Here is a 72,089-nt window from a genome sequence, read left to right as displayed (position 1 = left end):
ATTCAGGGCCCTCCATGGAGCTCAGCTTCCAGCCTCCCCATCATAAGTCTCCCTGAGAATCTGGAGAGGAGGTGGACTGGTCAATTTGTGCTGATCCACCCCCCTCCCCCTGGCTAGTATAAGAATATAAAGGTAACCCAGATGGCCCGGCTGCCAGAGGAGGCATCTGCATTGGATGGTGCTTAACCTCCTGCTTGGGGGACCGATGGCCCCAAGAACCGTGGGCACAGGATGGTCCTGCAGCAGCAGTCTGGCGGGTCCTGTCTCCTCTGTGGTAGCAGGGCTCCCTGCTGTCCCTGCCAACATGGCCAGCCGGCAGCTCTCAGAATTATTTTACGGAAGTGGAATTTATTTTGAGATGCAACCAGGCCTATGCTCTCTGCGTGCCAGCCAAATGCTTGGCAGCAGTGGCCACTCCTCTGTGGGCAGCTGCTTGTGTTGAATCCCCCAGAAACGAGAGCCTTCAGGGGTGGGAGGCCTGGGGTTAGTCAGGGTCATGTCTGAGCCACAGGAGCCTGGGTCCTCCCTGGGAGTGAGGCAGAGGTGTGGGAAGGAAAGGGAAGGAGACACCATGGAGAAGCCAGACGGCGGGTCTTGCGAGGAGGCAAGAGGCGGCAGACGGGGTCCAGGCTAAGAGGCGGCATCCATGCACACATGACTGGTCTCTGGCCAGTTCTGCCCGACTGCAGAAGGCAGCAGGGCCCGCTCTAGGGAGGTCAGGACAGAGTCCTGCCAACCTTGCAAGTGGGGCCAGCTCTAAGGAAGAACACTCATGACCCTAAAGAAATTTCTGTGGCTTAGCAGTGGGCTCCCAGGACTCTGGCAACTCTGCAATCCTGTAGCACATCTCTGCACCCCCCTACTGCTCCACCAACCCGCTACCCCACCCCAGGCAGCAGGCAAGCAGTCCCATGGCAACAGTCTGTTTAATGCAGTGTTACTCCTGGAAGCAGCCTCTGCTAGTGAGCATTCGCCAGTCTCCCGTGTGCAGGGGCGGGCACCTTCCCAGCCCAGAAATGTCGGTTCTCTTCTACTGGGGTTTCCTTTGTCCCACCCCCTTTCTATTTTGGGGAATTTGTGTCTCCAGTGGGGGGTGGGTGGGTGGATGTCTCTTCCTTCTCTCTGAGGTGAGCGTCACTTTCTGTCCCTAGGCCTGCATCTCAGGGCCTTTTTCCCAGAAGCCCCCTAACAAGCCTCTTGTTCTCATTCTCTTACCAGGAACAGAGGTGTGATCAGAGGAATCAAAACCCCTCTTGTCACAAACATAACTCCTTAGGCTCATCAGAAGCAGGTGCTGAAACTCCCCCATCCCAGTCTTGTTGTTAAGAATGACTTTTCTTCAGAAAGACCCTGCAAAAATGCAAATGTTACCAAAGGCAGGTAACACATTAATTTACTATCATCCATTATCAAGTTAGTGCAGTTTATCACCTTCCCAGCTGTGAGCAGGGCCTGGGGAGGGAGAGGTGAATGCACAACAGGCAAGGCCTGGAACTGGAACTGGAACTGGAACGGGGAAGGGTATGGGAAGGACTGAGTGACAGAGTGGGTAGGGGCCAGTGGGACGAGGCCCTGACACGTGGGAAGCCAGGGAGGGAGACTGCAGGCACCAGACAGGCAAGAGGCAGGGAAGCCCAGCGTGGCCTGCCATGGTGCCAGCACAGAGCTGCTTCCCCAAGTCCTAAAGTCACCTCATTTTCAGGACGGGGCATCTTTGGATAAAGACAGTCCCTTCTTGATTATAAACGGACGAGAAAGAGCTCTGCACATTATTTGGAAATCATTACATCTTGTTTTGCGATACATTATCCTTATCATTTGCTACTTAAGCTAATATCAATATTAATCTATGTTCTCTGAAGACACACTGACAGAAGGAAAAGAGAAGACACACACGAAATGCCAGGCAAAGTCAGACTGAGATTAAAACCGGGTGATCTCAATGAGGTTAACACATAGGTAACACACAGATGGCAGTGACTGCAGCCATAGGCAATCTTTCTACCGGTCCCCAGTGGGGATGGCAGCAAGTTTTCTCTCTTCTTGTTTCTAACAGCCATACCAGACGGGTATCATGTGTTTCTTTATTTTGCAAAGAAACAATAGTGCTCTACAACCATAATGTCCTCCTACGCAAAGCAGACCCTATACACACAAGGCCTGTAGCAGACGGTGTTGGGTACGGAGATGGAAAGGAGGAGTAGGGAGGTGTGATTAGCAGGATGGCCACAGACTGAACTAATTCAGAGAGAACACTGCTTTGAATCAGAAGTGACCAAGAGAAGAAAGACACCCCAAAAGGTAAGGAAGTCCTGGGTAAAGTTGGACTTCCACAGAGTGAAGACATGATGGGTGCACACCAGCTCGAGGGGTTTGAGTTCAGGTCCAACGAGACGCCTGCAAACTTAGTGTAGCAGGATAATATTTAGGGATATTGGCTGATGTGTTTTTCCCAGGCATGTCTTACAGCTCAGCCTTCCCCTTGTGGGAGGTGGCAAGCAAGGCACTGAGGGAGAAACAATATATCCAGAAGGCAATGCTTACATTTGCATTTCAAAAGCCCAGCCCTCAAAGCAGGACAGAGAGAACCCAGGACACAGTCACAAGATGTGGAGTAATATGCAAGCCATCAGAGCCTGTGAAGCCTCACCCTATGGAATCAAGACGCATCCAGATGGGCTAGAGGAAAAAATAGTTCCTTGTGGGGGAACCAAAAGGAGTCTGTGCCATGCCACAAACTCCAGGCTGAGCCCAGAGGTGGGGCTGTGCAACAGTTAAGGCTTCCAGATAAATGCGGGACTCCCAGCGCAGAGTAACTTGTGACCTCCTTCACAGTGACAGCAAAGTAGCAATTTCTTGAATTCCAGAGTACCTAAGCGAGCATGGGAGCAGAAGAACCTTCTGTGAAGTATCCGTATATTTAGAGAGGCTGCTTCCTTGGGTCCCCACAAAACAGAATGTCTGCTGTCCAACTAGGGGCTGTGGGCATATGGCTCAGCAAAGCCTGGAAAGGCTGTGTGGCTGGGAAGAGGAAGACCCAGCAGTGACTAGTGTGCCCTGAGAGTTGTAGCCAAGATAGGACAAGGATGTGTGGGCAGCTGACAGATTAGCTAGCAGACTCTGAGATCGGCATCAATACCCTTGTCTCCATTCCATGCAAGGGCACCTGCGAGCCCCTCCCTGGAGGCAGCCTCCTATAAAGTGAAACATGGGAGCTCTGGAATTAACTGGGGATGACTTCCTGTCACACAATGGAAGCTCAAAATAAAAAATGTCAGTTGCAGACAAAGTAGTTAGGTTTCTTGTATGAATGAATCTGTGGACTGAGATTCTTATCCACAACACTTTACTTGGAGAGTTTCAGGTCTTGGCCAGGCTGTGGGGCGCCAGCGAAGGTTCAGCAATAGTTTTAGTGGTGGTAGGGGTGTCACAGGGGACAGGATTTCCCTGGTTACACTTTTCCAAAGGGAAGGGGGCTGGGTGCAGGAAGGGAGCCTCTTCTTGAGGTTCACATCACAGCAATATGCTCAGACTCCAGCGAAGTGGGGTCCTGTCTTCTCTCTCTCACAGAAACTTCCCAGGTCAACTCCAAAGTCACGCTATCTCCACAGAAAGGATGAAAGTGATAGGCACCTGGCACTAGGTTGTGGTTCCAACACAGTGAGGGCCTGACTGCCCCCAGCCGGCTGGAGGGGGAGTGACTCATCAACACTGAAAAGGCCCAACATAAAGCAAAGCCACCCAAATGTCAGCAGAAAGGAAAACTATCAAAGAATGAGCCCAGAATGGCCCTGCAGCAACCCCAAGGATGAGGTGTAACACCCAGCTCACCCCTCCCTTGACAGGCAGTGGAGTCAGCCCCCACCCATTGGCGGTGGGCAAGGGGACAAAGGGACATCCCCATCCCCGCTGACATTCACAGCATGGGTCATTGCTTTGGCAGGCGGCCCACCCTTCTCCAGCCCCTCTTCTTGAGTCTGTAGAAAAGGCTTTTCTCTGGGCTCAAAGGAGGTAGGATTCCCTGCCTTTTACTACCTGCTTCTTGCTTCACTGAATTCTTTTTGTACCTTTTCCCTTTGGGGAGTGGGTGCCATTTATTCAGCAGGCATGAACCAGTTTACAGGCTTGCACTCCTTGTGGCTTCTTGTTTTCCTTTGTCTGCCCTTGAGTTTCCTAGGCTCCTCTGTCTTAGCTCAAGTCTGGAGCAAGATTTTCACAAGGTGTTTCTTGGGCTCACTTTTAGGATTTAAGGAGACAGGGGAAGGGGAGTTATAGCATCTGTACCCCAACTAGAAAATTCACCTCCCTCAACCTCCCAATTGGAGGGGGGGTAAAGAAGTAGCTAGCCCAAGCCTTGCACCAGACTAAAAGAAATAGCCCCCCAATCTACACACCCCCCCCACCCAGTTCCCAGCCCCCAGAGGTCAGCCATTAATCACCTTCTGGAAGCCTGTTGCAGGGTTTGTAATGGAAATGATCTGTTGTCATGGTAACCGTGGCTGGCCAGGGGCTGCTCTAGACCTGCCTGACTCTTGTGGGTTTCAGGTTTATTTAGAAGCTTCCAGCTCTAGCCAGGAAGATTTTAAGAGCCACTCCTTGAGATGAGGATCCTAAGGAAAAGGCGGGGAGTGACCTAGGCCTAACTTAGTCCTTATCCAACAGTATGGCTTCAAATCTGGCTCATCCATTGGAGGAAGATGAGACCTTTCCCTACACTACTAACATCCTGCCCATTGAATAGATGTGCCCGCACTTGGGCGGCAGGATTATATAATATGAACAAACCTGGGTTTTGGAGTGAGCGCACCTAAGTTTGATACAGACTCTGACAGTTACCAGTAAGCTACTTCCTGATCTTCAGCCTCTAAGCCGGGGTAATAATAGTCCACAGGGTAATCATTAGGCTTCAATAAGATAATTACATAATGCAGGAGTGGCAGACTTTTATGATAAAGGGGCCAGACGGTAAATACCTTCGGTTTTGCAGGCCATATGGTCTTTGTAGCAGCTACTCCATTCTGTCCTAGCAAGAAAGAAGCCAGAGCCAATAGTAACTAAAGGGTGTGGCAGTGTTCCAGCAAAACTTGAGTCTGCAGCTTCCTGGTGGCCCTCGTTGGGTAGCCTGAGATGAGCTGGAATTCTGGGCAGGTGCTGTATCTGAATGAATGGTTAGCATCCCAGCTACAGGGAGAAGGGACTCCAGAGTGTGACCCCAGTGTGGGGACATCGTGGAGGGCAGGACAGGAAGCTCAGGATAGCTTCAGAGGCAGGCTGCTGTGGGCTCTGCAGGCCATTGGCAGGCCTCTACTGGGAGGTGTGCAAATGGCCCAGCAGACCTGTGTTCTGAGCTGTGAGCTATTAACGCTCAACTCAGGTCTTTCTCAGTGAGGTTTCTGGGAATGAGAGAAGGATCCGGGGCTACCTAATGCACTCAGAACACTGCTTTATGCCAGCTCCAGGCAATGGGGTTTTCCTAGACACTCCCCCACCCCGGTAGAGGGGATTAGGGCCCTGTTTTTTCATTCTGTGTTTGCTGGTTCTACAACTGGGGAGGGATCCCACGTGCAAAACTTGTTCTGATGAAGGGTGAGCAGGCCTCAGCGATCAGCCCCTTTCCTTTGTGAGCTGAGGCTAGGTCCTTGTGGCCAGGAGTCCTTTCAGAATTCTGCTAGGGCACTGACCTGCTTTCCTGACTCAGGCCCATGACTTTCCAAGCTGGACGATGACTGCGGTCAGGTCTGCATTGACCCCTGGTGTCGAGGGGACTGTGAGGGAGGCCAAGCTTGGCATCGCTCTGGGTGAGCCTCAGTGTGGCCATATAGAAGGGCTTTCCCCTTTAGGCCTCAGTTTACCTCTCTGTGAAACCGGTTTGTCCCCTTTGCCCCGTTAGCGCTCTGAAAGGCCAAGTGGGTGAGGAGATGGTGCAGGCCTCCAAGGCAGTTCCATTTGTGTGTGATGCTGAGGACTGTCGTTTCTCCTCAAGGGCTCCTCCAGCAGAGCCAGCAGCTGTTCCTTTCTGTCGCCCCTGTGGAGTCACTGAGAGGGGGCTGTTTCCAGTTCTCACAGCTTTCTCGGCCACAGGAGGCCTTATTCAGCTCCTTCATAGCAACACCTTGGTGCTTCACAGTTTACAAGCAACTTCAAAGACATCTCTGACTTTATCTCCACACAGCTTTCCCGGTGGGTGCTGTGGGCTGGTGCAGCCCGAGTTAGAGATGAGGAAACCTTCGGTAAGATGGCGCCAGCCTCAGGCCACCACAGGGACTGGACAGGGCTGCCCATCACCTGTCTCAGCCTGGGCCTCTGCAGACCTACTCCAGAAACTTGCTCCCCTTGCAGAGATGATTTTTCCAGTTTACATCTAGCTTTTCACTAAAAAAAGTATCAAGGAAGAGTTTGTTTTTGGGGGGGTGGGGTGGGAAGTAATTAAAAAAAAAAAAGATGAAGAGGATTTGTATTCTGGAAAGATGCCTTCTGTCCCCAGAACTGAGCCTCCTGACACTATCACTGGCTCAAAATAAATTCCATTTTCAAAAGTGACTTTCCTCCCTCAAGCCTTCCAGAGACTCAAACCGGAAGGGTTTGAGGGAGAGTGTGAGCTATTTTTACCACAGTTGGGGTTCTCCCTATTCATTGTTGGAGGGGGGAAAAAGTTGAAAATTCTGAAGAAGTTCCTCTGGTTGTGAATTTGCATCCAGCTGCCTCCACGTGCCCACACCCACCAGGCAGCCGGCTGTTCTGCTGTGAGGTCCTAAGGTCAACACTATTTTCCCATTAGGCTGGCTTGCTTCACCCACCACCTCTGAATGAAAGTAGCAGTGATGTCCTAATAATGCTCTGGGTGCTTGATGCCCTAGGAGCCTGCCAGTCTCTGGAAGACCAAACACAAGCCTCTATTTCTAGGTGTGCATGAGGGAGCCATGGCCCCACAGTCCTCACTTCTATAGGAGACTGTTCTCTGAACTCCTGCACCAAAGATGCTTTGGCCTTCCACCCTGGGCCTCTGTCTTTTCTAGGACACTCTTGAGTATAGCCAAGATTGTGAGCCATTGAAATTAAAAATAAACAATGGGAAGGAAAGCCCATAAGGCTCAGGCAAGCCTCTCTGACAATAAAAAGCCCCTCTGAAGGTCATGAAAAGCAACAGAAAAAATCCTTACGAAAAAGCCATCCTTTCCCAGTACCCACCCCGGCAATCTTTTCCCCCTTCTTCTCTATCCCTTCTTCCTGTACTCTCTTTCCCCTATGACACCCACCTTCCTTACTGAGCAGAGAGCCTATAGCATAGCCCCTTAACAATATTCCCATCTACAACCAATGCAGTTCATGTTTGTTTGAATTCCAGGTTAAATTCTGTTACTGAACAATGAATCTTCAATACACTGTCCAAATAATTTTGTTATCTTGGTAGTTTTTGTAGCAAATGTTGCTAGAAAAAAACACGTGACTGAATCTTAGGTATCTTTGAGGCCACAGAAGTGTTTCCATCGTAAGAGTAGTTGACATCATGTGTCCAAAGGCTATCCTGGGTTATGGCATTCATATTAACTCTGACCCACAGAGCTTCACCTGAGACCCCACCAGACTCCTTGCAAGTCCTCACAGATACTTGTGTTCAAGAGATGGCCAGCTAGCTGTTCTTAACAGCTGTGTGATATTCTGGATTTAATTATCCCCCAAGGATTCCTTGGGGCCCTCCTGTGTGATCGGCACCTGGCTGAGTACTATGAAGAACTCCCCAGACATAAGGTAGATTCCTGCCTTTGAGGTGTTTACCATCTAGATGAGGAAGATGCATCTGATACATACACAAACAGAACAGAGCAAGGCTGCACCTGGTTAGCTGTGTGGATTACAAAGGCCCACCTCAGTCTGTCTGCCACATGAAGAATAAACCAGCCTTCCCTTCCATCCCTTCCTTCCCATCCCAATAGTCTTCTACATACATTGTACAGATTCTAGAATAAAACTTACCATATTGTGTTGTGTGTTGATTATTTGTATCTCGGTCTCTATAAGTGTTCTGAGCTTGAGGGCCCCATCTTGCAAAGGACTGATTTAAGCTCCTGGCACAAAGTGGGTTTATAAGAAATTTTTAAAATTTTTACTGGATGTGAGTTAAGGACTGGCGCTAGAGAACTATTGGCTGGCTGCTCTTCCATGAGGGATTCTGTAACATGGCTACACTGTACTTCATTGCCCTTCCAAGGTGCATAAGACAAGGAGCTGCTCCAAAGGACTGGATACGAAATCACAGCATTCTTGTCTTATGGAATCCCACTTGGAAGGAAATTCGAATTCTGAGGGTTGCTTCTCCATGCATAATTTTGGGATTAATAAGTCTAGTTTGGAGCAGTCACAGGTGGGAACATGCTCCACTGGTCCGCTCTCAGATGCATCTTTGGGAAAACTGATGTCCACATTTTAATTCTCTCCAACATGTCATTAACTCCCTCAGACACCCTTCCCCTGAGATAAGACCCATGATGAAGGCTGGAGAAGGAGAGAGAACTCTCTCAGAGGGTCCTGTCCTTTGCTCAGTGAGAAATGATCTATTCGAGGCTGACAAATCAATAAAGGCAATTTAAGCCCCTTTCTTGGAGTCTGTGTGACTTACAGGAAGGCAATGGTGTAGCGCCTGGGTGGTGCCGTGGGCCCCTTGCTCCTTCCCCTCCGCAATTATAGCAAATTTGCCTAATGCACTAAAAGCCAATGAATCATGTTGACTGGTGATGTGATGGGGAAGGCAAGAGGGAAGACATCGGCTGCTGGCAGATGCCCTGCTAACCTTGACTTTAATTAGGTTTGAGTGAATAACAAAACAATCCTTCATTTGCGACAACCAACCATGGTGGGGAAAAAAAGGCCCACAGTTGGTTGTTGCAAAGGAGAAATATCCTTGATCTTGAGGGAAGCCAATGTAGACCCTCCCTAAGGGATCACATATTCTGAAAGGGTTGAAGCTCTACTTAACCATTAGTGGATTTAGACACATTTGCCCCAAACTGGGGCCCAGGTTAATACCTCTTAAGTGTTCTACTTGTTCCTTGTAATGGGATGGGAATCCTCTGGTGATTGGACTCACTAGCATTAATCACAGAGCATTCCTCTCTCTCATGATAAGGACAGAAGTTTTATATAGTCTTAAAATTATTCAGAAACCCTGCAAGGCAACTTGACTGCATTGATCAAAACTGCCGAGGTCAAGAAAGGTAAAGGGAGACTTAGGAACCGTTCCAGATTTGAAGTGATAAAGAAACATCATGACAACTGAATGCAACCCATGATCCAGGATTTTCTTTACCCATAGAGACCACTATTAGCATAATGGGAGACTTTGAATAAAGTCTGTGAATTAGTTATGAGTATTCTTACAATGCTAATTTCCTAATTTTGATTATGTACTATGTTAACATGAGAACTTATTGTACTATGTTGTAAGGAAATGCCCTTATTTTTAGAAAATTAACATTGAAAGGTTAAAGTGGCATCATATCTGCAGCCCAAATGGTTGAGATAAAGAAAATATATCTATCTAGCTATTGAAAGCAAATGTGGTTAAATGTCACTATGTGTAGAATCTGGATGAAGAGTAGATGGGAATTTCTTTGTGCTAATTATGCATCTTTTCGATAAGTCTGAAATCAGGACAAAGTATAGAGCCAAAAAAAAAAATCCAGTTGGTAAAGAGACTGCCAATTATGACCAGTGGAGCAGTATGGTTCAGATCCCTTTCTCTACCCCCTTCTCAAATTATCCTTTCCATCCAAATCATTGATGTCTAGGTTTGTGATTTAAATCTCTAAATACACAGGGAGTTGTGGACCCCACTGATTTCTCTCGACGATGAGGTATGTGACATGACAAGGTTACATGAAAAAATTTGCACAAGGAACCAATGAAAAGTGAAGGGGTCATGCCAGATGACCATGAAGCTCTTTTTTAGCTCCAATATTCTGTGAACTTCTGATTCCACGAAGTAGGAGAAAAGACAATCATAATATGAAGTCTTTAAAATAACTGGAAACAACCCTCCTGCTTTGCTTGTGCTGCTATTCCCTGAGACCACATGCACTAGGGGGAAGTGGCTGTTGTAACTACTGCCCCACGCAAGGCTTCCCTTGATCTAGAACCCCAAGGCCATGGCATTCACCCCCTGGGTCTCAGCCCATCCCAGATCCTCCTCCCAGGATCATCCCTGCTCAGTTCTGCTGAAATAATGGACTTCTTCAGGGGTCCCAGGACTAAGAGTGGGAGAAAACACTCAGTTAAGATGCAAAGGATTTGTACTGATACTTAATATATCCCCATATCCATAAGGATGTACACATACTTTCTCCAAAATTATAACTCTGGAACAATTTTTAAACTATGTGCTACATTATAAAATATTTTTTAGAAAGGACATTCTTTTAAAATATTTAACAACCAACTGTCATCAGTTCTGAGTTTCTTCGGACTTAAAGCAAGACCAAAACCATCCTCCAAGAAGAGCTGTGGTACCTTCATAGATGCTGAATAAGGTGGCTTGTGGCCACCTTATGACCCCAGGGATGCTCAGTCCCAAGCCATCAACCAGGATCTGATTATCGTTCTTGGAGGCAGGAACTAAAATGTAGATCCTTGGTTGGGAAAAGGGAACTGGCCACCGTGGCTGACAAATGATGTAGTGTACAGTTTTGTTTTGTTTTTTTTGACTAGGTAGCAGGTAACCATGGCTGACATTGTTAGTTGACAAACCTAATACCCATTCTCCTCTTCTTCTCTAATATCAGAATTCCAAGTGTGTTTCTAAGTAAAAATACTTCCCCAGACTGTCCTGAAGCTAGGAGTGCTCATATGATCTAATTTTGGCAGATAGGATATAAAGAGAAATTCATAGAAGTTTGCTTTTCCTGATTAAAAAAAAAAAATAGACTGGCACTAGACTTTCTCCTTTACCCTCTCCCCTTCTTCATGCCTGGAATGTGATGCCTGGATTTTAAGAGCAGCCATTCTTGGAGCTGTGAGGATGAGAACTGCAAGCAGTATGGTGACGTAGGGGTCTAGAAGGAACCTGTGCTCTTGGCTGCTTCCTGGACTGTCTTTGGACATCTCATTATATGAGAAGAACAAACTTGTGGTAGGGCTTTTACTACATGGCTCTGAACATAATCGCCAGCAGAGACTCCAATAAACCCCATCCCTGTCCCCAATCCTTGTTGTTTCCAAGGGCTCTGACTTCACACTCAGGGCCACCCATCTGCTCATCAGAGCATCACTTTCTCTGGTCTACAATATTTGATTTTGAGATGGGCCCACAACTTAAGCCGGAACAATCCAAATAAATCAGGGTTTTTGTATCAAAAAGACAGACTTCCTTTACCAGTAGATTTGGAGTTACAATGGTACAAAGTCTAGAATGGTGGCCGCCATGTGGTTGTGGTCAGAAGAAAACCTGCTGAGAACGAAGCTAACATTGAGAGTGTAAATCTAACTGAGAGATGAAGAGACTGAGTTCCTATGACATCATATGAGCCCCTATATCAAACTATGCTTGAGTCCTTTGTAAACTTGGACTTTCTCTCATTAGATGAGCTGATAAATTTCATTCTTCCTTGAGCTAGTTGGGGTTTCCTTCTTTGGGCGAGGTAATACTGAAAAATCCATAACTGATTCAGAGACTCACTGAGGGTACACGCCGACTGAGGGAAAATTCATGGAGGTAGCTCTTTTGGGTATGTAGAAAGGGCCTCATGGCTGATGACCTGTGGTGTGCTTTTTAGGAGCAGGGAGCTTAGTTTAAGGAAAATTTGAGTCCATGTCAGTGTCATTCTTCATCCCAGCTGGACACACATTTTGATCTCCGGGCCCAGTGAGAACAGTTTTGTCAGCTCTGAAAATGAGACCTGTCTTGGAGAAAAACAGGGGTTTATTTTGTTTGGCTTGGGGGAGGGTAATGCCGGCTAATGGAATGTCCTGTGGTGAGTTATCCACTCATCTTTCAGGAAACACAATCACCAGGGACAACACTCGCTTTCATAAAATTGTCTCTGACACCATCTTAATTCCACAAATTACTGTCAACCGGAGCTGTAAGGAGTTATTTTTAAACTAAATCTACTTGGCAGGCCATAGGGCAGTCTTTCAGCATGTAGCTCATAAATGGTCCTAGAACTTTCCCAGTGAAATACCTGGTACCTTGTACAAACCTTCACCCAGAGGAGACAGGAAGGACCCTGCCTGGAGCAGGAGAGGGAAGAGAAAGTCTCAGAGGACAAGGGAAAAGCCCATGTCCTGTGAACCCAGATCTCTTCTGACTTAGTATCTCCTGGGATAAGCCAACTTTAGAGAACATGATGCATTTGTTGCAGGAAATATTAGGCCCACAATCCATGACAAGGTGTGGCAGGCAGCCCCTAATACACTGCTGCATGTCCCTTCTTTTGAAACCATTAGCTGAGAACAAAATGTACTTTAGACATGAATATTGTCCCTCTTCTGAACCCACCATGCCTTAAGTTCACTATCTCCCAGGTCAGCTCTGAGCCTTAGAATTCACATGTCCTGTAACGTTACAGTTTTCATCACTTCATTTGGCCTTTGCGGACAGGAGAGGTGGATGCCTAGGATGCAGAAGGCTGGGCCTTCCCTCTTTCTCCTTTAGCAGGGCTTCTGGATTCAGTCAAGGACCACCCACCCTCTCCAGATCAAGGCAGAAAAGTCCAGGCTTCCACAGTGATGCACATAGCCTTCCTCCTCCTGGGCCTTTCTTGGATCTTACCTGTCCCCAACCTCTGTTAGGCCTCTTTCCTTCCCACCCACAGCCAAGTAGCCCAACGCTGGGGAAAGAAAGGGCTCGGGCACTCTGGTACCAAACAAATGAACCAATGAAATGAACCAACAAGCATCCCAGGAGCTAACAAACTCCACCTCTAACCAAGCCCTGCTCTTCCCAGCTCTTCCCCCCACCTCCTTTCCCATGCTTCTCAGACTTTCTCATTTAAAAACAAATACATTGCTTAATTTAACCAGGTATTACATAAAACTGAGAGGAGAGGGCTGCAAAAAAGCTGCTGTACCCTTACCCCAGTGTAGGGATGGGCTGCGGGGCTGTCAATAAGAAACTAATCTTAGAGCAGCCTTGCACAGTGAATGTGGTGGCCCCGCTTCACAGATCAGGGACTGGGGCTCAAAGCAGACAGAACATTTGCCTGGACCACCCAGCTTGGGACAGAACTGGTCTCTGCCTCTGAAGTCAGCATTCCCAGATATCTCTCTCTTCTGCCAGCCCACGTTTCCCCAAAAACCATGTGGCCAGAGCAATCGGGTCTTTGGGGGCATGTGGTGGTGTGGATGGGGTGAGACACCCTGGCTTTCTTTGCACTTGACAACTGTGAAGGTACTTTGGGGGCAATGTTTCCCCTCCTCCTCCCCCCACCTCCTATCTCTTAAAAAGAAAACAAAAAGAGCTTTAGTGCCTTTATCTCTGACCCAGGTCACAGCTGGAGAAGAACACGAGAGAAATAGAGTTCTTGTGTCTCTGAAAACCTCTGGCTGCTTTCCTGGAGTTGAGTCATGTCTCCGCTTCAGGAAGGTGTCATTAATTTGGTGCAAGAAATGAACAAACGCATGTACAGTGTGGTGTAGAGCTCCCAAAAGGAACTGCGAACTTTCTGGTTGTATCACAAGCGTGGGCTGAAAGCAAAGATTACAGAAGGTGTTGATGGGTCTGGAGCTTGAAAACATTCCTTTGGAGCAATTAAGAGGCAGCTTAGCGCCTCACTGGGCTATATGTTCTCTTTGAAAATGCCTTTAGTTGGATCAGGAAGGTTTGCTACAAATATGTTGTTTTGAATCATAATAAGGTTTGTGTGGGTGAGACCAAGGTTGGACTGAGTCCCTGGGGCACTTGCCCTAGGAATATGGATGGAAGTAAGAAAAAAAATAACACAAAAAGTCATGTTTGGACTTTCTGTGGCAGGACCCTGCAGGATGTGACGTGATGTCATGAAGATGGCAATGGCTTTGCTCTTCTAGCCGAGAGTCTGGGGGGTGAAAGCAGCACCCCTCAGAGAGGACTTGGATTTTTAGTCTTCAGTTTAGAGTGGACCATCTGCGAAGTGCCTGCTTCTGAGGGGTGGCCCAGAGAGTCCCTCTGCATAATGTTTCCAGGATTTGTGCCAACACGTGCACAAGAAGACTGGCCACAGCTGATCAGACCAGGGACTTGTGGCTGAGCGAGAAGAGGACTGGTCTCGAGGGAGGGCAGGACATTGGTTTTGTTTTTGCTTTGTTTTCATTGTTGTCTTTTCATTTATTTTTAAGTTTTTTAAAAATAAAAATTGTATATACTTAAGGGGTACAATGTGATGTTTTGATAAACATGTATGTGTGTAATGACTCCCACAATCAAGCTAATTAACATATCCAGCACCTCACAGTTACCCTTTTGTATGTGTGTGTGTGGTAGGAATACTTCAGATTTATTCTCTTGACAGACTCCAAGGATACGACGCAGGACTGCTAACTATAGTCACGTTGCTACACCTTAGATGTCCAGAAAGCATTTCATCCTATATGACTGAAACTACTTTTTCATCAATGTGTCCTCATTTCCCCCTCACCCTGGTAACTACTACTCTACTCTCTGCTTCTATGAATTTGACTTTAAGTTCCACATATCATAAATAAGATTACATAAATAAGATCATGTAGCATTTGTATTTCACTTAGCATAATGTCCTCTAGGCTCATCCACAGTGATGCAAATGGCAACATTTTCTTCTTTTTAAAGGAATAATAATATTAAATGTTAAAATAACATTAAATGTTAAGGGAATAAATAATATTCCATTTTATATTCCATTGTCTATCTATCTATCATCTATTTCACAATGTCTTTATCCATTCATCTATCAATGGTGGACATTTAGATTGCTTCCATATCTTGGCTATTGCCAAATAATGCTGCAGTAAAGCTGGGAGTATAGATATCTCCCTAAGATCCTGATTTCATTTCCTTTGGATATATACCCACAGTGGGATTGCTGGATTATATGGGACACTGGACAGTAATGAACGAACCCAGCTGAACCTCTCTTTTGCTGGATGTGTTCTAGGGGCACAGAGATTGAACACTTACCCCAGTACAGGCCATATTCCAGAGGATGCCCACTTACACCAGCTCTGGATTTCCTGAGGTTGTTGCATGCCCTAACACTGACACACTGGGCTGCTGAGGTACTGTGGGGCTGAAACAGTGTCTTTGACCCCAGACCCATGGCCAGCTGGCTTTCAATAAAGCCACGTGCTGGCAGAGGGTGGTGTGACTCTTCCCTGAAGCCTTAGGAGGATGACACCCCACACTCCACCAGGGACAAAAGGAAATGACTGGTCTTTTACCTGCTGACTCAAGACTCATAAAAGCCACGTTCTTTTCTCTTACCTCCCAACTGTTTTCTCTAAATGGCCCAATGCCTTGCCTTTTTTTAACTTTGTACAGCCTGACAGCTGCAGAAGCCTTTTCATCTCCTAAGGGAGCCACCTCCAAACCATTCCTCTCCCTTGGCTGGCATTGGAAGGCTCCTGGGCCGCAGGTGCCTGGGCAAACCTTCCAAATACCTACCAGTAGGCTTCCAGCAAGAATCCATCTGAAGTGCTGTTGGGCTGAGAAAATCAGTCAGTGTACAAACTGCCTCGGAACTGTAGTTCACTGGCCCACACCCATAGGCCCTGCTGGTAAGATCCACCCTTCTGAGCAGAAACTGCAGAGCAGGGCCAGGGCTGGACACTGGAGCTAGAGGGACATCTAGGGTCAGCGGTTGGCTCCAGCCGCCTGCCTCCCACTCCCCTCCCAGGGCTCTGAGGTCAGGCATGCATGCTGCCTTCCCCTCACTCAGCAGGCAGAGCTGGCCACTTTCCAAAGAGTCTCAGCCCTGGAATCCAGACCCTTCTCCTCCCCTTCCTCTCCTGTGCCCCAGAGGGCTTTGATCAAAGCGAGAGGAGCAGTTAACGGGTTTCATGGAAGCATGGTCATGCAGAAAGCCTGGGAGACATGGTTAGCTTATCTGTCAGCAATTTAAACTTAGAAGCTTTCCAGAAATGGCTGATATGGGGAATTGACCCCCAACTTCCTGGCCTTTTGCCAGTTTAGAGGAGGGCTAGGAAGAGTGGGGCTGCAGTCTAAGCTCAGAGAGCTATCTTTCAGGAGAATCAGATTCACAGTTCCAGGACCCATAATGCACAGGGCCTTTCTCCCAGCTTCAAGTATCCTGCAAGGGTCTGAGCCTACCTGAGGCAGGAGACATGCTCAGAGTTCTGCCCAGACTTTGCATCTACACCAGTGGCTTATCACCCTTGCCCTGCACACTAGCAAAGGGTGGCATGTGCTGTCTGGGCGAATATGTGATAAAGGAAAGGATGTTGGTAGAGGCCTAGGAATCCTTAAGTGATGAAAAACATGGACTTGAAAGCCAGACTGACCTGTATATAGTTCTTGGCACCTGACAGTTTTGGTCAAGTTAACCACCCTGAGCCCCAGCTTTCTTGTTTGTTGAGTAGCAGCAATATCATCTGCCTTCAGGACCTTTGCTGTGAGGAACAAGTGAACTAGTCCATGTAAAATGCTTAACACTGTGCTTGCCACAAAATTAGAATTTGAAAAAACATAGCTAGTATTAATTAGTTAAAAGAACCCTGAATTTTAGAAGACGGTTTCAAATGCCCATGAATTTCATTATTAAGGGTCTACTTACCTACTTGTAACATAGGAAAACCTGCTCCCTCCCCTGAAGCTGATGAAAGAAGATGGTACCTTCTTGCCCTTGGAGCCCCAGCCCCACCCTCCTTTCTGTGTCAAGACTAGAGTATCTGCTGGAATCCCACTGCCCCATGTATCAGGAAGCCTTGGGTTAGATGGAATCTTCCATTTTATCTCCCTTATTCTCCCAAATTGTTCTTAACCACTTCCACAACATCTTCTCTACTGCCTCACCTAGTGTCATCACCTCTTCATGTGATATGCATCCATCCATCCATCTAATAAATAGTAACTGATCACAAGCTATGCCAAGCATATGTTAACATGCTAAGGACCTACCAACGAAAACAGGACACACATAATTTCTATTCTTTCGATTCCAATGGGGAGAAGCAAATACTTAGTTTGTGATAACACAAATGTTTAATTACAATCATCATTAATGTGATTGTAAGTCCCATGTCAGCTGGGAACACCCACAGTCTAGATAAAATCAGTTCACATCCCCATACCTTTCTCTGCTCTCTCCAGGATCCTGGGTTGTGAGTGTCTTAGGTTCTTATGGTAACCTTTGGAGCCAAAGTCCTGCCTCCTTAGTTCATGGATCACCTAATTCTTTTAAATATGCTGTTGTTGTTGTTCCATACTGTATTATTCAGATATGAAACTCAGTCTCATTCTCAATTTTTAAGAAAACCCTTCTTTTACTACAATAATTTGTTAATAGATATCTACTGTACAAAGGTGCAAATTATGATTTGAAAAGCGTAAGATGTGCATAGAGGAAGTGTACACATTCGAATGTGCACAAAGTTAAGCTGTTGGCCTAAAAGAGACTGTTATAAATATAAAACGTCTTGGGGCGCCTGGGTGGCGCAGTCGGTTAAGCGTCCGACTTCAGCCAGGTCACGATCTCGCGGTCCCTGAGTTCGAGCCCCGCGTCAGGCTCTGGGCTGATGGCTCAGAGCCTGGAGCCTGTTTCAGATTCTGTGTCTCCCTCTCTCTCTGCCCCTCCCCCGTTCATGCTCTGTCTCTCTCTGTCCCAAAAATAAATAAACGTTGAAAAAAAAAATTAAAAAAAAAATATATAAAACGTCTTATGTAAACTTCATGGTAATTACAAAGCAAGAACACAGAGTACATACTACACTATAGAATAAGAGCCTGTACACAAAAGATAAAGAGAAAGGAACCAAGGCATACCACTACAGAAAACCATAAAAACACAAAGAGGGCAAGAGACGAAGAGAGGAATGAAGGAATTATAAAAAAAAAAACCTACCAGAAAACAATGAATAAAAAGGCAATAGTAAGTCCATTCCTATCAATAATTACTTTTTTTTAAGTTTATTTATTTATTTTGAGAGGAGGGGAGGAGCAGAGAGCAGGAGAGAGAGAATCTCAAGCAGGTCCACACTGTCAGCACAGAACCCAATGTGGAGCTCAAACTCAGGAACCATGAGATCATGACCTAAGCTGAAACAAAGAGTAGGATGCTTAACTGACTGAGGCACCCAGGTGCTCCTTAATGATTACTTTAAATGTAAATGGACTAAATTCTCCAATCAAAAGATACAGAGTGGCTGAATAGATTTTTTTTTAAAAGATCCAATTCTATTCTGCCTACAAGAGACTCACTTCAGCTTTAAGGGCACACATAGATTGAAAGTGAAGAGATGGAGAAAGATATCCCATGCAAATAGAAACCAAAAGAAAGCAGGGATAGCTATACTCATATCAACAAAATAGACTAACTAAGGACTGTAACAAGAGACAGAGAAGGTCATTATACAATGAGAGAGGCTAATTCATCAAAAGGATGTAACATTTATAAATATTTATGTGTCCAACATAGAAATACCTAAATACAGAAAGTAAATATTAACAGATCTAAAGGGAGAAATAGATAGCAATACGATAACAGTAGGAGACTTCAGTACCCCACTTTCAACAATGGATAGATCATCCAGACAGAAAATCAATAGGGAAACATTGAACTTAAACTACATGTTAGACTAGATGGATCTAACAGATAAATACAAAACATTCCATCCAACAGCAGCAGAATATCAATTCTTCTCAAGCACACATGGAACATTCTCCAGGACACATCATATGATACACCACAAAACAAGTCTTAATAAATTTAAGAAGACTGAAATCATATCATCATTTCTGACCACAATGGTATCAAACTAGAAATCAATTACAAGAAGAAAAATGGAAAACTCACAAATATGAGGAGATCAAACCATATCCTCCTAAACAACCAATGTCAAAGAAGAAATCAAAAGATGAATTTAAAAAAATCTTGAAACAAATGAAAATGGAAACACAACATATCAAGACATGTGGGATATGGCAAAAACAATTCTAAGAGAGAGGCTTATAGTCATAAATATCTACATCAAGAAAAAAGGAAGATCTCAAACCACCTAGCTTTATACCTCAAGGGCCTAGAAAAAAGAACAAATTAAGCCCAAAGTTAACAGAAGGAAGGAAATAACAAATATTGGAGCAGAAATTAATCAAATAGAGACTAAAAGACAAAAGAAAAGATCAATGAAACTAAGAGCTGGTTTTTCAAAAAAATAAACAAAATAGACAAAACTTCAGCTGGACTTACCAAGAAAAAATGAGAGAAGACTTAAATAATATTAGGAAGGAAAGAGGAGGGATCCGAACTGATATTACACAAATACAAAGGATCATTAATAGACTATTGGGACCACAAATTGGACAAGCTAAAAGAAAAGGACAAATTCCTAGAAGGATCAACATACTGAAACTAAATCATAAAGAAATAAAAACTCTCAACAGATCAATTACTAGTAAAGAGATTGAATCAATCAAAAAACCTCCAAACAAAAAAGGCCAGGACCAGATGGCTTTACCAGTGAATTCAACCCAAATTTAAAGAGGAACTAATGTCGATCCTTGTCAAACTGAAGAAAAGAATATTTTGCAAACCATTTTATGAGACCAGCATTACTTTTATACCAAAGCCAGATAAGGGACATTACAATTTTCTTTATGAAAATTACAGGCTAAAATCCCTAATGAACATAGATGTAAAAATTCTCAACAAAATATTAGCAAAACAAATTCAAAAATACATTGAAAGGATTGGACACCATGATCAAGAGGGATTTATTCCAGGGATGCAAGGATGGTCCAACATTCACAAATCAATCTGTGTGATACACCACATTAACAAGATGAAGGATAAAAATCATATGGTCGTTTCAATAGATATGGAAAAAGCATTTGACAAAATGGAACACCCTTTTGTGATAGACACTGTAAGCAACTGGGCATAGAGGAAATGTACTTCAACATAACAATGGTCATAAATGACAAGCCCAGGGCTAATATCATACTTATCAGCAAAAATCTGAAGGCTTTTCCATTAGGATCAGGAACAAAACAAGTATGCCTACTCTCCCACTTTTATTCAACATATTATTGGAAGTGCTAGCCAGAACAGTAAGAAAAAGAAAGAAAGAAAGACATCCACATTGGTAAGGAAGAAGTAAAACTTTTGCTATTTGTAGATAACATGATAGTATATATAGAAAACCCTAAAGACTCCCCCAGAGGAAAAAAAAAAAAAAAAACCGCTGCTAGAATAAATGAATCCAGTAAAGTTGTAGGATACAAAATCAAAACACAAAAATCTGTTGCATTTCTATATACTAATGTTGAATGATCAGAAGGAGAAATTTTAAAAATAATCCATTTACAATTGCATCAAAAGAAATAAAATACTGAGGAATGAATTTACCAAGGAGGTGAAAGGCCCATAAAATGAAACTATCAGGCACTGGTGAAAGAAATTGAAAAAGGCACAAATGAAATGACAGATACATTCCATGCTCATGAACTGAAAGAGTTAATATTGTTAAAATGTCCATACTACCTCCAAAGCAATCTACAGATTCAGTGTAATCCCTATCAAGATCCCAAAGGCACTTTTCACAGAAATAGAAAAAAAAATCCTACAATTTGTATGAGACTGCAAAGATTCTGAATAGTGAAAGCAATTCTGAGAAAGAACAAAGTGGAGGCACCATATTTCCTGATTTACAATTATAATACAAAGCTATAAGTACCAAAACAGTATATTATTGGAATAAAAAACAAATAGATAGATCAGTGAGAAAGAATAGAGAGCCTAGAAATTAACCTATTTGTCTATGGTCAATTAATTTTTCACAAACGAGCCAAAAATAAAGGGGAAAGGATCATCTTTCAATAAATGGCATTGGGAAAACAGTTTCTGAAAAAGAAGGAAACCACCTCCCTATCTTATCATCCACAAAAATCAACTAACAATGTGTTGTGATGAGCACTGGGTGTAGTACATTAGTGGTGAATTACCAAATTCTACATCTGAAACTAGTATTACACGGTGTTAACCAACTGGAATTTAAATAAAAGCTTGAAACTAATAAAAAAAAAATCAACTCAAAATGGATTAAAGACTTGAACATAAAGACCTGAAACCATAAAACTCCTCAGAGAAAACATAGGGTGACAAGCTTTTCAACATCAGTCTGAACAACATTTCTGTACATTTGACACCAAAGGAAAGGAAATGGAAGCAAAAATAAACAAGTGGGACTACATCAAACTAAAAAGCTTCTACTCAGCAAAGGAAACCATTGACAAAATTAAAGGCAACCTGTGGAATGGAAGAAAATATCGTATATATGATGAGGGGTTAATATCCAAAAGATATAAAGAACTCACGCAAGACAGTAGTAAAAACACAACCCGATTTTAAAATGGGGAAAAAGATCTGAAAAGATATTTTTCTAAAGAAGACATAAATGCCCAAAAAGGACAAGAAACGGTGCTAGAAATTACTAATTGTCAGGGAAATGCAAATCAAAACCACCATGAGATATCACCTCATACCTGTTAAGATGGCTATTACAATCAAAAATATAAGAGATAACAAACGTTATCGAGAATACGGAGAAAAGAGAACCCGGGTGCAGCCACTACGGAAAACAGTATGGAGGATCCTCAAAAAATTAAACATAGTACTATCACATATTATCCAGCAATCCCACTTCTGGGTATACAGACAAAGGAAATGAAAACAAGATCTCAAAGAGCTATCTTTACTCCCATATTCACTGCAGCCTTATTCACGAAAGCCAAGATCAGAAACAACCTGGGTCAGGTGGTAGATGAGTGGGTAATGAGGATGTGGTAAACATATGCAATGGAATATTATTCAGCCTTTAAAAGGAAGATAATCCAGGGCTTTGTGACAATATGCACGAACCTGGAGGATATCATGATAATGAAATAAACCAGACAGGGAAAGACAAATAGTGTATGGTATTACTATATGTGGAATCTAAAAAAAAAAAAAAAAAAAAAAAAAAGTTGAACTCATAAAAACAGAGTAGGAGAATGGTTTTGAGGATTGGGAAGTAGAAGAAACAGGGAATGGTTGATAAAAGGATACAAACTTTCAGTTCTAAGATGAATAAGTTCTGGGGCGCCTGGGTGGGTCAGTCCATTAGGCATCCAACTTCAGCTCAGGTCATGATCTCATGGTTTGTGATTTTGAGCTCCACGTCAGGCTCTGTGCTGACAGCTCGGAGCCTGCAGCCTGCCTTGGATTCTGTGTCTCCATCTCTCTCTGCCCCTTCCCCACTTGCACTCACTCTCTCAAAAATAAATAAACGTTGAAAAAAAAATGTTTTTAAAGATGAATAAATTCTGAGGATCTGGTGTATAACATAGTGGCTACAGATGGTAACACTGTATTGCATAATTGAAATTTTATAAAAAAGTGGAATTTAAACATTCTTACCCTTGCCCCCCAAAAGGCAAATATGTGAGATAATGGATGTGTTAATTAACTCAATGGGGGAAATCTTTTCATAAGGTTTATGTGTATCAAATCGTTATGTTGTACACTTTAAAGATCTTACCAGTTTGTCTCTTATACCCCAATAAAACTGAACAAAAAAAGAAAATTATACAAAGTAACTTGTGGGTTTTTAGACTTACCTACAGACTTTTACGGGAAGGAGGTATCAGACTAGGGGTTTAAATCATAGCATTCCAAACAGGTTCATATCCTATATCGAGCATCCCCTTTTTTAACATGTCCTCCAGCCCTGGCGACTGTCACTTACCACCCTACCCCATATCCTACTCAAAGTCAGCCCCAGCCTCATAGCATCTGGCTGACTCCTCCCCATATTCTCTTCTACTCTTAGAGAAATACAATTTTTTCTCATCTCTCACCGAACAGTTTTGCTCCTTTCTGTTGCATAGGCTCCTGTCAATGCCCAGAGGTCCTCACCTTTTGCCTGAAGCTCATCATTAAGTGTTTCCCTAAGCAGAGGACTTGCCACCTAAGAGGCACAGTGCTGTCAGCTGCTAAGACATTTTTGACCCTGGTCATGCAGTGAAAAAGTACAGGTTTCCTGCACATGTATAATGGGGTGGGGTGCTTGCATTAATTTAGGGGTTAAAGATAATAAAGGCTAAGTAAGAGTCAGCCAGAGTAGGTGGAAGGGGAGACAGAGGACCTGAAAAGCCAACATGGCTGGACCATAGGGAGTGAGTGGTGATGGATATGATGATGAAACTGAAGAAAGACGCAGGTGAGTCCACTGTACCCAGAAAACCGAGTTCACTTCAGACTGCTGCCTATCTGTCACTTCCACCACAGTTCTGCTCCCTGGGTTGGCCCAGAAAGGTATTTATGGCTGAACATCACACTTCTGACCCCCCTACCTGGCAGGTCAGATTCTTAATAATAAATGGCTTATTAAAACAATTATTGAGGGGTACCTGGGTAGCTCAGTCAGTTAAGTGTCTGACTCTTGATTTCAGCTCAGGTCATAATCTCATGGTCATGAGATCAAGCCCTGTGTTGGGGCTTTGTGCTGAGTGTGGAGCCTGCATAGGATTATTTCTCTTCCTCTCTCTCTCTGCCCCTTCCCATCCCTTCCTCCCTCCTTCTCTCACTCTCTCTCTCAAAATAAATAAATAAACATTAAAAAAAACCAATTATTGAAATGCAGTCTTCCAAATAACATGTTAGCCAACACCTTCCTTCCTTGTCCCCATCCCTAAGTCCGTCATTCGATATGCAACACAGCAATGAGCCAGCCCCTGATGACTGCTGTTTTTCCTGCAGTTTCTTGCATTCAGATCAGGTGCACCTGGCTAGGAGCAGGAGCCCAACTAGAAACACTGGGGCCTCTGCTGGCTGCTTGGAGCCTCAGGCAGCTTTGACCGCATGCAGTCAGACTTTTCTCCCTGCAAGCTTTTCAAGGCATCTTAACTCTCCTTGTTTCTAAAAACTGGAACATCCCAGCCTCTACTGACCTTCTGTGTGCCTTAGAATGAGACACCCCCTCGGGGCCAATGCAGAGTCTGGCCAAAGCAGTCTGGACTGGAGTTCCTCACCCACTGCCTGGGCCCCTTTGTGCAGGCTACAAACCGCACAAATGAATAAGCCGGCCCTGCTTATGACAGGCCTGGGAGGGCAGTCAGGAACCTAAGAGCCCAGCCTCCCTAATGAAGAAACTGAGGCTCAACTTGGCCTCATGCTGAATTAGTGCGTGTGTTTCATGGCTAATAATTTAGGCAGATCCAAACACCACTCCCTAGGAGAAACCATGGTTCAGCCTGACAGAATGCAAGGAGCCAGACAGATGTATGTTAGAATGTTGCCTCTTATTAGCCACATGAACTTGGGTTTTCCAAAGCCTGGTTTTGGCATCTGTAAAATGGGGACTAAAATTCTTGTCACAGAGGTCTTCTGTGAGGTTAAACGAGGTGGCATGAGCCACCCTGCCTAAGCTGACACATGACCGACATCAGTTGGCCGTGTACCTCCAGAGTGAGCGGAGGGCACGATGATGGGAGAGTGAGGAGGCGTGTGCTCAAGTGTGAGGAGAGGGAGGAGGCAGTGGAGGTTCCTTCTCTCTCTGGTGACTCACAGCCTGGTGACTAGCGAGGCTGGGAGGCAGCATGTCTTGGTGGGGAGGAAGCCCCCCCAGCTCCGTGCAGGCGACATATTGCGGGGAGGCGGAGGGTAGCCTGGTGAGCATGACATGGCTCCAGAGAAATCTGTCACAGAGTTGGAGAAATAAAGAAAAACAGGAAATGCTCTGGGCAAATATCAGAACAGGACTCCCTGCAGTATGAGCATTTGGGGATGGGTGCTGCAGAGGGTGAAGGAGCAGGGATGCCAGCAGTGGCGGGGCCTTCATGGGCAGACACTCCTCTGCCAGCCAAGGTGTGGAGGAACACTGGGCTCCACCCAGACCAGGACCTCAACAGGGTCAGGGAAAAAGCCAGTCAGGACACTTTCCTGCCATCCCACCTGGAGTTTCGTGTTCTCTGTGGGGCAGCAGCTTGATTTCCTGGTCCCAGGGATTCTGCCTCAGGCTCTGGAGAACTGGGTGAGTTTCTCTAGCTACTCACGTGATTACACAGGAGGTCAGCTATGTGTCTCTTTTTCATTTGCTAAAAACAGATTCATTGAACACTCACTTTATTCCTGGTTCTGTGCTAGACACAGAAATTACACATATAAATAAGATCGGATGCAAGTCCTCATTTGGTTTTGATTACTAATGTGTATGTATGTATGAAAGTGTGTGTATGTGTATTTTGCATCAATCTTTGTGGATTTACAAATGTAGTTACGTTTACATATGTGTTTTCATGTGTGAATCCATATATGTAATTCTGGGTGTGCATGAATGTGTGTGTATATATGATCATGTATGTAAGTTTGTGTGGGTAAGTTGAAGTGTTTAAGTGTTTCTGCGTGCATCTTCTTCTCCAGTAACTAAGAAGAAAGTGTAGGGAGGATTCTCTGCAGTGGGCCTGAGGTTTATGTTTACAGAAAGAGGGAGTTATTGTTGGAAGCATTTTGCTCCAAGGATTCTGGGAGCTGGGAGCTCACAGTGCCTCTCAACACACTTTCCTCATGCCAGGTATGGTTAGGATAAGAGACTGACCCCAGCAAGCAGGAAGCCAGGACCCAGGATGGCAAGACCAGAATGAAAGAATGTGCCAAAGCCAGGGGCTAGAACCAAGCGATGAGAACCCCTAACAAGAGCTGAGGGCCTGGCGGTAGTCAGAGCGTGGAGGAGTCAGAAGACCCAAAGCAGGCAAGAAAACATCTGATACCCAGGTATCCTGGCAAATTGAGCCTTGTTTCCTCCACCATCAGAGCGCAAGGTAATTTCTAAACAAAGGCTGTCTCAGGAAGAGCCTTGTTAAAATGTCCTGCAGGGTGACAACCAGTGCCTGGCTTGGGAACCAGTAAGAGATCAGTGTCTGAAGGTAAGGTGGCTCTTCCTGAGACATGAGCCATCAATGCCTCGAATGGAGATTGAGAATATAGAGTAGGATGGGGAAGAGGTGGCTGAGAAGACCCACAGGAGCTCTGAACAGAAAGAGGGGACGGATTGGACAGGACACTGAGGTCACCTAAAATATATGACCTTGGTCTGCTGTTGTCCTTGGCATGGCTTGTCACTTAGATGGGCTTCTTTGAGATTTATGCTCACGTAATATCATTTTTATTATGCAGTTAATCACAGGAGGGAAAAGAAAAAGGGAGTGTATCTGAATGCTTCTATTTCATTTGCTTAATGGAGCGCTCAGAGTAGGAGAGAGAAAGCTCCCTAATCATTTATTTTAGTAACCGGAGTTATATTCGAGAGTTCCTGACAGTGACATCCAGCCACTGAGGGCAGGGAGACTGTCTTTATCTTGGTGCCTGTGAACAGAACCAGACATGCCTTCAAAAGCGTGCTGTCTGCTGAGAGTGCAGATAACAGCACCAATAAAGCAGGGCTGAGGCAAACAGCAGAGGTGTACTATCCAATCCTATTAGAGCCTGGATGAGAATTCAGTCTTCCTTCCCACAAGATTCCAGACTGTTGGTTTCTCGGCCGTGGGAGGGATTTTAGATGCTAATTCCAATGTCCTCTGCTTGTGGTGGCATTTCCTTTCAACGCTGCACTTGTGAACTTGGGTTGGCTTGTGTGGCTGCTTGGTTCCATTCTCCACACTGGGCCTGGGGTGAGGAGGGCAGCAGGTGCTGGGATAGACCCAACGGTAACATGTTTCTTCTCAGGCCTGCTTGGCTTGATTTCTAGGCTGTGAGTTCGCATTTCTCATCCAAAGGAGAGGTAGTAATGTGTGTGCTGGTAATAGCAATGGCTGTGGAGTCAGACTAAGCAGGGTTCAAACACTGACCCTTGGACAGTGGGTGGGTGCGGACTTGGACAAGTTACCAGGAATTTCAGCTACTGGGTACAAGCGAGGAGTAATACGGCATGGTGGTAAAGAGGGTGAACTCCAGACCAGATACTTGCCATGTGGCCTTGGGCAAGTTACTAACTTTATGCCCAAGTCCCCTCATCCATGAATTGGAAATTACTACAGTATCAACCTCATAGGGTTGTTGTGGGGATATAGCGATAGTTTAGAATCGTGCACTAAGTCTCTGACATTATTAATTTGACTATATCTATAAAATGGACACTATGGTAGTATATACATCACTGAACTGTTATGAAGATTATGTGAAGCAGCGCTGATAAACTGCTTTGCTTAATACCTGACCAACAGTAAGCTCTCAATAAATATAAGCAGTTGTTGTTGCTAATGAAATCAGCTTGGATGCCAGGTCAGGGCCCAGACAGCAAGGCGGTCCTTGCTAGATGAGCCGTCCGCCTATCGCCCCTCCTGATGGGGAGGAGGTCCGGGCAGGCTTAGCCTAGTTACGTCATAACGGCTGTTACAGAGAGACACATCTCATCTCCTTGGCTGACTCCAGGCCTGGCTGAGCGTCCCCTCTCTTATCGACCCGGGAGGCGGCAGACGGAGGGGGCTGTTTCCTTCATGAAAAAAAAAAAAAAAAGAAAAAAAAGAAAAAAAAGCCTGTGCCTCTGAATTGCCGCTGGGTGCGAGACAGAGGAGGAGTGGGCAAGAATGGGCACAGGGCCAGGGGAAGTAGGAGTGGGTGTGTGGGAGGAGCGGAGAGATGGCTGGGCTCCCACCACTGGAGACAAACACACCCTGTCTGGAGGTTTGCTGGGTGCTGGATCCCTGCCTGGCACTCGTAAAGGCAGAGTGAGTGTGCACCGGGACCTTCCCTCATCCAGAGAAGACTCACTTTCAGAAAGGGCCCTGGCAGAGCACCAGGCCAGGTGAGGAGCCCATGTAGGTCCCGGGGTTAAAAGTAGGGGCTGCCACCTGCCAGAGCTAAGAGATCCTTAACTCATCCTTCGAAAGATAATGAACATCAAGAACTGAGTGAAGGACACAGGCCATGCTTTCGCTTTGGGGTATGGGACCCCTGAGCCAGCGGAACTCAGCGCTCTGCAACTGGTACCAGCAAGCCTCCCAGCCCCAGGCTAGCACCTCCCCATTACCCATGATCCAGTTTTATTCTACAGTGCCTTGTCTAAGAGCAAAGCCAGGACTTCCTGCTGGAATAGCCAGTCACATTTGAGTATCATGCCATCTAATTATTTAGCAAATGATAATAATAATGAGCCACGATTTAGCCAACACGTATGGGAGACAGATTGTCCTGGGTGGTTTCTACAGTGCCTGACTCTACTGCTTATTAACTTCGAAAGCCTCCATTTTCTCACCAGTTAAATGGAAACATGCCATAGTGAGAGATTATTGTCCTGAGGACCAGTGACTCACACATGGTTGATAGACACAGCACTCGGCCACCTGCAATCCCCCGTAAGGCAAACCTAGGGCCCATGTATGGCAGGCATGGCCAGCAATCACCCCCGTGCTGTCAGCAACTTTAGGGTCTGCTCAGCAGCACAGAACTGTTTTGGCTAAGGTCATGCCCTTCCCAAAGAATCCCTGGAGGTCTTGGCACAGCACACGGACCCTGGAGAGTGAGCAATAAACCCTGGGAAGACCTGCCAAATCCATAAAATTTTAGGCGCGCAGTGCATGGATAACTCCTTCAAAGTAAAAGGCAAATGATCGAATCTTAAAACTCTGTGGTAATAATGGAAGCAAAACACCTGGTGAGCATCTTTGGGTTCTGGAAGCAGCATATTCCAAACCTAGGGGCACTGCTCTGGCCCATATACCAGGTGACAAAAAAGGCTGCCAGCTTCAAATGAGGCCTATAGCAGGAAAAGGGCTCTGGCACAGGTCTGGGCTGCAGGGCAAGCAGCCTAACCATTTAGACCACACAGTCAGGCAAACTTGCAGGAGGCATCAGCATAGGGAAAGATGCCACATGGGGTTCCTGGAAGTCTCAGTGGGAGAATCAAAATTCAGGCCCCTGTGCTTCTGAAGCAAGACCCTGCCCTCTGCAGCACATGCCTTTAGAAAAAATACCTCCTGGTGTGTAGTATGAGGTCTTTAGAAATGGAATGCCCAACCATGAGATACATCAGGGGGTGAGGTGGCTGGAACTCACCTTTGTGAGCTTGTCTATCATCAGGTCAGGCAGGCCCAGCAACAATCCACTGTAAGACAGAACTGGTTCATCCAGGACTGGGGGCAAGCAGGGCCGGGGACATGAGGAAGACACCTAAATAGTGGCCCAAACCCCCATGGCACCCTCTACTTACACCAGAGCTCCTTCTTCATCTCATGCCTGTGGCCCTATGGAGGAATCTCATGAGACCAACTAAGGAGGAGGAAAAAGCCAGAGCGGGGCTTATGCATGGGTTAGCTCTGTAAGTGGGTATAAGTACCAGTGGCCTTAAAAGACAGTAGTGCCTTCTGCTTCTGGGAAGATGGAGTACACATATTTTTCCCTATTCTGTCCATCAAAGACAACCAAAAATTGCACAATGTATATAAAACAAACCTAAGAAGGCTCTGAAAGGCAGAGAGAAGAAGGCAGACTACACAGGGCCCTTGGGACCTGAGGAACAACACAGGTGCCAGTTGTCTAGGCCTTCCTTTGCCTCATCCATTCTAGGCTTGGGTCTGAAGACATGAGCAAGCTGGAAATGCCAATGAGTACTGGCAAAATACCCCCAATAAAGACCTGCTCCCTCGTCCAAAGGACCAGGAAAAGAACAGTCTAGCAAGACAGAAAACTTTTAGAAAATAACTACTCCACTCTGGCCAAACACCAGAGGAGAAACTGTGGTCCCACCCCCCAACCCCAAAGGCCAAGTAGGGAGCCTCTGCTCCAATCCTCTCATCAGAGTGGCACCAGAGAAGGCCCAATGGACAAAGGGAACTTTTATACCCTCCTCTACTCCCAGTGGAGGCCACATCCACTCCTCACTCACCCCCTAGTACACGTTTTTCTGGCTCAAGACGGGTGGGTATTTCTCTCAGTTTCCCAGGACACCACACTTGTGTGTGTGTCGGGAGAGGGGAAGACGTATTTTCTGAGTCTGACGTAAACAGTTTTGGCTTTGGGTTGAAATTGCTGTCTGCAAAGCCAGTGAAATTTACTCCATGGTATCCATTTGGTTTTGCCCCAAACCCTGGACTCTCCCAAATCTTGTGTTCTGGGCCCCAGACAAGTCTTGTAAATTTCTCTGGTCCTAGTTCACAGTGGGCATGCTTATTTAGCTCAGTTTGAATCCCTCCTCATCTACTGGCCAGCCAGGTGGCTGTAGTCAAATGACTAAGCCTTTCTTTTTTTTTTTTTTTTTTTTTTTCAATATATGAAATTTATTGTCAAATTGGTTTCCATACAACACCCAGTGCTCATCCCAAAAGGTGCCCTCCTCAATACCCATCACCCACCCTCCCACCCCCCATCAACCCTCAGTTTGTTCTCAGTTTTTAACAGTCTCTTATGCTTTGGCTCTCTCCCACTCTAACCTCTTTTTTTTTTTTTTTTTCCCTTCCCCTCCCCCATGGGTTTCTGTTAAGTTTCTCAGGATCCACATAAGAGTGAAACCATATGGTATCTGTCTTTCTCTGTATGGCTTATTTCACTTAGCATCACACTCTCCAGTTCCATCTACGTTGCCAGAAAAGGCCATATTTCATTCTTTCTCATTGCCACGTAGTATTCCATTGTGTATATAAACCACAATTTCTTTATCCATTCATTAGTTGATGGACATTTAGGCTCTTTCCGTAATTTGGCTATTGTTGAGAGTGCTGCTATAAACATTGGGGTACAAATGACTAAGCCTTTCTACACCCAGTGTTTCTAAAGCAGATATGATAACAGCACCCATCTTATGGGGCCTCAGTGGGGTCATACAGGCACAGGGTCCATCATATAGTAAACTCTAAATAAATGTTAACTTTTGCTCTCCTGAGTACCTCTTCCCACCTCTTCTCTTTTTCTCTGGGACCTAAAATCATGAGGCTTAAATCTCAGACTCAATTCTTCCATGTACTGGCTTTGCGACCTTGGATAAGTCTCTTAACCTTTCCGATTTTAGTTTTCTCATGAGGATGAAAGGCACAGACACACCACCTTGGAAGTTTTGTGAGGATGAGACGCTGGCTGTGTGAAAGAGCTTTCTCCACAGAATTTGCATAGTTGCTATGCAAATGGCATTCAGGCCATGGAAAAGGATCCAGAAAGTGCTCATTGTCCTCACAACAGCTGGAGCCAGCATCACAGACTGGCTTTATGGCGTAAAAGCTCACATCTGCCACACACACTAGCATGTTAAACTCTCACTCTTCTCCCGTCAGCTTCCCTGAGTGTGCTTCCATCGTTTCCTTACAATACTGATCTGCTTCACACCTCTCATCCCCCAGTCCACGTGCAAGTGCTCCTGTACACACCCAGGTCTGGGGGCCTCCATGAGTACGCAGGGATGGAGGGGAGGGGGCTTGAGAGGCCTTTCTGAGAAGCTGCAATCTTGGTTGGACTTACTCTCCCTCAGTGGTCATATTTGGGCTGGGGTGACACCACTATCCTAATCTTATACCACAATGGAATTTTGAATCTTTGGAATTAGTAACTGAACTTTTTTGTAATAGACGGGAGGAAAGAGAGACTCACTGAAGGGAAATTTTGTCAGAGACAACACACTTGGGTTTTCATAAGTCTGGGTGCATTTCTTAGGCTGGGTTCCTCAGTAGCAGATCCTGAGACGGGTTATTTTTCAAGTGATTTATTAAGGAAAGCCTCTCAGGAGAAAGTGAGGTGAGGGAAGCAGGACAAGGAAGACAGAAAAGCCACCAAGTGTGTGAATTCAGGCAGAGTCCCTGGACAGTGACTTTAGCCTGGCCCTAGAGAGCATCTCTGGGTGTAAATGATGCCTCAAAGTTTGTCAGGACCAGAGATAAGAAAGCTGAGTATAAGTACCCCCAGCCAAAGACTAAAGGGCAGGAGGTAGTGTGTGGGGGCTACTAACCTGCCACGCACTGCCAGCTGTCCACAACTATGGGTATGCAGCCACAAGGCCTGCCTCAGGGAGAGTCAGGGATGGCAAAAATAAAGCAGAAAGTCACAGAAGCAGGGGGAGGAATGCGTGTAAATGGTAGGAAGGATCCCTGGGCATCTGGGTAAGCCCAATACTGACAGTATCTACCTTATATTGATTCCCTTTATGGGTATTTTCCTTTATTTCCCCCCATAGTTCCTGGGCCATAAGCAAACACCCTAAAAATAATTCTCTCATTCATTACTGGTGGACATGTAAATTGCCAAAACCACTTTGGGAGACAGTTTGGCATCCTCTCCTAAATTCAAAAAGCCCATGTCCTACTAACTCCCCACCTAGTTACAAGCTCTTTCTCATTTAGGAGCAGTCATGTTCCAGGGCACAATATCCCGGATGTGGACACCAACCACATACCCATCAACAGTAACACAGATATATATATCTATATATATCTATATATCTATATAGATATATAGATATATATAACATAATATCTACACAATGGAATATTGTAGAGCAATGAAAATAAACTACAGATTTACACAAATGCATGTCTCAATCTCGAATAAATGTTGACTGTATAAGACACTACAACACAAAACCACACGAGATTTTGTTCCTATAAGGTTAAAAATAAGCAAAAATAAACTATAATACTTACAGTTGGATGTGTAGACCATAAAACCCTAAAACAAAACAAAGGAATGATTACCACAAAAGGCAAGATACTGGTTATTTTTTGGAAGTGGGGGTTAGAGGGAGAAGTTACTGAGGGGGGTAGGATTCAGGGATTCTAGGGGGCTGGGGACCTTCTATATCTTGACCTGCAAATTGTTACAGTAAAGTTTGCTTTGTGATAAATCATCAAGATGCAAGCATCTCTTTTATATACTTTCCTGAATATGTGTATACTCCATAATCAAAAAGAAACTACTTTTTAAAACAAGTTTTAATTTCCTTTCCTTTTCTGCTTTTTCTTCCACTTTGTAATTGCAGCAAAATAAACAACATAAAACTTTACTTTTAACAATTTTTAAATGTACATTTAATTCAGTGGCATTGAGTCCATTCATAATGCTGTGCAACCATTGCAACCATCCATTTCCACAACTTTTTCATCATCCCAAATAGAAACTCTGCAGTCATGATGCTGTAATTCCCATTCTCCCCTCTTTCCAGCACTAGTAATCTCTATTCTACATTCTGTCTTTATGAATTTGCCAATTCATTGGTCTTTTTGGGTCTGAATTACTTCATTTTGCATAATGTCTTCAAGGCTTACCCATGTTATAGCATGTATCACAATTTCATTCCTTTTTATGACTGAATAATGCTCCATTGAATGCATATACCACACTTTGTTTATCCATGCTGATGGACACTTGTGTGGTTCCCACCTTTTGGCAGTTGTGAACAGCACAGCCATCAACAAGGGTGTGCAAATATCTGTTTGGTTCCCTGCTTTCAATTCTTTTGAGGGCAAGCCCAGGAGTGGAATGGTTGGATCTGCTTCTGTTTTGTTTTGTTTTGAAGTTTTTGAGAGAGTGAGAGAGTACATGTGCAAGTGGGGTAGGGGCAGACAGAGAGGGAGAGAGAATTCCAAGCAGGTTCCACACTGTCAGTGCAGAGCTCGACGTGGGGTTCAAACTCACAAACCATGAGATCATGACCTGAGCCGAAATCAAGAGCCAGACGCTTAACCGACTGAGCCACCCAGGTGCAACACCCACCTTCTGCTTTTTAAACCAAAGGTATGGGTCTCTCCTCTTCCCAAGAATTTTTGCATGAATCCCAGCCAATGAGAGGGCTGACTATTGGAGGGCGGGGTGAGGCAAGGAAGTGAGAGATGCTCCTAGCTTCTGTCACTCATGACTGAAGCAAGAGGCGATGGAGGCCAGGATCCCTGGGTTCTGTGCCAGCTCTACCAGCCATGACCCAGCATGCCTCTTGCCCCCTGCGCCTAGTGACCCCATGACTCCATGGGAACAATATCTCCCTTGTCGGTAGGAAGAGAATAAGCAAGGATGAGCGGGAGATGTCAGAGACTTTAAAGAAGCATCTTGACATTGATTAAAAACAAAACAGGGTGAGTTACGCAATGACAGACAAACTCATACTGTGGTCCTCTCTGGCTAAATGGGGGTGAGGACAGCGGAAGGGAAAGGTGCAGGAAGACAGGGAAGGTGGATGCTGGAGAAATGGAAGAAAGGATTGAAGAGAAGACAATGAAAGCAGTGGGGAAGGAAGGCTATTTTCCAGAGGCAAAGGCCTGGAGCTGGTATCCCTGAGCAGTGGCCTCTAGAGCTGCCGCCGGAATTCCAGAGGAAAAATAACAGCCCGTCACTCTCGGTGACTGGCATGCCACTTTATGGGGCCTGAAGGCAAAAACGCGGCAACACTGACAGAAACAGGTGTCTGTAAACAGGGAGACAGAGCAGTCCTCAGCCTGATCCACCTGAAGCACATCCCCACCTAATATATTATTGACAAGGCTGACTTTTATCAAGACCTTCTGGCCTCCTGTGTAATAAATGTGTATCTCCCACTCTTTATCACCCATTACCTTATTAAAATAATCATCTTAATTTCATTGTTAAAGTGATTAATAGGGCAAGTGTTAAAGGAAATTAATCCTCAAAAGGAAGAATAACTATAGCCGAAAACTAACTCCTCTGAATTTGTCTGGTGGTAAAGTTCAGGATTTTGTAGTTAATGAGCCTTAGAGAGTTAAATATAGAAGAGTGCAGGAGAGTCTGGTGAGAGATGGAGAACAGAGAGCTGGCAGAAGCTGAGGTTGGAGGAGAGCATGGTTCACACCTCTGTGTCCACTCACTATGAGCTGAGAGGAGACTGTACCTCCTGGCCTCTCGCACCTGCAGCGCTCATGGTGGTGCCTGCCCCTTGTGCGGTCCCCAGGGATTCAGAGCCCAGCCCAGCGCAGGGCTCAGTATGAACCAGTGGCAAGGAGATGTAGGGGCTGAGGGGAGTCCTAGACTGAGGCTGAGCTACTTGAAATAGAGTCAGAAACAGCCAGCAACAGGCTGCTGCCATATTCCCCCCCTTCTGAGTTGGGTGAGATAAGATCAGCATCCCATTCCTTTCCTCCTCTGTCCTACCTGCACTTTCCACCCTGGGGTCCCTGCAGTCTTTAGCTCTCCTGTTCCACTGACCAGGCAGCTGGATCTCCAGGGAAGAACTGAGAGCAGGTGCCTAGGGGGCTGGAGAGGGGGAATTATGGTTCCCTTTGACAATTCCTTCACTTGTGCATTCAATCATTCATCTCATGTTTATTAAGCTGCTGTGATATAGCACTTCTACTTTAAAAGCTGGGCATAGAAAGAAAGGCTTGGCCCTTTAACTCAAAGTTTCCAGTCTGTTGGAGACAAAAGACATATGCAAACAGATAATTACCAGACATGCATTGCTTGTTTAATGCTCCCTTAGAGATGTGTGTGTGTGTGTGTGTGTGTGCGTGTGTGTATGAGTGTATATAGTAGCATTCCAATACTCAGCTGTTAAATATATAGATCTTTTATATTCTGAAAGAGTTCTCATAGGCTCTCAACCAATGAAAACTTCTCAAGAACTTTCTGTGGGTCTTGGCTGATCAGTACACCGCAAACACCCTCCACCAAACAAATGCTGGTGTACTTGGTTTTGATGTTCTCCCAGCCTGTTACTGCGTGTCCCTGTCAACAGCAGTGATACTGACTGGCTAACCAAAGGGGTACGAGATAGCGGTGGTTCTGCTGCAGTGAAACCAGAACATACAGGCAGGATGTTACAAATTGAGTTCTCCTGTCATTCAAGGTATGTTCCAGGAAGTGGGGGAGGAAGCACAGAGTAAAAAGCAGGCAATTAGGGAGCATAAAGACCTTTGACATTAATAATGACATCATAAATGTCAGTACAGCCTGGTCGGGGGAGGAGCAGTGGTCAACGATCGTATGCAAGCATTTGCAAGAAGCTTTGGTCCGAGACAGGGGACATGAGGAGAATGGAAGAGCACTGTGTCCCTGGATACCCGCTCCACAGAGACAATGCCAGGGGGGCACTTGCAATGCTGTCGGGCAGTCCGAGGCAACAAGGTTGGGCCCTGGCCACAGTCTGCTCTGCATGTCTGATGCAGGCAGAGAGAGGCCTCTGGAAGTCTGGGAGTTCAATGTCCACTCATTTCTGACATCCTTAGGCTTCTGTGTAACTAATCCCATAGATTACTAAGATACAAAATCACCACTGTGATATCAATAATATAGAACACTCTACTAAGGTTTGTCTTTATTTAAACATTCTCTTTGAAATATGGGTACAGAAGTAATGAAACATGAGGATCAAAGTGGGAAAAAAATCTGTGTTTGATAGGTTGAAATTCTATCAATATCAGTTCAAAATTAAATCTATATTCATCACCGAAAGACTGAAATGGCATAAAAATTCATGATCATTTTGAAAGTTGTTCGTTTTTATATGCAAAAACATTATTCAGAGCCTTCAAAGGGTTAAATGAAAAGGAACTAGAAAGTGTCTTGGCTCAATAACTTCGGGAAGAATTTTTTATCCTTTTTGAACATAGAAATATTTGTAAAAATTTAAATAGTAATATAAGCTGAAGACAGAGATTAGATGATATCATAATTCCTATCTTTTGCAGAATTGTTTGGAGTATTAGCATTCATAACACTAAACAAAATAACCATTAGGGTCTGTATTTACTGCTTCGTTTGTAAATGCCATTTAGATCATGAGTCTTTCCTATTTGCAAATTCTTCATATTTGAGAGGTTGAATTAAGAGTAATATGTCAATCTCAGGATTCTGTGAAGAGAAAAACCTCAAAAATCATGTGCAACAACGTCCATGATAAACTGTCTTATGTCAAGGCATAATAAAAAATATGTATATGAAAGAAAAAAACCCAAAGCAGAACCCAAATATCCTGGTCTACTGATCTCTGTTGGAAATGAGCATCCATCCACCAGAGGTCAGGGCCTGTAACAGGATCATAGGGCTGATTGTTCTCAACTCTAACACCAAACTTCTGAAAATTTAACCACTAACATTTTTAATTAAGCAATTGTAATAATAATCATTTGGCATAATATTTCAGATTTATTCCTGAATTCTGGAAGGTCATTTTATGATGATTGATTTTAGCATTCGGTGTTTGGCCAAGATATGAATGTAGCTAGTGTTCACCTATTTGGTGTGATAGATGCTCTACTAGACGTGGTGATAACATGACTGAAGTCATGCCTGAGTGTCTATAAAAATTAGGGAAGGCTACACATAGAAGCCAAAACAGAGACTGGAAGGATGAATTCCAAGTTTGCCCAGAGAATGAGAACGAGATAAGATAGGGTATTCTAGGAAGAGGGAACAGTTAAAACACGTCTTGAATGTCTTTTGAATGCCAGGGGCCACTTTGGTGTTTCCTACACATGTTATTTCCTTAACCAATAGGATGAAGCAGGTACTCTTTGATCTTTTTTGCAAAGGAGCAGAGGCTCAGAGAGGGGAAGTAACTGCTCTCTGTAACCTGGAGAGTGGCTCCAGAAGAGACTCCCAGCCTCATAAGACTTCTCTGGAAAACTGTCCATATCCCTGTGTCCCCAGCTCTCTCACTGCTTCAGGTAGGGTGAGGGCTTGCCCTGGGCCTGCCCTGATTCTTTCCAGGCGGTGCCCATGGCCTTATGCCTCATCAGTGACCTTATTCCTATCCCTGGCCTTATTTCTTACCTGTTGCCTTATTTCTAATGTCACACACATCCATTCTCCCCAATGATGCCATTTTCATATTCCAGACAGGCCTGGGCAGAGGTGCCTCAGGCACCAACCAGAGCCCTCGGTTTCCTTTGTGGCCCAGCAGGTCATCCTGTAGAGCCCTCTTCTAATGGCCTGATTCTCTTCAGACGCTTTTCCTTCTTCTTTGGTTTCCCTTTCTTCTCTTTCATCTCTTCTGGGGAAGGCCCGCTGCCTGGCATGGCTATTGTGCTTGGAAATGAGCCTCCTGGGCTGGTGAATAAATTGCGTTTTATTCCTCCCTGTCACTTCTGGCTGGGGAAGCACTGGGAGATGAAAGCTGAGACGTCAAAAGCACTTCCTTTGACCCAGGGAGGCATTTCTCATTTCCGAGCCCTCGGGCTGCACTGAGCCCCCACATCGGTGGCACTGGCAGGAGCTGAGCCTCGTCCAAACCCAGGGGTCTTCTGGGCCTCCTGGGCTGAGCATCTGGATGTCACTGTCTTCACTAAATCAGCAGAGGGGGCAGGGCTCACTTCTCAGCAAAGCAGAAGCATCACTGATGGAGGTGGCTCCTCAAAGGGACAAGCAGGTCCCCTATGTGGAGTGACTGAAAGTTGGATTTGTACTGTCATATCAAACCGCATGCAGAGATGCTCTCCTGTGGGCCAGGTCCCACTTCTCTCCTCCCCTGCGCTACCCAACACTTATCGCCGGGCTCCTTGTTGAGCAATATCTCTTGTTAAGACTCATAATCTATCTCTTCATTCTCAGGTGAGCATGGATGAAGGTGGGAGATGGGAGAAATCAGTCACTGATCTAAGCACAGAAACTGGGCTCTGAAGGACAAACAGGTCTCCACTGTCCCTGCAGGAGGAGTGACAAGTCGATGGAGGGGCTGAGACAATGGAGGGACTCCAAGGAGAAAGCTGGCCTCTAAAATAGGGAATGTTCAAACAAAACTGCCAATCCCAATCTGGCAAAGCCACCAGAATCCCTCCCTCAAGTCATCTTCCACCCCATCCAGGAACAGCCTGTGCATGAGGAAATCCTTGATAACTGCACTTCTGAGTATTTCCAGAACATATTAGAGCATTGACTGCAGAGGAAGCCAGGATGTACAGAGGTACACAGTTTGAGGTCAGAAAATTCAAGGATCAAATTCTGGCTTTGCCACTCACAGGCTGAAGGTGGGCAGTCTGGAGGCTCTATCCCAGTCCCTAGGGCCATAAAACAGAGAGAATGGCCTCTACCCCACATGCTGAGAAGGCTGAATGGAATCATCTGTGTAGAGGGTCCACCCAATAGCTAGCACTTGTTGATGGCCAACAAATGGTTATTTTTACTGCTGGCTGGCTATACACACTGAAGAAGGATGTCACCCAATTGAAAGGGCACAGATTTTGGAAACTGAGCTACTGAGCTCAAATTCCACTTCTGTCTCTTGGTAACTGTATGATTCTGGGCAAGTTTCTTACTGCAAGCGTAACCACCAGTTCCGACAGCTACCATTCACAAGGGGCTTATTATGTGCCCAGGGCTCTGGCTATGGTGCTGTCTTCTTATTTCTTACAAAGGGCCAAGTCACCCACTAAAACACTTACCCCTAGAAGCAGCAATGAGATTTGAAATCAGGTTCATGAACTTAGTCCACACTTGTGACCAGTATATCTCCTCACCTAACCATCTGAGCCCCTGTCCCTGCTATGTAAAATAGGGGTGATAACGCCCACCTCCTGGATTTAGGAAGAGAATGATAGAAAGTAATCCATGTATGACTCCCCCAAAACAGGAATCTTCTTACTATCATTGGGCTCAGGAGGCAACATGTAGTATGAATTCCAAGTTGTGGTCACAGTTTCTGGGGGTGGGAAGAGATTTTAAGAGTCATCTGATTCTAGCCTCCTTCAATTCTCATTGCCACAAGTGAAGACCACCAACTGGCTGATTTCTGAGACCTACAAGGACAGAGTGCTCCAGATAATGATCAACATGTCCAACTGGGACTTGAAGATTATACTAGGAAAATTTATGGAGCGTGTCAAGTCCCATGGCTTCCAGTTTTTGTATTCCTTTGCATAGTTCATCGTGGTTGGGGAAAGCCCACATTGCATCTACAGAGATCCTATGGGTCCTCTTCCACTTAAAGACTCGCTCCCTGCCTGTCCTCATGACCCACTGACTGTGGGGCTAATGTCTCCTGGGACATCCCCTCAGCTCCCCTCTCTCCTCAAGGGTCTTCTCTGGGCTGGGACCATTGTTTCTGTTTTGCATATGGGAAAGAGGCCCCTCGGGGAGGAGGGGCCTTTTATCGATGGAACAGAAGGTTGAGGACAGGAGAGGCATGAAGTGTCCTTTCCTCAATGCTTTGCTCTCCCTGGGAAAGACTGGACATGTGTCCACCCTCAGTCCCCTGAAGTTCAGAGGCCTCTGCAGAAGCTGTGTGGAACCTGAGAGCCGTCATACGTCACTTTACGTGATAAATTCACAGAGATGGAAAGAAAAAGTACCCTGAATACTGATGGCTATGCAGCTGTGAGAAGGAAAGTTTCCAGAATTGCAATGAGCAGCCTTGTGCTGAAGTTTTATGTCATTTGCTTTCAATTCCATTTACAGTTATTTCTTGTTTTTATATCATGTTTTATTGAAATCCATTTTTTACTTTAATGCTTTAGGCTCAGTCATGGATCTTTTCTTTCCCCCCTATCTTTTGCCTCTTGAGCACGTGAAGGTTCACATTATGCAAACAGCACAGAGAGGGGTTTTGAAGTATCCTGGGTTTTTGTTCCTTTCTGTATTTCTCAGATTGAGTATTTTTTTGGAAGCAGGCTGGGAACACGGCCATGCAATCCGGGTGTAGTTCAGAACCTGCAGGCAGGCTGGCTTGCCTGGAGTGGGGCCTGCCCCCTCTTGCCTTTGTAACTGGAACTCAGTCCAGTACCACGCTCCAGTTCCATCCTCATGACCAGATGACTGGCTGACCAAAGGAGACAGTACCCTACTTTGGACTGCAGGTGCTTTAGGTAGAAAGAGGGAAGAAACAAAAGTATGGTCTTGGAGGCTCTGAGGCAAACCAGAGCATGTCTGGAAATTAAACTGAACAAGGGATTGGGGTCTGTTCCATTCCTGCTGCCCCCACGTCCGGGCACGTCATGGCCTCTCACTGGAGAGGCTACAGAGCCTCCTACCAGGCTGCCTGCCTCCATCGGCTCTTCCAGCAGAGAAGGACAACCCTGAATGCCACCTCATAGAGCATCTCCCAGCTCTAAGCCTCTGGGTCTCCACCACACCTGACATCCTCAGTGGCATCCATCTCAGGACCTGCTAATGGTTGCCAGGCCAATCAGGACAGGCTCTTCGCTGCTGTTGCCCCTGCCAGGTTCGCTTCCAGCTCCACTCAGATGACCAGTTGTTCTACCATGGGGAAGGGCTTTCCATGTGAGTCTGCCCATCCAGGAAGCTTGTCTGGCCCACTCTGGCTGCTGGTGCTCTTTCTAAACTGTGGCTAGCCATTCACTTTGTCCAGTGTCTCGTATTGATATTAACTTTGACCCGAGTGTCTTGTCTCTTGAAGTTTGCATAGGAGGGTTGTAAATCAATCAGGACTATGAATCCATTTTATGTAATTTGGCCTGCATAATCTGAGGCAACCCAGTCTCTCTGTGCCTCACTTTCCTCATCCAAAACCTGGAGATCATACCAGTACCTAACTCAGAAGGGCATTATGAAAATTAAGTGAGTTATTATATGTAGAGTACTTAGAACAGTGTTTAACACATAGTACATAATATATAAGTGTAAGTTTTTATTATGATTATTTCCAAATAACAGAAATAAACTCAAGGCAGCTTAGCTTTTTAAAGGGTAAATTAGTATTTTAAGGCAGGTTATACAAATCTCTGTAGAACCCAAGGGCACAGATGTATCTGGGCTTCAGGTGGGTGCTGATGTCAGATGGGAGATGGTTATGCCTGGTTATTCTGTGAGTTCATCTTTCTCTGTTTCTTGGTCCTCCAGCAGGAAACATGGCCACTTGCAGTTCCCAAGTCACCTGTCCAGCCACACAGAGAAAGCAAGCTCTCCTTACTAATTTGTAGGGAGAGCCTCTGATAGGCTCAGTTTGGATCAGGGCTCAATCTTTATCCAGTCAGCTCTGTCCAAGAGAGTGTGACCGGGCCATGTCGCCATGTTTCATAAAATGGGTGCAGGGCTTGCAGTTAAGTGTGTGTGTACATATGCAGGCTAGTCATGAACCCATCAGCCTCTTCAAACTGTATCTTCCACAGTGCAGGGGGCTCTTTATACCTCCCCGGCCTCAGTTTACTGTAGCACAGAGTGCCTCACACATAGCTGGTGCTGAGTACAGATTAACTCAAGTCAAAATGTAGCCTCAAAGTACAAGGATTATAGCTCACTGTGTTTGCTCATCAAACTTTGGAATGAGTTAGACAGATTTGCAGAGCTCCCTTGGGCTTGAAATGACTCTCATTGCTGCTGCTTCTTGCCCGCCCCCATCTCCTGCCATGTGCCAAGATACTGGTCAGTGGGAACAGCATCCATGAGGAAAAAGTGCAAGCAGGACTTTGCAGAAATGTGCAGTTACCAACACTCTCTTTGTGTTGAGAGCCAGCAGAGGCTCGTACCGCCCACTCAGCTGGGCTTGACCTCCCTTTTCTCACAATGAATGGTCTATCAGGCCACAGGCACTGGAAACTTTCCTTGAGGCACTGACTGGGTGAGCGTCAGCCTGGGGGGTCTGAGCAACATCCTGACAGAGGTGATGGAAGGCTGCCTGAGCTTAGGTCACTCATAGAAGTGAAATCAGACTCTAGGCAAGAGTGAGGATGGGTCACTTAGGAGAGTATCTCCTTCGTCCTTGACCCCAAACCTCTCAACTGTTCATATCCTCATCAACAGAGAAAATGCACAACAGCTGCCTGCTCCAGTCCTGCTTAGCCTCACCCTGTAGGGCAGTGGTTCCCAAACTTGTCACCCTAGGGCAGTGGTTCCCACACTTGTCACCCCGTAGGGCAGTGGTTCCCAAACTTGACTGAATATTAGAATCATGTGGGGAGCTTTTAAAGATCCTGATTCCCAGGCAGTGCTCTGGAACAATGAAACCAGATTCTCTGGGAGGGGGACCGGGCATGCTTCAATATTTTTAAACCTCCCAGGTGGTTCCAAAATGCAGGCAAGTTTGCAAACCACTATACTACAAGCTCATTTCTTCACATGGTTCTAATACTCAGGTGACTCGAAAACCTGTATCACCAGCCTACACACCTTCTCTCCGTGCCAAGCTTCTTGTTGCTTCAATGTGTTCTCTCTTGCACAACTAATTTACAAGTTCTGAACTTCTGTTTTTTGCCCTGGCATCATCTCCAGCTCTTGAATCCCTTGCCTTCAAACCTTGGTTAATTCACTCACCCCCCTTCTCAGCACCATCATGGCATCCAGACATTTCATTTCCACTGCATTAAATGTGTTTCTGTTGCTTTACAAAAAATATCATTTATTATAAGCTTCTTGAAGGTAGGAGGGACCATGTGTCCTATTTTTGTTTTTATATCTTCCTAGAGTACCTGGTAAAATGTCAACTGCCAGTAAATGTGGTTGCCCCAAGACGGAGGAGAGAGCTGGCCAAGGGTGGTTTAGGCAGAGCCAGTAGGGGCCTCTGAATGTTGGAGAATCTCTTCCCAAACTTTCAGTCTACGAGGGTGATATACCAGTCATGGTAAAGAAAGGTCCCATACTCTTCTGTTTAACAAGAGCCTCTTTGCTATATCCAAGGGTGGGAAGTATTAAAAGAAATCCAGGGAGGTCTCCTGGGAAGGTCTGTGGATACTAGTTACCAAGGGAGGTGCTTAATAGTAGTAGCCACCGATCACTGAGTCCTCAACTTTGTGTCTGGCGCTCTACATACAACTGTTCACAATAATATTATTTTAATGTTTCTGAGCCTCAAAAAGGCTATTTGTAATAAGCTATTTACAATAAGCTATTGTAAAAAGGCCCAAGGTAAATAACAGACCCTAAAGGACTATGTACTTCCCAGTGAGTCAGGTATGTTCCAAAAAAGACTTAGGTATAGAGAGGAGAAGGAGACAGGTGTCTATCTCACTCCCAACCAGCCTTCTTCCTCATATTTGAGGACAGTGGCCTAGGCAATGGTTTGCCCATTACTCCGGGGTCATGTGTATCACTATCCTTTTTTTTTCATGTTTTTTTTAAATTTATTTTTGAGAGAGAGAGAGATAGAGAGCATGAGCAGGGGAGGGGCAGAGAGACAGAGGGAGACACAGAATCTGAAGCAGGCTCTGAGCTGTCAGCATGGCCTGAAAACTCACAAACTGTGAGATCATGACCTGAACTGGTCAGACCTTAACTGACTGAGCCACCCAGTCACCCCATCACTATCCTTTTAATGCCACATTCTTAAGGAGCTTTGAGGAAAGAGAAGTCAAAGATAAAATCTATCTTTATGTGCATATAATGATCATCAATCATCTTCTGATGAGGACTAACTGGTTGCAAGTAACAGAAACCTTGTTTCCTTAAGGAAACAAGGGAAATGTTAGACTGAGGGGTTGCTTCTGGCAGCCAGAGAAAGGAATATAGCTGGGTCCCAGGAAGGGGCTGGGTGCTGCTGGCACTCTCTTCCACCTCTGTATCTCTCTGCTTGCCCCCCTAAGTCTCATCTTGGACCTGCAGACCTGCTTCTTATGCTCCCTGTAAATACTGTACATCATGGTTGCCCTAACCCTGGGCATTTATGTTTGCATGCTATGGTCCTGGCCCCCTGGGAAGTTTAATTTCTCTCTTGACCCCATTTCTAGCTTTGTTGAGAAGAGCGTGCACCTCCCTGCCCATATTAGGTCACATGCCTCTGGATGGGATCCTATCTCATCGGGTTGGTCAGTGGTGTTCTGGAGTGAAATGTGCCCATGTCTCTGGATAAGAATAAAATAATCCAAGAAAGGAGAAAGGAGAGCTGACAGTGATCAGTAAATGGTTAGCATAGCAAAAACTACACTTTATCGATGCAGACGCTAAATCAGGGGTTTTATATTTTTCTCCAATTCTCACAACAATCATCCAAGGTTAGGTATTGTTATTCCCATTTTCCACAGGAGGAAATTGAGGAGATTAGAGATTAGCAAACCCTGGAACACTGATTCTGGTGAATTCAAGCCCTTTTGGAATCTTTTTCTTCTGGAGACAGAGTTGGGCTTTATGTCAGGTATGTTTATTCTTCAGTATTTGCTCCTACTGGCGAAGGATGTGTATGTGTGTGTGCATGTGTGTGCACGCGTGTGTGCATGTCTCTGTGTATCTGCATGCGCTTACTTTTTCCACGGTTGTGTGCGTCCTGAGATTCTGAGAATGCTCATTTCTCAGCAGGGAGAGAATGTTCAGCTGGAGCCTGCCAGCCTGAGTCAGCCTGGAGCCAGAGGCCTGGCAGGAGTGGACAAAGATGGTCTTTATCCACCAGGAATGCAGTGACCTCACTATGGCTTTCCTCTGCTGGCTTGGGTTTGTGTTAAGCAGAGGGAGGGAGATTTGGGTTGGGGCTCAGTGCTGCCTGTTCATGTACCCTCCAATCCCTTTTCCTTCCCTCATCAACCACTGTGGATAGAAGCCAGGAGCTCTGGTTTCATTGCTATTAGGCTAAAATGGAGACCGGGCTGGAGCTGAGGTTGTGGCAGACAGTGGAGCAGGGACCATGGAGTAGAAAGATCAAGGATCAAAGACCAAGGATCAAGGGTTCAGGAATGAGGAGGCCTGGTTTCCACCTGTTTTTTTTTGTTTGTTTGTTTGTTTGTTTGTTTTGGTGGCTGTGATATTCTATTCAGATCATGCTACCACTTGAGATTTCAGTTTCCCTCATCAGGGACATGAAGGGCCAGATGATCTTTAGTGAGGCAGCCGTGTAAGTCAACCGTCTGATCTGTGACAGCTCTTGCCCTTTCTCCTTGTCCTTCAAGGACAAGGCTAGTCCTCCAGGCTAGGACTGGAAAGAGTAAAGCAGGTGGGAACCATAGTCTTCAGGCATGTGAAGGGCACAGGTATGAAGAATGACATCCTGAGTATGGCTTTAGACTGGAGATGGAGGGGTTTAGGTAGGCTGTGGGTGAGATCAAATTTTTTTGACAAGGAGAACTGGGAAGTCACAGACGGCCTATGTTGCTCATGTTCATCTTTGGATCTTAGCTTCCTCAGCTGTAAAAAGAAACTGCCCAACTAGATGGTTTCCAAGGATTCTCTTGGCTCTGACATGCTACAGATGACTCAAGGAGTCAGAGGACTCCCAAGCTTTAGAAATTCTCCCCCTGATTTTGCTCTATGTTTGTTTTGAACACACCTGTTTTCTAGCCCATAATGGCCCAATTGTTATGGCAAGGGAAAGAATACTTGTGTTTTGTGTGGGGGGTGATGGGGGTAGAGTGTGGGGGGCAGAGAGAGAGAGAGAGGGAGGCAGGGAGGGAGAGAGAATGGATAGATGGTGGGAGGAAGACATGAGAATGAGTTCTCAGGGCCTCCAGGAATCTGTCATGCTTTCATTGGCTCTCATAAACCAAAGCCATCAACCCTTCCACACACAACACAAGTCTGGGTAATAAACTAGAAATGATGGTCTCAATTGTTTAAATCCTTCATATTTCAGGCCACAATCACCCCATTTGACCCCGGTTGTTTGACACAGATGACGGCTTAGGGACCTGGCAGCCGGTTCCTGCTGAATCTCCTTGCGGGCTGGGGACACCCAGCCTCAGGGGTTCATGCTGATAGTGACCCCTCCCCCTGGTGGTGTCATGGCACAGCCAGTGCCTCCTCATCTTAATCCTTCTTTGTGCAGCTAATTTAAAAAGTGTCAGAGCTTTCGACACAGAACCAATGGTAAATTGCATTTGTCACAAATGACAGGGCAGATCTGTAAGGGGTGGCCTCTTCTCATGGGAGTAGTTACTATTTGGACACTACCCTGCAAGTGGACTAAAACCCTGACATTTCATTGGGGATACCTTTTCTTCATACTTGGTAAAAGGTACTTTTATTAGGACACTCAAAGGGAATAGTTAAGAAGAATTGAACTCTTACATTTGAATAGAAACTGTGCACAGACAGAGCTTCAACAGAGCCAATTACAGAGAATATTCAGATATAATGGCCCCATAGGGCTGGTGTTAATGACTAATCGCTCTAAGGATGGGGGTGTGGGGAGAAGAAGAGGTAGGGACTATCCCTGACCTGTCCTGATCTCTTCCCCTTCCCCTGATTCTGAGTCTGTTGTCCCATCATGTTCTCTGTACCTCAGTCTAGCATCCACCAGAAAGGCCTCTTTTGGGCATTAGGATGATGGCAGAGTGTGGGGATTTCCCAGAGTCTGTCTGCAGCTGCTCAGTATTGAATACATATAAGATAACTGCTCTGGCCAAATAGAATCCATCAATCATATCACTTTCCTCTTTCACCTTCAATTTCCATCCCTAATTGTTAGTACACAGACCTCCACACCGCAGGCTCCTAGAACAGACAGCTCCGAAATTAAAGGCCTCTGAAAAACCTTTTTTGCTTACAATGTCCTCTTTGGTGGTGGGGGGGGTTTCAGGGTCTCCCTAAGGGTTGGTTTGGGCTCTGTCCACCTTCTGAGTTTAATGACATACGTCAAAGATGTCCCGTGGTATTCAAAAGCCCCTTCCCCCATGTTTTCTCTCTCTCCCCTTCAATCAGTTCTATTGTCTCCCCCCCCACCATCCCATCTGCCCCACCCCCATCTGCAGTGGTTGAATTAAAAAGCTGCCCCTTATAGCAAATTCTACTTTACCAACACTTTACTGTTTATGTGTTCTTCATTTCAACTGTGTGAAAGAGTTTACCATGAAATGCTGTGAGACTCTACTTCACTTATTTATAAAACTAACTGTCGGGGCAAGACAAACTATACACAGGAAATTTAAAATTGTCTTAGGTTTGGTGAGACAGTTACATGGGTTAAGATTGCTTATTTCTGACTCTTACCAACATCCTAGAACTCCCAAATCAAACAAGTCTGGAGGGATGAGGCATCATGGCTCTGGCTAAGTTTACACAAGGCAAGGAGAGCTCTTGGCTGCTGTAATTATGCCCTCATCACCTACCTCCACTGGCCTCTGGCTTTCTCCACCAGATACTAACCACTGTGGCATCTGAGAGGACTCTCATTTCAGTTCTTCGTTACCACATAGCTGTGACCACCAGCTCCCTAGCCAGTTATGCCTCTTCCAGGAGAGCTTAACTGATCAATAATTCTGTTTGAAACCTACCAGGTCACTTCAGCAAATGGACCCTTTTCTCCTCATTGGTATTTCCATTTTCTTCTTGTTTTGCTATGGATGAGAATGTCGCGTGGATGAAGGATGCCAGTGTGGGTTTGGAGAATGTTAACCTGACAATGGGTCAGAACATGAGCGACAGGGGATAATAGTAGGAAAAACATTTGGGAAATTTTTTGAGCACAATAAACATAAAAGCTAGACAAGAAAGAAAAGAAAAAGAAAGGTGACAAGTCATGTTAGAAAAAAAAAAAATTATAGACAAGTATTGATTCAGCCAAGGCTAAGAAACCTCGGTGAGCAATTGACAGTGTCTGGTACTTGGAAAAGAGGTTTTGTTCTGACCACTTATGGTCTTTGATAAAAGGAGATTCTAGTCACCCTGCAATTGGGGCTTGTGCTGGTTCTCTCTGGAAATAACTCTGCTTCCTGAGGAAGGATGTGGGGAAGGCTTATTGAGAGATCATCTGATTGGAGGCAGGGGATGTCCTGGGAGAGGGGATGATGTTGGATAAATGAAAAGCAATTTCATGTCCAGTGGATGAAATGAAAAAATCTAGATTCTGAATCTATGATACATACTGACAATTTCCTTATCAATATGTATTATGGCAATCCTCATTGTAGTGAAGTTATTTCAAGTTAGCATGTAGGTCCCCTCTTCTAGGAAGCCTTCCCTCATCTCCTCTTGTCTTATTGTTTTTAAAATCCTATTTCTGTAACTAGGGTGGCCAGATGTCCCAGTTTGCCCAGAATGTTACCAGTTTGAACATGCAGCCCTCACATAATCATTAATAGCACATTCTCCTGAATATCTTGGTTTGGACAATAAATGGTATGGGTCAGCTTCTCATATCTAACACTCTCAACTTCTCCATATCCTAGCACTAGTTCATCTGCATAATATCTGATTTTCTTAAATCCTTCATTAGACTTCACAGTCTTTGAGGGCAGGCTCCTTTCCTGTCTTGGTCACTGTTGGATCCTCAATATCTAGTACAGAGCCAGGCATACTGTTAATGCCCCCAAAATGTTTACTAGGTAGATGGATAAATGCCCATAATCTAACTCAGATTCCCAGGGCTTGCCTAGCTGGAAATGCTTCATCAATTGTTCTGAGCAAGACAGAAGTCACACAGAGAAGAAAGGAATGGTCCCCATCCCCACTGTTAGGTAAACTGGTTTGTAGCCATTGGCCACGTCCAGTTCCTTCTGCCATCTGGATGTGGTCTGGGTAGCCAGCCCAAGTTACTGTCCTGTGCAGTCCCTGTTGTGTCTCAGAGCCATTGTGGACTCCTGTCTGCATGGATTACTCCCTGGAAGTGATGCTGTCCTAGGAGGCAAGCAGCTGGAGAACAAGCAGGGGGGCAATGATGACAGAAAGCAGCTCTGCCACTCGATGATGGCTCTGTGATCTTGGTCACAGCCCTTTACCTCTCTGGCCTTGCAAGAAAAATGTGCCTTCCAGCTATAGCCCTCTCTGATTCAGTGACTGTCCTGGGATTCACACATAAACAGGAACCATGGGCTGTGAGCCAGGATAATAATAAAATGGGCTGCTTGTCAGCATTTCTGCAGAGAGGGGGAGATTGCCTCTGAGTTCTCCACCTTAGTTTCCTCTCCCAGCCTAGCCCACCCAGGGCTTAGTGCTCAGACCCCTTAAACAGCCCCCAAAGCTCTGCCTGGCAGGGCTTCTTGCTCAGCAGGGCCCTTCCCACAGTCCTCCACTCTCCCCTCAGACCCCACTGGTTAATCCTCAGGCCTTGGCTCTCCTGCTCTGTGAAGGGCCTGGCAAACGTGGAAACATTCAGGAGTGCACGTTCCCAGGTAACCAGCTGGCCTAGAATGGAGCACCTGGGAGAAAATTCCGAACTGTGGCTGACAAAGAAGGCAAAGGGTGAATTAGAGATGTGAGGTAAAGCCGAGAATAGGGAAAGAGTGTCATGAGATCAGAAGCCAGGAGTATTCGCTACAGTCTGGGAAGCAGAAAGCAAAGCTGGTAAAGGTTGAGAGAGCAGCCTGAATGCTGTGAATCAGGGAAATACATGAGTGAGATGTTTCTATGGGGCTGTGGGCAAGTGGGAGCCCCAGCTGATGAGAAGGACTGGAACATGGCTAATAAGGCTTCCCATGGTACCACAGTTGGGGTTATTTCCAAATTCACAGAAGATTCCTGGAGATGCAATACTTTCGCTGAGAGTGCTAATTCTCAAATGATAGAATCTCAGATGGTGTGGCAGGACCAGAGGGGGAGATACTTGGAGCCACTGAAACTGGATCAGAAAGCTACCTTCTCCTAAGGTGTGAGCTCCTAAGATAAAGAGGTATCCGGGGGAACTGCTGAATAAGATGGGTGAAAGACTGAACAGCTTCTCCATCCTGCAATATTACTTGGATGCTGAGGACAAGCTCAGGGAAGCTGAGGGAAATGGAAGGTCTAGATTTATAATTGTGAAAGCACCCCTAGTAGCAGAGAAGGGGACAGAGGTGCCCCCAGATTCTGGGACATGCTTTGAAGTGGTTCCTTAAGGAATCAGAGATTCTGGTGGTATCTTCCTACTTGGAGTTGATGGGCTGCTACTCAGACCCCGTGAAACTGAGGGTGGAGGATGCTTCCGAAAGAGGGACCCCGCCTCTCTGCTCCGTGCACACCTTAGAGACAACACAGTCCCTGGGAACTTGCTGAGGAGCCAGGGAAGCCGGGGGTGGCTTCCTCCCTCTACCTCTCAATCCTGGAGTTTTAGAGTCTCCCTGACAGTGTGGCACCATGTTAGATAACAGCGGCACAGCTAATTTGTTAATCTGCCAGAACCGCATCCAACACCCTTTTGTTCACTGACACCACGGTAATAGGAAGGCACTAGCCCGGCCACTGTTTGCCTGCTGAAACTAAGCCACAGCGCTCTCTGCATAATTCATTTGTGCATGAAATGGAAGCTTAATAGCATAAGTAAAGCACTAAGCAGAAATTGGCAGTAAATGTCTTTTTTAAGTCTTAAAGATAGACTCTACTTCACTCATAAAGCCCAATTTGGTATTACTTAATGGCATAAAACACTTTTCTCTGAAGCCATACTTACTGGGCGATTTTAGGTGCCCCCTACCTTTCCCGGCCGCTGCCTGCTATGATGGCCCATCAGCCTGTTGCTCCTGTCTGCCTACACAGATGTCTCCTTCTATGTGGCACTGAGCCAGGCATCCTATACTCGCAGGACCCCAGTGCCTCCTCCAGGGCTCACTCCAGCACCAAAGGCTAGAGTCACCCAAGGGCCAGGACAGCCAGGCCTGGAGCTTCGAGCATGCTGGTTACAGAGACAAGGGACTGGCGGCTCTGGGTGAGCATGCAGGAGTATTAATGGCCAGGGCAAGCAGGATATGAGTTGGAGGAGTTGGGCTCCTGTTCTTCCAGAACTGGGAATGGCTCTGGTGAAATCGCTTCTCAACAGGAGTCTCAGGCTGATCTGAGTCTGCTCAGAGCTTGCTAAGTGCTCATAGGAGTCAGGACTCTAGAAGAAAGGACCTCCTACTTCGTGGGTCTCTTTCTGGTTTTCTATTGCTACACAGAAAATTGCCCTAAACATACTGACTTCAAACAACCATTTTACTTAACCTGGCAATTGTATGGCTTGGGACTTCTGGAATTCCGCACCTTGTGGGTATCATGTGGGGCAGGACCCATGTCTAAGATGGCTTCCTTACTCCCGTGGCTGGTGCCTCCTGACAACCTGGCCTCTGTCTCTACACAGCGCATTTCATCCTCCAAGACCTCTGCACATGGCTTTGGCTTTTCACTGCATGGCTTTCAAGACTGGTCCCCTTGAGGGGAGGTTCAAAAGTGATCATTCAGAGAGGCACAGCAGAGAGCTGCAAAGCAACTCTGACTCAGCTGAAGCCCCTGACATCATGTGTGTTCCATTCTATTGCTCAAGGAAGTCAGTGAGTCCAGCCAGGTCCAAGGGAGGAGGGGGTATAGACTTCACCTCTGGATGTGCACACAGAGAGGGAGGAAGGCCATCTCGGAGGAAACTACCCCAGTCTCCAAGTCACTCACGTAGGACAAGGCTCCAAGTTCTACTCACTGGTTCTTGCTCACGGAACCAACACATCTCCACATGTGCTAAGATGCATACGGGCACTCCCAAGTACATGTTGTTGAGTAGGTAAACAGTGTTCACTGTGGATGCACACTTCACATGTTTAATGGGTGCTCAGAGAGTTAAATCTTCTTTATATACGGAGAAATATGTTTTGAAATATACTCAAGTACTTCTATGTCAGCGCAATGGACCAAGACTGGAGCGCCATCCTGAAAACCAAAAGACTAGATCACGCAGTGATGTGGCGTCAGGCCCCAGGTGGCGATGCCCTTCCTGATGCTGAGAATCATCAGGTCCCAGGTTTCTCACTAGTTTCTGTTCTCACTAGTTTCTGTTGCTGGTGAGGTAGGGATGAGGGGGAGGAAATTTTGAGTCGTAAGGTGGGGGATGGGAACAGGAACCTGCCCCTAGTTGATGACTCTGGGTGACAACAGGCTCTCCCCTCTGGTTACCCTTTCCTAGGTCACTCTGAGATATAAAAACAAGCAAACACGCAGACATGTCAGAGATCAAGTCCTGTGAGGGTTAACCAGCTAGAGGCCTTCCCGGGTCTACACACAAGTCACAGCCCTTCTGCCAACAAAACTTTTGAACCTTTTCATGCTAGAAGAATGTTCCTTTGTTCTGACCTTGAGCTAGTTCTCAAGCTCCCTGGTAATAACTTGGCCTTGCAAGACACTATGCCTAATTACCTCTAATTTTTCATTCTTCCCCCACTCCCCGCCCTTTTCCTTAGCCATAGTTGGTGGAGAAAGGCAAATCAACCACAGTGCAATGATTGTTTGAGTCATTTCCTCAATTCCTGATTCCTCTGCTGGACTGTAAGCTCCATGGAGGCAGTGGTTTTGTCTGTTATTTTTCGTTTTTACAAAGCAGTGCATTAGAGAGCACAGTATCTGGCACATGGTAACACTCATTAAATTGTTTTGAATCAATGGGTGAGTGAATTTATTCAATAATATGCATTCAGCAGCTATCATATGCCAGGCACTGTGCTGGGTGCCAGGGATCTATTAATGAATAAGACAACATCCCTGCCTTCCAGGAGCTCAGATCACGCCTGTATGGGTCCATTGACATTTCTTGGCTATTTCTTCCTCAGCCCTCAGATCCACGCACTGCTCATAAACTATCTGGCCATATGGGGACCATCTCTCTGGCACAACAGCCCAGATGGTGGCTTTACCAGGCAGGATTATTTAGGGGTGATCTTCTCCCAACCTCCTCCCTTCTTAGCTCTCACTTAATTACCCAGCATGCCTCATAAATAAAGTGGGGGAGGGAGGGATTGCCTTCGCCTTGTGAGCATAAATGTTTTCTAAATGATATTGTTCCTGCAGCTTCTGAGAGCCTCATAAACATGCCTGGCCCTGGATTTATTATGCGACAATAATCCCGCTTAGCCAGCTGGTGAGATTCATAGTTCTGACCCCTTTCCCCAGTGGCCCCCTCTTCCTTGCCTCATGCAAGCGAACAGGAGGCCAAGGGGGAAAGGTTGCAGGGCCTCAGGGACTACAACTTGGGACAGCCTCCCGCAGACTGATGCTTTCAACCAGCTTCGAGTACTCCTGCCTTTCCTCCTTATGTCCACTCCCAGAGCACTTCCAACCAGCCGGCACGGCCGCCTCCCCCCCGGCGCCCTGGCAGTTCTGCAAGTTTCTCCAAGGAGTTCTGTGGCTGCAAGGCAGGCCCAGTGGGAGTGAGGGGGCCATGCACAGCCGTGCCGCTCTCCTCTGTGCGTCTGTCCCTGCAAAGCCTCTTTAAAGGAACCCAGCCCACAGGTGTCCATGCTGGGACTGTTCAGAAGATCACCACAGGCATCAGCAGACAGCTCCAGAATCCTTCAAGTACTTCCTGCCCACTGGGTTTGCAGCATTTCTGCTTTCAAGACCCCCCAACCCCACACTCACTTTGGTTCTGTAATTCAGATTTTCTATCCTGGTATTAGCAGCCCAGTCTAGGCCCAGCTTTCCCAGTGGGCCTGAAAACCTCACTGTGACTTCTGTTTCCTATGATTTAGTTTCAGCAACGAAACGGTGGATAAGAGATCCTGTAAGACAGACCCAGAAGCACCCCCTTGCCCTATTGCCTCCCTGACAGAAGAGGGACCTTGGACTTTGGAGACTGATTACTATGACATTGAGGCCAAGCTGTCATCAGTCCTGGAGTGCACATCCTGTTCTCTGTGTGCGCAAATGAGTGTCAGCCAAATATATCTGAGCCATACTGCTGCAGCCTTAAGGCCTGGTTTCATACAGTGTCACATTAAAAAGAAAAACAAATCTAACTCCAAACGCTGTGAAAAAGCAGTTTAATTTTTTCCCCCTAAAGGTTCTTGAGGAGATGGTAAAGGGGAACATATATCACATCACACAGAGAAAACCATTCTAAAATCCCTGTTTACTAATCCATCTCTACAAGGTCCTACAATATTCAAAAGGAGTAGAGCTGCAATATACAGTTATGCAGGTCGTGCACTGCACAACTCTAGGGGGCACCATTCACATTTGCAGCCATAACAGATACAGGTTTATTATAGCACTTTTCTGGCAGATGGTTCTAACCTGTCTTGAACAAGGGATGGCTTTTTCTGTTTTTTGGTATCCCTCTTTTTCAACTCTTTCCCCTCAAATCTCCAATCTGGGTCGGCCCTCCTGCTTTACTTCCATCATTGCCCTCACTCAGTGCATCATCTCACCCCTCAGACCTTCTCTTTGGAGTGTGGTCCATGGCCTCCCTGGGTCTGAGTTTAATATCAGCCCCTTCTGGGTCTTGACTGTCGTCTATCATCACTATTGCCCAGGAGCAGGTCGGTGGAAACAAAGTTTCCCCCTTATGAAATGACATTGCTCTCTCTCCCTCACCAGAAAGACCCCAGGGGCTGATGTTTTCAAGAAGATTTAAGAATCTAGCAGAGACACAAGAAGACACCTCACTCCTCCAAGAGGGGACCACTTGGTCCCACCTTCTGCCGTCCCTGCAGCCCAGTGTGTACAGCCAGGTGTGCCTGGCTATTCTGAAAAGACCCCATGGAAATGTTCCCAGGACCCCCCTCATCCCTCCCAGGATCTCACATCATCTCTCTGCAGTGATTTTCTTTTCTTCCACATGAACCTGAGTCCCTCCGCAGGTGACTTAAAACACAGCCTCTGTTTCAGACCCATGGTGGGGATGAAACAGGACACTCGTTTACCCTCACTGTCCTCTAGCAAGACTTTTGTGTCAGCTGCCTCTCTCCAGACAACAGTTCCCCAAGTATGGGTTGGTAGAGGAAGAAATACCCCTAATAAAACTCCTGATCTGGAGCCACACAGAGAATGGGTGTTGATAACCACCTGCCCCTTCCCTTCTTAGGCATCATTCTTCACCGTTGATTTGTTCTCTCTCTCCCTCCCCATCCTCCCTCCTGGCTGAATCCTGACTGGAGCAGTTCCCAAAGGTTCTCGGACAGCCTGACGAAGAGGCTGCATCGTACCTTTGATCAGCTAGTGCTTCCAGGAAGACTTGACTCCCTGTTTCCCACCACGGTTCTCTACTCTGCACGTGCTGCCCTGGTTGCAGGCACCTGCTTTCCTGGCCCGCAGAGAGTGGCTATTGCCCAGACCTCTGCCCCTCCAGGCCAGCCTCTTCTCAGTACACTTGATCTCCCCCTTGACCCTCACTCAATGCATTAATCTTTCACGGTAACAAGTTCCATAGAGAAAGCTCTCTCCACTGGAACTTCCCAGAACAATTACTACTACTCGTGAAGGGAGTCAGGTACTCCCTGATCCCCCAAGGTCTCTTGGGACCTGCTGGTTGACCTCATCCCTACCCTCTGGATCAGTTGTAGGAGAGTGAACCCCAACACCGCCAGAGCCTGCATCCCCGTGAGGAGAGGGGGCTCCTCCCTCTACTTCTTTTCCCCATTCTCTTTTCCTCCATTCTCCCTGTGCCTCTGTCTTCTCCCTCAACAACACATCGCAATCTAACCAAATCAATCACCCTCACTCAACATCGTCCCCAGGGGACCTTTTTGGAGAACGTGGTACAATCTTCCTGTCACTTTATCATCTGCTGGAACCCAACAGTGCTGAGCTGCACTTCCTGCCAGCACAACATGATGGAACAATCTATTTGGGATGGGAGGCAGAGAGGGGAGAGGGCAAGGCAAACACAAGCCCACAGGGATGAGCTCAGCTTTCTAGTCTGCCCTTTCCATGTAACACACATGCATATGTCCTACATTCCTTTCCCCAGAGGACTCCAGAACCAGAATTTAAAGTCTCATCCCCTGGGGTTGTTGGGTGTCTCCACTCATCTGTCTTAGGTTGAAAGATGAGATCATCATGGACCACAGAGACTGGGGTGGGACAGAAGGCTGGGGGTGCAGTTAGATCGGAGCACAGAGGTGAGAAAGTACATGCTAGCTCTGAAGTGATGTCTGTTGAGGGAACTGTATTGCTGAAACACAAGCATAGAGGGAAGAAGTGGATGGTCAGTTGGAGATGATTGTAGGGGGCTCAGAGAACTGGCTAAGAGACAGACACTACACTGTGGGCAGCTGGGATCCTCCAGTTTTTGAAGATGGATGAACATTCTGGTAGCAGCCAAGACTGCCTACCCTGGGCAGGATACCCAGTGTCCAGGCCCACACCCCGTGTCAGGCTGCCATGACCCCTTTTCTCCCTGCTTCTTCTCTCTTCCCCTTCAAGCCCTCCCAGACCCTCCCATCATGTAATCCCTCCCGAAAGCAACCTCTACATTGGTCACTCATGTTTAGAATGCTTCAATACCTCCCCACTGCCCAGCAATAAATCCTTATCATGACTTAGCCAGGCATTCAGGGCCACCAGGCCTTAATTTTCCTCATTCATTCTAGCCTTATTTCTCTTTTATGTAACCTAGGATCCATCCAAACCAAGCCACTCAATGGCCCACTCTATGATATGCTCAAGACCATGATGCCCAAACCATCCTCATCCTTCCAGGCCCCATTCAGAGGACACTGCCAGCAGGAAGCCTCTCTGCTTTTGTTCTTGCCTTTCTGATCACTTACTATCTTGACTCACGTGCATATCTTACCACCCGAAGGGGCCTACATCTGGATCCTCCAACCCAGGACAGAGCCTCCCATGTTCAGACAATCGGTAAATGCCATGAGATCTATTGCCAGCCCAGGTCTCCCTTATGTCAGAGGTTAGTGGGTGTCAGTGGTCACTTCGGCTTCTGTCTTTGGGGAAAAAAATGAAAAAGAGTGGGGAAAAGAAAGATGCAGACATGCACAGGTGCCTCTGAGAGACAGAAGAAAGAGTGGGTGTTTATTTCTGGCTCCCTGAGTTGTTTATTATCAGCTTCTCTCAGGTACAGCAAGCCCTTCACATCCTCACCGACAATTACCGAGGAAGCATTCAACTAATTTTCTCAACTTCAACTGCCTTTAGTGTGCTCTAATTTTAACATTACTCTCAGCTGTTTTTTTTTTTTTTTCAGATGCAATTAAGTTGAAATGACAGGTGCCTGCATGCCCACATGCCTGTTTGTCTGTCTGTCTGTCTGTCTGTCTGTCTTCCACAGGGTGGGCCAGGAGATGAGCATACCTCAGGGCCTACTCTGCCTCTGTTCTCCAAAAGCTGGATGGACAGAGCCTAGGCTACTCCCTGGCTTAAACAGGAAGTGACCAAAAAATGACTTGTTTAAACTTTTAAAGCCATGAACCATTTGGGTATTTCTCCACAGAGAGCCAACAGCTCTGATGTCTACCCTGCGTCAAACACTGAGCTGTTTAATTACACTGGTCCTTGGAGAGGAGGGAGTTCGTGCACCAGAACAGTGAACCGGGAAGGAGGGAAGCTTGAACTAAGAAACTAGCTCCCACCACCAGCAGGGTGAATAGCCAGCCCTTTTGTGCGAGAAGCCTGAGGGTAAAGGGGCCCCTGAGGGGACCTCTGGTTCATTCTCCTGCACCCTGGCAGGACTCCTGGAAGTGAGGGAAGAAAGCCAGCAGGCTTCTTTGTCGCCTGCCCCAGGCTCTAGAACATTCATGTCAAGATTTTTTTTTTTTTTTTTTGCTCTACTTCAATCCTCCTTGCTCTAGCTTCAGCCAACTTGTGCTTTTTTTTTATTATTATTTTTTTGTCTCAGCGGAGACAAAGAATTGCTCTTTCATTCAATCTTGCTTTCTATGAAAGTAAGATTCTGTTAAACAGTTATATATCAACATCCTTCTGCGCACCTCAAATAGCACATATGCTTTGAAAACAAAAGGCACACAGTAAGATACACATTTTTGAACAAGATTTTATATATATATATATATATATATATATATATATATATATATATGTGTGTGTGTATGTGTGTGTGTGTATATATATATATATATACATATATATATATATATACACACACACATATATATATATAGTGTCTTCCAATTACTAACTATTTCTTCTACCTACATTGTTTCATTTCCTCTTCACAACCTCATGAGTCTGATATCTTTGAAATCTCCTTTTTCTCTATGGAAAGAAAAGTTCTGTAAACTCAAGCAACTTTCTGGTGCTGTACAACTTGTAAACCAGCCTGTGACGGGATTTCGGGGTCCAAAGCCAGCATTTCCAGCACACTAGACTATCTCTCATGAAATGTCCTCTAAAGTTTGTATTTCAGTAAGTAGCACTGGCCTCTCACCATTAAGTGCATCCCCCGATCTTTGGAAGTAACTGTTCCTTTGTTCACTGGACACTCATGGAACACTACCATGTCCTGGGCACTGGATGGACATTAAATGTTGCCATAAGCTAGTTAATTAGTCAAATACAATTCTGATCAAAGCTGCATTAGAGCATCTCTACCTGCCACTAGTCACCCTCTGATTTCTCTATGCACTGTCTGTATAGTCCAACTCTACCCTCGGTCCCTGCCCCTCCAAGCCCTTAACCCAAGTCACAGCCATTTGTCCCTGAGAAATCACATGAACCTACAAATCCACACAGGAGGGTTCATGACTGACAGCTGAGCACCCTGTAAGAATTTCTACAGGGTTAGAGACTGCCAACTCTCCAAACTAGGGTATATCTACAAGTATATGGAGATCTTCCAAAAGGACTTTGAACATGGGTACTTTGAAGGTAACCCATTTACACTTCTGTGACATATAACACCCTCTTTCCTGAAATGGCCTGCCATGGAACATGGCCCTATTAAGTTGCTGTTTCTACCTTCCCACATCCCTTTCATAATTACCTTTCTCCCATTTTGCTAAAGAAAAGCATTCACCTCGGTTATTCTAAATCCTACTATAATGCATGATTTGTGCAAAACTAAAAAGAACAAACAAACAAACAAAAAAATCCACCAGATTACCAAGAAAAGACACAATTCAACATATCAATACAGAGTCAGGGTTTAGTGCAGGAAACAGACAAGAACCTAGAAAGGTATTTAAGCAAGAAGGGATTTAGAGCAAGGAACAAGGAGACTTACAGCAAGGCTGCAAGCACAGATTCTAGGCTGGGTCCCTTGGAATGATTTCCAGAGCAGTGGAGAACTTTTCCTCAGGGAACTCCTCTGAGCTGCCCCTGGAGAAAGGCTCATCAAGGACAAGATTGTACCATCCCAGTCTGAGTAGACCTTGCACACTGGGAAATTGGACATGGGACCCCAAAGCTATGACTAAGAATTAGAGAGAGTGAGGTCAAAAAGTGAGCCCACCAGCTAAGAGCAGTGAGATCATCAGTAAGAAATATTAATGCAGTTTTATTTCATCCAGGTTAACAGATTCACGGCAAGGCACTAGAAGGTTTAAAATGTGAATGTTGACAGTTGATAAAAAGCTGGAAGGGGAGCAGCAATCTCCTATGAAGCAGTCTGAATTTCCATACTTGTTAGTGGCGAGAGAGAGAAGTTGGGGAGTGATGCCTATTCACCCATGACTCATCCATGTCAATTACATATTTTGTATGATTGCAAGAAGGTGAGGGTGAAAAGTCCCATGCTTACTCCAATGGCTCAGTTCTACACCTTGAAGTTATAGGAGCATACAGCAGACGTGTGTCCATACTCATTTTTCACTCGGGCACGATCTCCTTCCTGTAATCAGCCTCTTCTCTGCTCATTTATTCCTTCTGACCAAGAGCTTATGAGATTTATATTAATTTAATGAAAATATATTGTGGGTCTTATTGTAAATAATGCTCCCAACAACAATCATTAATAAGTGTGCTATGGGTAAGTCTCCCACTTACTGGTGACCCAACACCTCTCCTTCTGTTATTAGTGTTGGATCATTAATTAGTATTCACCCATGGACACATAAATTAATTGTAAAAAGGAGCCCTGTGTCTCTCATTAAGTGATAATTTTCTGAAATATTTTGCTTTGTATGTTTAATATATCACTAAAATTTTTATATATGTACGTTGATTGGTTACATAATAATTATTATAATAATATTCAATACAAAGAAAAATACTTTATGACCTAAAGCCTTCTGGTCAAAACAAATTTTTAAAAATTAGTTTGAATGTACATGGGATAGGATAATCAATGAAGGTCTTTAAGGCATAACAATATAATATTATGGTAAAATTCTATGAGGAAGCAAAACGGAATTTAAGGAGAAAGAAATAAAATAACATTCCTGGCTGTTAAAGAAAGGCTGGATTTTTTGTTGTTGCCGTTGTTTTTTCAGTACATGCGGGTAGATTCAAAGTGCTATGGTGTTTAGTTTCCTTCTGACACACCACAGGGTGAACCAGCCATTTTATTAGAAAACGGCAATATTTGCAACAACCTGGAAATAGCGTCTTATGAAACTATATAAACTTATAATAAAATTTTAAATGTCAACTTTAAAATATGCAAGACAATACATGCTTTTTCTAATCTCTTTTAAGGAGTCCATGAGTAAAAATGTTCCAGGAGCCCTATTCCCAAACCAGCAATGGCCAAACCCATAGGGAAGGAAATTTGAGGGGTGCTGGAGGGCAGAGGGGGAAATACTTTGATCAGGGGCAATTCAAGGAGGGGGTATTTGTTCACCAGGCCTCTTGCTTGCAGTGTCGTGTCTCAGTTCAGTTCTCCCTCACAAACCCCAACAGGGAAAGCACCCTGTGCTACGAGTGCAGGCTCTGGAGCCAGACAGCCTAGATTCCTATCCTGGCTCCTTCTGCTTTGCCAGCTAAGTGACACTAGACACATGCCTTAAACTCTATGAGACCTGGTCGCTCACAGAGTTTTGGGGAGGACTGGCCCCAAGTCCCAGGGCTGCTGTGAGAGCCCAGTGTGATCGCTCATGTAATATCCTTAGAGTAGCACCAGTCCTGGAAAGGACTCAATGAACACTTGCTATTTGTATCATCACCTCTGTTTTCTGGGGAGGAAACTGAGGCCCAGGGAGGCTAAGTAGCTTGAGATGTGCCCCAGTGGTCCCCACCACACTGTGCTGCCTCCCTTCCCAGACCTGACAGTGAGGGCCAGGAGGTGGCTGCCTGTTCTGGCCAGCCAGCAGGCTGCTCTTAACTCCTCACACCTCCCTGCCTGCCTTGGTTTCTGTCCCACTTTCCCCTCTCCACTGAGGGAGGTGGCACAGGGCAGGGGGATGGCCAGATGCAACGGGGAAGGGAGAAAGGAGGGCAGGTGCATGACACTCCTAGTGTGCCTAGCAGATCTGTCTGCCCATCTGTCAGGTGGGTTCCGTTGTCAAAATTCACAAAACAGGTGCCTCTGATTTGGAAAAATTTTGCCCTTATGGGCACCTAAATATATGAGTTCTTCATATGTCACCAAAGAGGTGACAAGGTGAAGAGTGAAAAGATGGAGGCGTAAGAAGGTGTTTCTTTCTCACACAATTTATCCCCAGGCCCAGCCTCTGCTCCTCATAGACAAACAAGGGTAGCAGGAAGCCCACAAACTCTGGAAACCGCTGGCTGAGGTCAGGGGCCGCTGTACCTTCTGTCCACAGTATTCCCTACAAAAGGGGCCTGTCAGAGCCAGCTGAGGGGGTACTGCGAGCAGGAGGGAGATCACTGTTCCTCAAGGTACCTTCAACATGGCCCCCAAATGCCTCAGCCAGCAAGGCTCCAAGCCCCACACTCCTGAAACAACGTCAGCCCAGCATCCTATTTTTTTTCTTCGGCATGTTAACTCAAACCCTTTGTTTGTTCATTATCTGTACCCCTCCTCCAGAAATGAGAATGTAAACTTCAAAGGGCCAGGGACTTTGTGTGTTTCATCCCTGATTGAGTGACCACTGTCTAGTGCAGTCCCACACATATAGTTGGCACTCAATAAATGTTTAAGTACATGAATGGACTACTGCATAACTGAATGGTGACAGGTCTCTACCTCCTCCAAGTACCTGCACTGGTCAGGCCTCTGTCTCCCTAGTACCTGCGGGTCATGGCTAACTTGGCCTCTTCTCATCACTACAGCTGAAACGATGTATTCATCCATCCATCCAACCATCCATCCATCCATCCATCCATCCATCCATCTATCCATCATGTCCTTAGTGAATCCTGGGTATGTGCCAGACACCATCACAGATGTCAGGTAGACAGGGAGCTCACAGGACAGGTAAAGACTTTAAACAGGTAAACGGGCACATTTCTATTATTCACCTCTCTGATGGCTTGTGAAGGGAAAGAACAGAGTACTAGGAGACAGAAAAATGGGAATGATGTCTAATTTAGAATGTGGGACCTTCAAAGACCTAAAGGTGAGCCTAGCTGAGAGGGAGGGAGGCTATTTTGCAGGCAGACAGAATAGTATGTGCAAATGGCCAGAGGCAGGAAGGATGCCCCATGTGGTGGGTGCAAGGTGAGTGAGGGGGCGTGGCATGGCCCAAGAATGGAGACGCAGCTAGGGCTGGGGCATGCACAGCCTCATGTGCTTTGTTGAAGAGTTTTGTTTTTATCTTCAGGGCTGTGAAAAGCCTCACAGAGTTCTAAGTAGGGGAGGCACGTGACTCCGTTTATATCTTTAAACGATCTCTCTGACTGTTGAGTAGAGAACAGATTGCAGTCAGGCAGGAGTAGAGACGCAGAGACTAGTCAGGAAACTCTGGAAAAGGACAGGTAGAGATAGGATGGTGGTAGGTTTGACCTGATTTCTGTCCCTCGGAAACGTATACCCCATTGATAAGACCATTCATTCATTCACACATTCGTTCATTCAGAAACTCATTAGAAAGAACTTTATGGGACAGGTGATGGGGACACAGCAGACAAGACAGACGTGGCCTTTGCCTGTGTGGAACTTACAGTCTGGTAAGGGAAACAGACCACTAAATGCAAACTTCCGGCCTTCTAGCTACATGGGATGGGGGAGGCGCTACGGCAGGGGAAGGAGGAAGGTGGGAGAACACCAGGAGAGGCACCTGACCCTGACCTGCTACGTCTGGGACTGTCAAGAAAGACCTGGACCAGAATTGCAGATTCGCAAGTACACATGAACTGACTTGGTGTCCGTCTTCTGAAACAATAAGTGGTCTTGCCTTGTATTCATCTAACTACCCACTGACTAACTCCACCAGGCTGGCTACAGGCAGCTCAGTCTTAAGGTGGCCAGAAGTGAAATCATCTGTGACCCACAACCGTCCCCATGCCGAAACCTATCCCACACAATGGTTCTTAACTCAAAGAACGGCATTTCCATCTACAGTCATCCACATCATACACTTGGGCTTCTCTCTCTTACCCCTGATGTCTGGTCACTCACCAAGTCCTACTGGTCCAGCCTCCCGAGGCCTCTCACCTTCCTCTCCTATTGTGGTTCCCAGGCCGTCCACCTGCTTCAGGCCACCACCCTCTCTGGCCAGATTGCGGCCACAGTCCCTGTCTGCTCTCCCAGCCTCACAAGCCAAGCAACCCCACCCCCATGTGTTCAGGGGCTTTTTAAACATTCACTTCCACCTTCTCCTGTCTCCACCCTCCAGCCTCAGTGTGCTTGTCAATTCCTTCAGGCAAACTCCTGTGACCCCCCTGCCCTGGTTCAGGGCCCTCCACCCGGAGATGCCATAGCACCACGCCCTTCCCTTGGGCACATGTTGCTGTTTGTGCCTGCCTCCCCATCAGATTTTAAGCTCCTTGAAAGCTCATGTCTCTATATACAACTCCCTGCCTATCCAACAGAAATTTCTGTGATCCCGTGCCTGGAAAACCTGGGAGAGGGTCCTGATGCCCTGTGAACGAGGAGCCCACAACAGGCATGTGGTGGCCCCTCACCCAGCTCAGCCCTGCCGCGCCTGTCTGCCTTTCTCCTTTGCTTTCCCTCCTGACAGAGCTGGCTGCTGTGACCACAGATGGTGAGAGGAAACACAATTTGTATTTCTGTATATGGTTTGGAGTGTGCTGTGACAGACGGAGATAGATGATCTCTCTCCTGATCCCACCCCCGAATTTCTCCTCCCCTGGTTTGTGAATGTTAGAAGCCTACTATCTGAGCAGGGCTGACAGGCAGGTGTGGGAGAGACGGAGAGAGCTGGGGAGAGGGGATGTGACTGAGAGAGGGCCGCTAATGCATCTGTGGCTATTACTAACACGATGACAATGGCAGTTATGGAGACACTTTGATTGGGGAGGAAGAAGAAAGGAGGCAGAAGGGAAACCATCTTCTTATCTGTCAGAGGCAACAGCAAGGAGCTGAGGCCTCTCAATGCCTCTGAAAATCTTTAAGGACCAAAAAACCTCTTGAAAACCAGGTCTCTACAAACCTGGGGAGCAGCCAATGGCGCTGGACAGTATGACCCAAGATGCCCACATTCCTTTCGTTGCTTCCCCAGAGACTGATACCTGCAGATCTCCTGATAGAAATTGCTAGCTGCTCGGCAGGGTGGGTCTGCTCTATGCCTCTGCCCAGGTGCTGGGGGGCCCCCAGGGTTCCTATTTCTACCCTTAAAGCTCAGGGAATGCATAGTGATCCCTGAACCCCACTCCCTAGTCACCTGAGCCTTTATGCAATGTTGATTTTTTTTTTTAACCTTCATTTCAGTGGAGAAAGAGAGAGAGAGATCTTAGAACTGAGAACAATCTGGGAATTAAAAGATACTGGTAGAACCAGCAGTTCTGCAAGGAGAGAACAGCACAGGCATATCATAGAAAATATTGAGGCACATTTGTCAGGAGCAGCAAGCGACGGGGGGGGGGGGGGGGGGGGGGAGGGAAGGAGGGAGGGAGGGAAGGAAGAGGCAGGCAGGGAGGGAGGGGAACAATGATTTAGTAGAAGTTCAGCACCCAGTCTTATTGAAAATGAAGCCACAGCTGGAAAATGCCAGCTGGCTTTTGCTTTACCTGCCCAGACATGGGGGCAGCATGGACTCAAGATGCCCTGCGCCCTCACCCCCTACTTTGCTTTCTGCCCCTCTTTGGTAGTATTCACTACATCCTCGGAGTTAGGCAGGGAGAGGGGGCCCAGACAAGCTAGACCAACTCTGTTGGATTCTGGGCAAAGGCAGGCAACATCTGTGTCCCCTCCTTTCCTCAATGGCTGAGTTCTTTTTATCTTATTTTTTTTTAGTTTTTAAAATTAATTATTTTATTTTGAGAGAGAGGGAGAGAGAGAGAGAGAGAGAGAGAGAGAGAGAGAGGGAGGGAGGGAGGGAGGGAGGGAATCTCAACCAGGCTCTGGACTGTTAGTGCAGAGTACGACGTGGGGCTCGAATTCATGAACCATGAGATCATGGCCTGAGCTGAAATCAAGAGTTGGATGCTTAACCTACTGAGCCACCCAGGAGCCCCAGGGGTCCTGATACTCCTACAACTGCTTGCACCCCAGCGTAAGTGCACACACACATACGCCTCATCACTACCAGCACCACCAGCTTTTGCCCAGCAGCTGTCTCAGATAGTCTACATCCTGCTCACGAACTAACCAAAGGGAAGATGCTAAAATCGAACCCCAAACCTGGTTGTGTCCCAGCCCCATAAAGGTTTCTCATCTCCACAGTTCTTGCCTACCCCAGAGAGTAACAATAATGGAGTTTATATTTATTTGGTGCTAACTAGGGGCAGGCACTGTGCTAAGTACTTTGTAAGACTCATCGTGCATAATCCTCACAACCCTCTATGTCAATTTCAGTTATTAGCTCCACTTTTTGGATGAAGAGGCCAAGGTTAGACGTTAAACAAACCAAGCTAACCCCAAATCACATGAGGTTACCAAGGGTCATAGCCTCTAATAGGGTTTCTCTGATTTCCCATATCTTACTTAGAGGCTCCTCTTCTGGGTTCAAGTAGGATCATAGCACTTTTCACATATTAATGTAATTGAAGGTTTATGTGCCATGACCAAATTCTCACCAACAAATGTCAGAGGAAGCTGCACGTGTGTTTTTCAGGCTTGTGTGTACCTGTGATCCAGCTCGAACCAAGCAGACAAGAGCAAGGCCCTACAACAGCCATTTGCAAACTTGGATGTCACTGGACTTGATACACAGCCAAGTTTAGGAACTGCTGCTTTAGAAAATACTGGCAAAACAAGACAGAAGGAACCTGGGTCCCTGGATGACCGCACGGAGCAGAACCTCCCTCCCATGGGAACATTTACCTTGAAGAGTTACATGAGAGAGACATCAACCTCTATCTTATTTACCCTTACAAAGGCCATGAAAGAGACATTTAGGGAGTTAAAAGGAAACCCTGATTGCACTTAGATGCCTGTAATATCACCAAATGCTCATGAAATTCAAGATACCAGCAATCACTTGCTTGTACACACACACACACACACACACACACACACACACCTCACATACTTTTCTGCATGGCTCTCTCTTTCCCAGTCACTATTAGGGTGGTAATCAGCTAGAACCACAACTTTCCCAGCTTCCCATCAAACTCTGATTAATGGGAAACTTTCTCCACCTGCCTTCCACCACTCCAAGGCAGGCCAAGCTCCAGCTTCCTCCTTTATATTCTCCTCCTGATACTATAAAACAATTAAATAAAATTTCCTATAGACTCTGCCTTTCCTATCTTCTGTTCTAGAACAGGCTCAGATTTTGTCTGCTTCTTGATTCTCAACTTTCTCCTTTGACTTTAGGAGGTGAGGAGATCTCATGATGCCTATGACCAGCTGTGGGCCTGAGGCTCCAGCCAGGATCTCTGGTATAAAACCATGTAGAGTCCTGCCCTACCTGCTGCTTGCAAGTGTGAGGCCAGGCCAACTCAGGGACCTTGGAATAGAGCTCCCAGCAAGCAGGGGTCTGGGGGTGATGAATACTTCCTGAGCAGAGGAACAGTGGCAATCCCCTGGGGACCCAAGCTGGCAGAGCCTGAGTCCAGGACAATGTTCTGGCCTGAGGAACACAAGGACAGAAAGGAAGGCCACTCCCTGGGTACTGGGAAGAAGTTATGGCCCCTCCTGGGAAATCGGCGATAGGAAAGGACACCTCAGGCACCATATCCATTCACTGAGAAGAGATGGTACCCCTTGGAATCTGGGGTCAAAGCCAGAAATGTCATTGCAAACCATGTGTGCAATGATTATAAGCAACACAGGAAAAGGTCCTAGCCATAAAGTGTCTTTGATCCCATAGGACAAGATAATATAGGGCTCCATGAAGGAGGGGCTATCACCCAAGTCCTAGTACTGAGTCCCTACGGCTCCCTACGTGGCCTTGGGCAGGTCAGTGGGCCTCTCCGAACTTTAGTTTGTTCACCCACAAAATGAGTATAATAGGAGTGTCTTCCCTGCTGACTCTATGGTGCAGTTAATAAGGTTAAATAAGAAGATGTGTGTGAAAGTAAAGAGTAAAACTTAATTGTGATAAATATTCACATGGTCCGATTTTCTATCGGCTTCAGATTAAATTCCAGTGCTGAGAAGACAGACTTCACTATAGAAGCTACTCATTAAATATTTACTGGAGTATTGTTGATTCTGTTGTTAAAAAAAGGAATTAAGTGAACCGAGTGGCTTATATTCAGAAGAGAATGGGAAGACCAGGAGAACAGAAAGCCAGGGGACAGGGTCAGAGATTTGGATCTGATGTGGACCACCAATACTCCCCAGGGGTCTCCTCTTTGATACCCTGCTTGATACCTTCCTCTCACAGACAGACAGGCATGGGGAGCTGAGTGGGGGAGAAGAGAAGAATCTGCCTTAGAAACCTGTGCTCCCACAGCCACTAAGAAGTCGCAGTCTCTAACTGACTATAGCTGAGTGATAGGGCATCTGACCCAAGGTAACCAATCTATAGACTGGTCAATGACCAACTCCTGATTAATTCTCCCCAAAGGTTAATGACTTGCAGCAATATGCAAAGAATTGGGCAGTTATCAGTGAACACCAAAGCTGAGGGTCACGAGGTGAAGAGGCCAGCCAGGGGAGTGTGGTCAGCCATGGGTGGGCCAAAGTTCTGAGCAAGCAGCAGCAGTGAAATAGAAGTGAAACACAGCAAAGAGAAGCCTGGCAGTAGCAGGAAAAGAAATGGATGGACATGGAGAGAGGCAAATTCACAGACAGGAGCTGGGACAGCCTGGTAACTGTGCCCTGATGCCGCCGATAAGTTCCAGAACTGGTGGTCTCTGAAGGGCCTTCTACCTTCAGCCGCCTGCAGGCCTAGCTCACCTTGGAGTCTGCTTTCTCCACAGCTTGGTTGTTTACCTTCACCAGAGAGAAGATTCTTGAAAGCACCTGGGAGGCCTGGCTCGCGGCTGAGGTTCTCATTTTCTTATTTCCATGGGCAATCTTACCACAAGCCCTATATTACTTCAGAAACCCTGATTGATTCTCTGCTTCTTGCAACCCAAAACATTCAATTAACAGGCTGCCTTTTGGGATCTGGAAGCTTGAGTTTCCAAGCCCAGGGTCACTGCCAGGTCCCTAAGTAAGGCATCTAACAAAGCTGAGAGCCTCTGCAGGCAGCCCATGGGCATGGAGGACAGGCAGCCTGGGAATCCTCTCCCAATCCTCTCCTCAGAGGGGGGACAACGCTAAAGCTAACACCTGCCTTTCCGCACTCAGTAGTTGGCCTACACAGCATTTGAGCCCTGTTCTGTCCGGCTCTAAGTGAACGGCACCTGGCAAGTCCCAAGGTGTCGAGGGGGGCGGGGAGAGGGAGAGAGACAGAGAATGAATGAGAGAGAGAGAGAGAGAGAGAGAGAGAGAGAGAGAGGGAGAGACAGAGAATGACAGAGAGAGAGAGAGAGAGACGGAGAGAGAAAGAGGGACAGAATGAGAACGAGAACAGACAACCCAGCCGTTGCTGAAGGGGCTTCAGACTGGCACCCAGGCTGTGGCCTCCCAGAACTATGGAGATTAGTTGTGGCTCTCCCTGATTATACCCCCTGCAACAGCTATTTAAGAAAAAAAAAATCTACAAATAAATATTTGCAAAACAGCTTAGATACAGCCTCCACTCACACAGACACAGCCACCCGGGTGCCCTCACGTGACTCGGAGCTTCAGTGACTCTCTCACCCCAAAATGCTGAGCCGGTAGAGACTGGGGAGTCACTGTGGAGCTAACTGGCCAGAGGCCCGGGAGCCTGAGAGAAAGACCCAGTGGTATTTCCAGGTCCCTCCGAGGGCTTTTTCTAGGGCTGCTGGCTCATTGGTCCCAGGATGGAAGGTGTGGGGCATTTTCTCAACCACATACTAGGAAGCAGCGGGCCACCTCCGAATGTCTGAGCTGAAGACTTTCGTGACTATTTCCTGTCACCCCGTATTTTACTAAACCCCCAGAGAGTCTAAAGCCACAGACAGTTCAGATCTCACTGAGGTTTGGCTGAGGGTAAAGGTCAGGGGGTGCTATGGCTCTGGCAAACCACCTCACGCTCCCAGCAGCTTAACACAGTAAGGTACTTCTCCCTCCGGAGCAGTCCTCAGGGTCGGCGCTGGCAGGTGGGAGTGTGCAGGCCCCTGGCCCTTACCGTCCCCGGCAGGGTCATCACGAGACGGAACAGGAGGTGGAAGATCTCGGGGGAGGTTCCGACGTGTGCCCCGCTCCTGCCCGCACCCTGTTGGCCTGGACTCATCCCGTAGTTGCACGGAACTGCCAGGGAGGCCCCAGAGGAAGAGGGGACACAATGCTGGGGAGGAGTCTCCACTGCCCTCTGGAAGGAGGCCTGATTTTCTTTCGTTTCCTTTGGAAGTTCCTGCTCTTACTCTCTCAGACAGGTATTGACAATGAAACAACAATAAATAAAAAAATAAACCATAAAAAAATAATAAAAATTAAAAAATAATAAATAAAAAAATAGCAGGCTTAAGCAGTCACTGTGTGTCAGACTGTGTGCAGAGATTTTCACTGAGGCCTCGCAGTAAGTGAATGCCGAGGAACTGGCATTATTTCTACGTTACAGGGAAGGACTAAGGCTAAAAGAGGTTTAGTGACTTCTCTGAGGTCACACAGCCTGTGAATGTTCTGCTGGGGTTTGGGCTCACTAGTTCGTCAGTTGCTGAGCACACCCAAGATGAGGGGCTAAAGACAGCGAGGCTGGTCCCAGCCACAGGTGGGTCGTGTCACCCTCTTGTAGACAACAGAGGCTGGATCACTGTCACTGACAGTAGCCCCCTCATGCCCACCCCAAAGCAGGGGTGGGGAAACACCGGGCAGCTCAATAGCACTCCCCCTACACATCGCAACTGCTTTTAAAAAGCACTTGCTTCTTAGGATCTACTTCAGGATGACATTCAGTGTTCTCCAGCAGATCCCCTGCCCTTTTCCCATCACCTCCTCCCCTTCTTTGCCCCCCTTCCCTGAAGCTGATGCTTTCCTTGTGGGTGCAAGGCCCCTGCTGGGCTCAGGATCTTCCCCATCAATGGGAGGAAGCTGGCCCCACAAGGGGGGCAGTCGGCCATGCCCAGGCTGTGCTCTGCCTGCCCACCCTTCCGTGTTGCCCCTAGTCCCACAGCCCCGGAGCCTGCCAGGGCCTCTGTTCCAGGCCACCACACACTCTCTGGGATCATGGATGAGGGGGTCAGAGAGGCCCGACTCCCAAGCTGGCACCACACCTTCTATGTTAGCTGTGGCACCTTGGGCAGTAATTAATCTGCCTTGCTTTTTCCATCTGTAAAAAGTGGCTAACAACCATCCACAAGAGGAATGTGGCAATGAGGAAGTAAAATAAAGCCAGTCAAATTCTCAGTCCAGCACCTGGCATGCAGAAAGACTGAAAATGTTCATTGCTGTTGTTAGTCCTGGAATAAAATTTCATGGATGAGTAGATTCCCAGTAAATTCCTCCCTCATCCCCTGAGTAAGAGGGTGGCCCCATTGCTCAGTTCCCCACTCCTTCTCCTCCCAGAGGGGTCTCCATGTGCCACACTAGTTCCTGAACCCTGGTGATATTTGCTGCTGGGAAAGCCCCAGGAAGGACTCAGCCCTTCCTCAACCCCAGGCGGAGTTGGTCTACAAGATAAATGAAGAAGGGACAGGAGGCTAGTCCAGGTCCTCTGAAAAGCAAACACCAGGGTGGCATTAAATGTGTGTGGATTTTATCAAGGGAATGCCTGTGGGGAAGGAAACAGGGAGGCCGCTGGATAAGACAGGGAAAGCAGACTCCATGCAGGTCTGGCCTCAGTGAAAGAAAGGAAGAAAGTGGAAAGCACCTTACTCTAGCTGGCTTTGCTATCCAAGGAAGGTGTAGCCAAGCCAGCGAGAGTTCTTGAGCTGCAGTGGGCTGACAAAGGGGTTCCCTGTCTTCCAGGCTGGAGTCTGCCTGACTATCCCAGCCATATGCAATCAGCAGCGGGGAGCAGCCCATGGAAGCATAGCCTTGATGCAAAGGTGGCCATGGATTTCAATGTGCAGCAGCCAGGACCCTTGGCCAATGACCGAGGCACGTTCTCCTGGCCACCACAGAAGGAAAGAGTGAGAAAGAGATCCATGGGCAGAGGCTAA

General features: G+C 46.3%; 1 long non-coding RNA gene across 1 annotated transcript; it reads left to right on the top strand.

Annotated features, from left to right (window-relative positions):
* Positions 1–24,822: 24,822 nt before the first annotated feature.
* LOC123600667 lies at positions 24,823–67,156 on the top strand. The gene is made up of 4 exons (XR_006713730.1): positions 24,823–25,188; positions 44,981–45,090; positions 45,252–45,383; positions 66,581–67,156. It is a non-coding gene; the product is annotated as an uncharacterized LOC123600667 (long non-coding RNA).
* Positions 67,157–72,089: the final 4,933 nt, after the last annotated feature.

Source organism: Leopardus geoffroyi, chromosome D1 (assembly GCF_018350155.1).
Source record: "Leopardus geoffroyi isolate Oge1 chromosome D1, O.geoffroyi_Oge1_pat1.0, whole genome shotgun sequence".
Lineage (NCBI taxonomy): Eukaryota > Metazoa > Chordata > Mammalia > Carnivora > Felidae > Leopardus > Leopardus geoffroyi.
The sequence above is the reverse complement of the archived record's forward strand: the minus strand, read 5'-3'. Positions and strand labels throughout refer to the sequence as shown.